This window comes from Amphiura filiformis, chromosome 3 (assembly GCF_039555335.1).
Source record: "Amphiura filiformis chromosome 3, Afil_fr2py, whole genome shotgun sequence".
Lineage (NCBI taxonomy): Eukaryota > Metazoa > Echinodermata > Ophiuroidea > Amphilepidida > Amphiuridae > Amphiura > Amphiura filiformis.
In genome coordinates, this window is record NC_092630.1 from 75,733,418 (window position 1) to 75,799,752 (window position 66,335).

General features: G+C 35.5%; 3 protein-coding genes across 4 annotated transcripts; 2 read left to right on the plus strand and 1 right to left on the minus strand.

Annotated features, from left to right (window-relative positions):
• Positions 1-3,084: 3,084 nt before the first annotated feature.
• LOC140149127 (probable G protein-coupled receptor 85) lies at positions 3,085-13,795 on the minus strand. 2 transcript variants are annotated; one of them, XM_072171310.1, is made up of 2 exons: positions 13,643-13,795; positions 3,085-5,909 (listed from the first exon to the last, which is right to left on the minus strand). In XM_072171310.1, exon 2 carries the CDS (start codon positions 5,526-5,528, stop codon positions 4,269-4,271), a length of 1,260 nt encoding a protein of 419 aa, XP_072027411.1. In that variant the 5' UTR covers positions 5,529-5,909; positions 13,643-13,795; the 3' UTR covers positions 3,085-4,268. The 2 variants fall into 2 exon arrangements, with proteins under 2 accessions (XP_072027411.1, XP_072027410.1); XM_072171309.1 differs by lacking the exon at positions 13,643-13,795 and adding an exon at positions 6,517-6,831.
• Positions 13,796-32,694: 18,899 nt separating this feature from the next.
• On the plus strand, positions 32,695-47,193 carry LOC140149129 (eukaryotic translation initiation factor 4E type 3-like). Its single transcript, XM_072171311.1, has 7 exons — positions 32,695-32,867; positions 39,683-39,755; positions 40,226-40,320; positions 41,596-41,656; positions 42,446-42,512; positions 44,045-44,200; positions 45,404-47,193. Exons 1-7 carry the CDS (start codon positions 32,710-32,712, stop codon positions 45,445-45,447), a joined length of 654 nt encoding a protein of 217 aa, XP_072027412.1. The 5' UTR covers positions 32,695-32,709; the 3' UTR covers positions 45,448-47,193.
• A 14,557-nt stretch (positions 47,194-61,750) lies between these two features.
• Positions 61,751-63,162, plus strand: LOC140147772 (beta-4C adrenergic receptor-like). The gene has a single exon (XM_072169524.1). It carries the CDS (start codon positions 61,794-61,796, stop codon positions 62,940-62,942), a length of 1,149 nt encoding a protein of 382 aa, XP_072025625.1. The 5' UTR covers positions 61,751-61,793; the 3' UTR covers positions 62,943-63,162.
• The last annotated feature ends 3,173 nt before the right edge of the window (positions 63,163-66,335 follow it).

Here is a 66,335-nt window from a genome sequence, read left to right on the forward strand (position 1 = left end):
TCAAGGGTCTTTCGGATCTCTGTTTTGGTCAAATTTAGGGGCATACTGCAGTTACTGTCCGTTTTCCTATACACAATACACAGTGCTCTCACCATTGACGCGTGACCTCTACAAATGATGTATGTTGGAAGAATGGACACTTGCCTAGTTAACATCACTGTGTGAAAAATAACCAGCCAATATTTAATTTATTCTCCAAACTTCTAGCAAATATATTTCTCTAACATGACCTAAAATTACAGCTAGGTTAGATGTTCAGAAATGGTCGCACTTTTGTAAAATATGAGTGAGGGCAAAGCATAGCTAGCTCATAGCTAGCCAACTCCCCGTGTTAATTGAATGGAGATTTGACCGAAAATATTGAGCTATATTGGTAACGGACCGCTCCGTTCTGAAGGATGCCACAAAAAACGGTACAAGCTACATTTAAATTATTCTAAATAGGTTCTAGAAAATATAGTTTTGTAACATGTCCTAAATTTTTAGCTAATTTAGATGTTTGGAGAGGGTCGCACTTTTGTGTTTTAGGAAGGATATGTAAACGACAGATAACACCAAAAATATGAAGAAATTATTTCCAAACCGTGTTAAGTCAACAATCATTATGTTGCTCATTTTGAAGAATGCTGGTTAACAAAAAGCAGGTCATTGTCTCATTTCGTGAACAAAGGTACACATACCATTGTTTCCTTTCGTTTCCTTTATAATCGGTTACCCAACTGAAGCTATAATACCAGCTTTATTGCGATGTCGCACTTGTAAAACAGACACTTGTGCACAACCATGCAGAGAAGATCTGATTTAATCAGTTGAGCTGCTTCAATGAGTGTTATATTGGTTTAATAGCTTTTAATGGGGTTTAAGTCCTGCAAAGGTCGAGATGAATTCTACTGCAGGCGGCGGATGACATGATCGAGCCGGCAACTCGTGAAACTGCCCGGCCGTATGGCATTTTCCATATACTCGGTTAGTTTTGTGGGGTTCATTATCGAACCCCAACGGTTTTAGCTTGTATTTATATTATTTATCAACATAGGCCTATTTGTTTGTGATATTTCAAGCGTTTTAAAATTTCAAAATAATCCCATTCAATTACACGGTTGACGATGAAAATTTACTGAATTTAGGGAATGCACGTCATACACCACCTGTTCTATACTGTAGACATGACTGCATCATGGTTCTTTCGGCGCTGCGAAATCCAAAAGGTTGGGTCTTTCCAGAGGAACATACCCGTATGGTCATTTGTGTAAGTCAGTCCCCCCCCCCCCCTCCCCGGGCCAGGTCACCACATTCATTCATTGTTGTCGCTTGCTTTATGTATTTTTAATGATATAGGGCCAATAAATATTGTACATGAAAAGGACATAGTCATTTCAAAAATATACTTACCAAGAGTACCAAGTATCGAGCCAATAACGGTTATTGACATTTTCTCAAATTAGACGATCCATAAATGGATGATTTTGCATTTGGGTCGTACTCATATATATAGTTTCACGTACAATTAAAATGCCCGTAACACACAAACAAGAGATAGTCGTTCATTAGCCAAACCAACATTAATAATAGGCAACTTGAAAAAAATATATCTTATTGTTTTCTTTATTAATATGGAATTTTGAACATGACAAACACATCAGAGATATGTTAATGTTGTACTGACTCAGTCTTTCATAGTGTTAAATAAGTTAAATAAAACATATAAAAAGACGCCTTTATAAATAATTTACAATACCGGTATTATATCACATAGCATTGGCATAGACTCACAAAACACACTTGCATGTATGGCTGAGATTGTCGCTTAGAATAATTTGCATGCTTTAAAGCATAATTTTGAGGGTACGTAAATTATGCCTCAGCAAATATTATTTAAATAAATAAATATTGTTTATTTGGAATTCTCAAAATATTATTACTCAGATTGTTAATCGTGATCCATATGACTTTAAGTCGAAAATTATATACCAGTGAACCATGCGTCCATTTATCTGAATAATAATATTATGATGAAGATCAGCAATTTTAAACCCTAACCATGCCAACTAAGGTTCAAATCATACAAGTTTATTAATAATGTAATTGCTGTATTTTAATTATCATAATTTCACGCACCCTCAAATATTAAGAGTTGTATTAATTTATACAGACAAGACACAATATTGATATGATAAACACAAAATTGCACACTTTGTCATAAATTGACATATTTTTCATAGGTCCTAAACACCCAAACAATGCGTATTGATTTCAATACACCAAGCTGCACAGCTGATATAAATATTCATAATTATACTATAATTGACAAACCTAGCTGATTCATTTTATGGCATTTATGATCAGAATTATGACTAATTATGCATGTTGTATGGCATATGCTTTCCAGAGCTTTGTATATAAAAGAAGGTAAAACAAATAAATATATACCATACTGGGCTTTCCAGTGTTCGTTACATTGAAGTTTTTCTTGTCAGTAATAAATAAATAGTTGGACCATAGACAAAGAATATTTCTTAGACGCTATACTTTCTGGTATTTGTTTGGATATATCGAGGGTTGGGAGCCAGAAAGCCTCAACTCACAAATGATTCCATTGTGAGTTACGGCTTTCTGGTTCACAATCCTTGATATAAATTAAACTTTTGTCTATAAATAGAGGACAGAGGGCACTGACCAAATATTATTTTGTCGTGAGTGTAAATCTTGTCAGAAATCTCATAATTTTTGAACATTCGGAAACGTACCGGTACACTGTAAATTAAGATTGTATGATGCATGCACGATGAGAAAACTGAATTAAGTATAATCCCATCAATGCATGAAATATCCTTATAAAATACCATTTTACTTTGATATGTATATCAAAACTTAGGGGTTGGGGATGTGTATTTGAATGGCATACACATAAGCATTTATAAGGGGCTGTGCAATAATCATGTGTACCCCGGGGTGGTGAGTTCTCAAAATGGTTTGCCAAAATGGTGCCCAAAACATCTGTGTCAAAAATCGACCCCCCCATTCGACCTGCCAAAATCGCTTGACCCCCTTTCAATCTGCCAAAATGCTTCCCCCACCCTTATAATTCACCACTCCGGGGTACACATAATGATACACCCCTAATAATGCTATATCAATACTTTTACAAAAATGAAGCATTATGTCATAGCACACATGAAATCACCGACAAATATAAACCTGCATTGATGATATGGAGAATATGGGGGGAGATTTGATTGAAGGTGGCTCTTTAACTACATTGTATCGGAGACTAACAATTTGTCACTTTAACAACCGTTTTGAAAACTTCTTGATATATTCTATAAGAAAAGTAATAATTCGTATAAAAATATATGCATCTTATAGGGAATATATCAAGAAATTTAAATATCGCATTCGCAATTCTTTAGGTCTTATAGTTCTTCCATTCAGATAAAAAAAGTCCGAAATTGTTTTTGCTTATTTTTCATATTTGAGATATCTTAAAAGCCGGGAGACTTTTTGAGCTGAAAATGCGTTAAATCATTTGAGCCTAGCTACTACAATAAGAACCAAGTGTTGCTTTTCACACTGGTAATGTGAGTTTTGAAGGAAATCCCGAAATCTATCAAAATCAAGTTACTGGTCAGCGTCGCCTTAAGGTATAACATAACGTTTTTTCTTTGGGGTAAACTCAACTAAATAATTCTGTATTTAGGTGCAAGGGAGGGGGGATAGGGAAAATTATAAAATCGACAAATTTTTGTTTGGAAATGGTTCGACTGATGCTCACGATATGTTGACAAAATATAATTTTATACTCGTATCATATTGTTGATACCAAAACTGTAGGCCCCTATTCTAGTTAATAAATATATGTTGAAAGGGTTTCATGACTATGTAGTAGCGTTGTATGCATGTTAGTGTGCATTTGTAATAAACAATAAATATATCATACTCTGTACACTATATGATTCTGAGATAATTATAAATAATTGTGAATAATTATCCAACATTTGATAAATTGCAGGACAAGAGCTTCTTGCCAACGGGTACATATTAAAATAGCTAATTGAGTTATTGTTCATATCACAGTCTGTGTCAGGGATGATACTAGCTTGATATTAACTTAATTATAATCAGGATATCTGTTATAAACTGACCTTATTCGTAAAGGCGTATACATTACAACAATATATTAATATATTAATTAATTAATATAATTATTTAAATTAAAAAGACTAATTTGATATGAAGTCCCAGCAAACGACTGAGCTGCTTTGTTGTCGTCACAATTGCACATTATGTTCTTGCTGTAAACTAGCCTGGCCAAAGATAGTCTGTAGGGTAATGTGACGTACTTCTTTACTCATTATGAAACAAATAAGTGGATTCACACAAGCTTGAAAATAGGTTAACCATGTTGCCATGGAAACAAAGGCTGGCGGAAGCGGTTTATCTGCTGGACTGAAAACAAGCCAGAAACAATAAATAATGTAAGGAAACCAGAGAAAGGTGAAAGCGACGGTGATGCAGAAAGACAATTTGGCAAATGATTCTTCTCTCATGAAGTCCGACCGCGAAAGTGACGAACCTCTCCCGCGGTTTGGCGGTGCTAATCCTATCAGGGGCGGGGGCGTAGGGCCTTGTCGAAAACCCATGAACCAGTTAGCCGCCGCTTGACCAGTTGATCCTGGACCGTAAAAGGTCCAATTGTTTGAAACTGCAGGAACAAATTGCATGGGACGCATTTTACGGTGGGCACGCATAAACAAAAACACACGTAGATAGGAGAAATGTGTAAATGCGATTACTGCGATGAAAAACAAAAGGAAGCATAGTGTATCATTTCTTTCATATGGTTCATGGTGAAATGTGCATTGATGTTCCAGCTTCGAATAGGCATATGTACCTAAATTAAACACGGGCGGAAAAGCCATGGACACTGCAAGAGCCCACATGGCTAGCACACATAATAAACAAGCAGGACCTTTTAGTTTTTGTCTATGAAAACGGTGAAATCGTAGCACCACGTATCTTTCAATGCTTATAAGAAACAACGTATATAACACACCAAATGTAAGGTACACATTGAAAAACGCTAATATTTCACATAGTGAATCGGTATGTATCCATTGATTGTTCACCACTGCTGATACCACAAAAGGAAAACAAAGCAGTGATTTGACGAAATCTGAAAGGGCACAATTGAACATGAAAAAATAAGATGGCCGTCTTAGTCGACTGTCGCTGAAAACGACGAATGATAAGATACCGTTTCCAAAAGCGCTCAAGATAATTATAACGATGATAGATCCGCTCCATAGAACTCGTGCATCTTCGTCTGTGATGGTGGGACCTGTAGAACCATGTTCCACCAAGTTTTGATGTGCATTGGTAAGCCATTGTGGAGTTAACTCTTTATGTATATGATGTGCCTTCGCTGCAGCAACAGCAGCACTTGTGGTAAGGGTTGAAGAACTTGTAGCAGAGATGTTAAGCAGGGCTGATTGATCGTGACCTGCAGAAGCATCTGGACTAATCGACATTGCCAACACCAGCTGATCGACATATGATAGTCTCTTCTACTATCCACGATGTTAACACTTCCACTCTTGCAACGTTGATCCAAAGTCAATACATTTAATTTTCTTGGTATATGATATTCCTAGTTTATTTCCTCGAATAAAATCCACAGATTGCCACAATTTGTTAAATTGACGCTTTTTTCATATAACGTGCTTTGCCCTTGAAGTTATGTATGTACACAAAGACTCCCAGCTGGCGTCGTCAGTCCAAGTGTGTGCATGCACGAATTACATCTACGGTAGATAGCTAGAGCAGCTGTTTATTTGAGATGAGCACCTTATTAGATGGATGCCATTATGTTATATCCCCAACGAACCAGGAAATACTTCAGCTTGCTATGTCTGCAATAAATCAAAGGAAATATATTATTATTATACGCTCATGTTAAAACATGGAAGCGAAACCTAAGTATATCCGATAGAGGTTTAAAGTTCAGGATGGCATAAATTTATATACATGTATGTTTTACGTCATGTGCAGAATTTTTCAAATTATCTCAATATATAGGTATAAATTAAATACAAATCCTTGTTTTAAGTTAAACATACATCGTCCAACATGGAGCGAGTCCAGGCAAATAGAAAATGCATATACTTTTATGCCAGTGATTTCATTACATTGGACTATTGTCTTAATGTTATGAATTGCCCCATACGGGGTAGCCTTAAGCACGCGAAGCTGCGTTGTGTCTAATCTACCAGAACGTTTATATATGTACCCCGCGAACAGTAACAAAGAGCACTGTAATTTCTTTGTTAAGAGACGGCCAAAATCAACACACAAGAAATATATAAACATGGATATTATTTTCACATCATACACGTTATATTTTGACCTGAAAAAAGCAAGATATTTAAAATGCACATTTATTTCATAAAATAAATGTTACCGAGACAAATCTGAGTCATGTACATACACGTACTACTGCGCATCATACATTATACTTACATCCGATGATTGCACATATATATCCACAATCGAGATGTAGCTGCAAAATTGTACCCTTTTCATTCGCTTGAAAAATACAACTCTGGTTTCAAATTAAGAGCATCATTTCAAGAGCAATATTTTTATCTCCAAGATTGAAATAAATGAAATCCATGATATTTTATTCCTATTATCCATGGTAAAAATATGGCGCAGCTGACTCCATTATCATTGTAGAGGACATTTAAAATCTTGGTCAGCAACGCAGCGAGCTGCATATATGCTGCGGCAGCTTATGGTCCATATACCAGCTAGTAACTCGATTGTGTACGTGTATGGAGCAAGAAAAAACACAGGATAAAATACAGTCAGACAGCACACAGCGCATGCGTTGTATAGATGTCAAACAAATATCTAAATTTTCTTATGAATTTAAGTTAAATTGAGATCGATTTCTGTAAGACTCTTACATGCATGAATCGAGAGCAAAATATTTTCAGCAACTAAATAATTAATAGCCCCATTTCAATAATAGTTGCTAAAATATATGTTAAAATTAACATTTTGTCTATATATCGCTTAGATATTCGTGATATCAAGCGCTGTAAAATTCAATATAAGTTTTACAATGTTTAAAGATCGGACACATCGAAAATTAATTAAATAGGGTTTACCTTTATTTTGGTTAATATTGGGATTTGCAACGTGGGGTATATAATTCACATTTACGAATCAAAATAATAATGTTATGTATACGCAAACAACATGACAAGCTGAATTTGAACATAAACATCGTTAATTAGCCACAGGGTATAATAGACATACACTTTATGTTAATGATGCATCTTCATTTGCCGTGGTCATGATGACGTAACCAAATGAGTTTAGGTGATATATCAATGTTTGCAATTGCTCTTTGTTTCTAAAATCAATTTTGATACGATGCGATATTTCATGCATTATTCAATGTTCTTTGTGCCACTGGCGATTTAGCTAGTCCATGGCAATGCGGTCATGTCATGTAATTTAACTAAAAATAAAAATACATATGTAATTGAAAATCCCACACGAAGAATATATGTTCGGTTAACAAAGAACTTCGCATCTTGTAGTTACAGCCCAATATCGTCAGTGTTAAATTTCTATGCCTTTCATTGTCTCAGGTTTGTATGTAAAAGCCACAAAAATGTTTGGAGGTGAAACCCATCTGACTTTGATATTTACCCCTCACCAAGTATCTCCCTGCATGTCTCAAATGATTCGTAACGCCTAGCTGGGGGCAATTAGGACCATTGTATGCTGTTGTAATACACATGTATGGAAAGATAAATGGATTTCACAGCTCTCTGTCGCTAACTTAAACACATGTTTTCAACAGTATGCAAATTGAACATTTGTCATGATGCATAATATCGTTAGTGGTATTTTTTTCTGTAATGAAGGTACAAAATGTCGTCAGCCTTCTACTCCCGCTTCTACTCACGCCAATTGCTTAAGTCATTTTTTTGGCATATACGATATTATTAACCTGAGAAATTTTTAGAACAAAGTACAAAATATGGTTCAAACAATTCATTTAAACATATTTATTCACCAATCTATGCACAAGAACAAATGATTATGATACAAATTAAAGGGAATAATCCAAAATAATTAGGGTGATTACGTAACCGATGCATGCTTGAACCACATTTTTTACTTTATTCTCAAAATTACAAAAAAATGACATGAACAATTATCCATAAGTATATCTAAGACAATTTCATATTGGAAAATGGAAATGTCAAGAAAAATCAAAGCGTTATTTGCAATGACCGACATAGAATTTGTATTTTTGTATTTTTACACCAACATTTGTGACGACTGGGGTGGGTGTGACTGCACTCATAGAAATTGTTCGTTGGCATTACTCAGTAAGTTGATGTAAGTCGTTGCGTCAACTTTCCGAGTAATGCCAACGCGTACAATTTTGAGTAACGCTGACTCAATTATCATTATGTTGGTCGCACTCATTTGCACTTACTTTATTGAGTTGTTACAACTCAGAAAATCAAACTAGGTTAGCATAATTTTCTAGAGGTGTGCTATAGTATACAAAATTTTGCACTTATTACAAAAATAAATATTTGAATACTGCTAATTGTGCAGAAAATGATCCAATTACGTGAATTAAGTAACAAAGTACTCTCTAAATGTAAAAGAGTGAAAAACTCACTCCCCAAAAGAGTGATTCACTTATAAAACCATATATGTAAAAAAATATATGTTTTTTAAACTTCACAACCACTCAAAAAAGAGTGAAAACCACTCTAAAAGAGTGAATTTCAACTCGTTCAAGGAGTTAAATGAAGGACAACACATTTTTAGAGTTGTCCTTCATTTAACTCCTTGAAAGAGTTAAAATTCACTCTTAAAGAGTGGTTTTCACTCTTTTTGAGTGGTTCTAAAGTTTAAAAAAACACATTTCACTCCTTTTTGAGTGGTCTTATAAGTGAATCACTCTTTTTGGGAGTGAGTTTTTCACTCTTTTACATTTAGAGAGCACCAAATTGGAATAACTCAAAACAATACGTACCAGTAACATAATATGAACGAGTCACATCAACTTACATGTTGAGTTACAATAACTCAAATAATTGGTTCTTTGAACCTTGTTTATTTTTCTAAGTTCCCTGAACTTAAATTCAGAAGTTGGCATTACTTAAAAAGTTGACGCAACGACTTACATCAACTTTTTAAGTAATGCCAACAAAGTTGATTAGTTGACGGAACTTTTTTAGCTTTTTCAGCATTTTTTAAGTTCGGATAACTAAAATGAATTTTGTTTTGGCAACTTTTACACTATTTTTGAGTTGTCCAAACTTACTCCTTTTGAATTGCGCCAACAAAGCGAACAAGTCATTTCTATGAGTGTGTGTTGCATATAGCATTACATCTGAAGATTCAAACTGATGAACATGATCATTCTGTACTGTTTCCCATGCCTATTTAGAGCATCCTATTTAAAAGGTGAAAATTTTGCGAGAGTATGTAGGGAAGTTGTTGAGGGTATGTGTACATATGTGGTGATGAGACTGGAATGTGGGGTGCGTTTGAGGGTGTGTGTGCAGTATATAGGCCTATGTCATTGTATGTGGTGAGGAGAATGGGTGTGTGTGATGTGTTTGTAATGTAAAGACCTGCAAACGTGCACCTTTTGCTCTGATTTGTTACCTCCTAAATGGGGACAAACCTGCAATAGATATCGGTTGACCACCGTTCTGAGTAAACCGAGGACATTCATGGTTGACGGAATCAGCCAAGAGCGTGCGTCACGAGTCCTCTATCAGTATACCGATTTTGTTACCGTTAGGAGGACTTTGCATGCATGACAACACACTGACAAACAGAGGACTTTAGGATTTCAAACCCGGTATTTCAAACATTCATTTTCAGGTCCTCGAGGTGTGCCTGCGCTTGTGGTTTGGGCATGAAGGTAGCTACTACATTCATGGTTTGGGTGAATGTCGTGGTGGTTGTGCTTTAAAGATATAATACGCTGCTAGCTTTTCTTTAATTCATTGCACTTTTGATTCAAAATGCACTTATTCGCAATGATTGTCTCATTAATGTAACCACCGGAAACGGCTGCTCTCTTCAGATAGGTATACACTGATTAAATCATTATTAGTTCACTTTATTATATTAGGATCTTAGAAACACTATAATCGAAAAGTATCATAATGGAATATCATGCACACATGAATGGAAAATAAGGATGATTAAACATAAGTATACTAATAATCAGTTCATTTTCATCTACTTTATACTTAAACTTATTCATTAAAATAAGTAATAAAGTGATAATAATATATCTATTGGGAAAGAAGAATCATGCATCACTAGCACAATTAAACATGAAATTACAAATGGAATCACAACATGCATAGGCAGACAAACCAGAGAAAGACTCCGGATATACCTGCCTGTGCGGGGACTTGAACCCCAGACCTCTAACTTGCAGGGCGAGCGCTCTAACCACTGAGCTGCACAGACTGTCCCTGATAACCAGGGCACAAGTCTGTTACTTTAATAATTACATTTGATAATTATAATGAAACATCTTATCAAAGTATCAAATGGTCATAACGGGTTTGTTTTCTTTAATTTAACAAGAGCGATAACCGCACCATAGCTGAACCATGTGGCTTCGGCAGTATATTGTGGTAGGCCTATACCACTGTCATCATTGCATTTAAATTTCAGCTCAATTGAAGCATTTTGAAAACTTGACATTTGACCCCTTTATTGCCCCTTAATGACCTTAAATGAATTTTAAAATATTTTAAACATGTTTAGAATGTCATAAGGATCATTGCGTTTAAATTTCAGCTCAATCGGAGCATTTTGGAAAACTTGACCTTTGACCCCTTTATGACCCCTTAATGACCTTAAATGAATCTTAAAATGTTTTTAAAATGTTTCGAATGTCATAAGAATCATTGCATATAAATTTCAGCTCGATTGGAGCATTTTGAAAAACTTGACCTTTGACCCCTTAATGACCTTAAATGAATTTTAAAATATTTTTTAATGTTTACAATGTCATAAGGATCATTGCATTTAAATTTCAGCTCAATTGGAGCATTTTGAAAACCTTGACCTTTGACCCCTTTATGACCCCTTAATGAAATGAAATAAATGTTTAAATGTTTTAAACATGCTTAGAATGTCATAAGGATCATTGCATTTAAATTTGAGCTCAATCGGAGCATTTTCGGTTAAAATGACCTTTTTGACCCCTGTGACCCCAGGATGACCTCTGACGTTTGGAAATATTTTTATTATATTCTTTATGTTTTCCTCTTTCATATGACACCACTCATGGGGTCATACCTTCGTGGCATTTAGAGATATGTCCATTTCAGACCAAATGGTTAGTCAGTTAGTAAGCTAGTAAGTAAGTAAGCTAGTAAGTAAGTAAGCTAGTAACATTCACTCATATAGGCTGATACCATTTCATGGTTCAGCAAAAATACTTCGATCCCAAATTTCCTGGGCACGATGCTTACACTCTTTGTTTAATATTTAGACTTTTGTTTGAAACAGATAGGACACGCGGTTTCCATAATACTAGATCAATTACTGTGCATCTCATATTGTTTTTACCAAAAATCAATGTATAGAGTTAATGAGCTAAAATGACTGAAAAAGCTCATAGACCTATCGAATTGCATTCTGAATACGAAGAATGTCTTTCTGATATCAAATAATTTTCATTTTTTGAATTTCACGATATAATACAAATTTTATGACAAATTATTAAAATTTGATATTTTTCACATTTTTGATATATAACAGTCCTCGAAGTAAAAATCTAATGATATATTCTTAAAGTGTATGTAGCGAGGAGGAAAAGCAGACGGTAATTTGAAAATGTTGACCTTTCATATTGAAAATATGGATTTTTTTCCCAAAAAGACCTAATTTTTTTGGTGTTTTGGGGAAAAAAATTCATATCTTCAATAGGATAGGTCAAAATTTTCAATTGATCGTCGGCTTTTCATCCCACCTACATACACTTTAAGTATAAATCATCAGATTTATAAAATTTACTCCGAGTACTGTATATCAAAAATATCAATTTTTAATCATTTGCCATAAAATGTGTATTACATTGCGAATTTCAAAAAATCAAAATTATTTGATATCAGAAGGACATTTTTCATATTCAGATGGGCTCTAATGTCCCACAATAAATACTGTCCAAACGTTCATACCCCATCCCTTAAGTAAGTTCCAGATAATATATGCATATGCAATTAGCTAGCCATCCTAACTAAACTTAACATTTTAGCCAATTAGTTCATGCAAATCAGATATCGGACAGACAATTCACAAAATATTGGCAAAATTAAATTTTCTTTCATATTTTAAATTAGCTTATTCATTGATTGTTAAAACAATAAGATTCAAAGATATTATTATAAATCGATTATGAAAACCGTGCGTCCCTTGTTCTTTGCTCTACTCTATTATAGGCTAAACCGGGAATACCCTGGGTAAAGAAATGAAAAATGAAATAATTATAATGATGCATATATTTTTGATGTTTTGGTTCAGAATAACAATACAAAGAGACTGAACCAGTATTTTCCGTCACACGCTTGGCTATAATCCTAGATAATCTATCACCGATTTGTCCTAGCCTTAAATTCCGGTCAAATCTTAATTCATAAAACAGCTCTAATTTGCTCGAATTCAAGATTTTTTTCACGTGGTTAATACTATTACTAAATATGATCCTAATATACAGTGTATGTTCGAATAAATAAATGCATGGTTACATGGCAGATAAAGCTGAACTTGAAACTACGTGTATATATATACTACATTGTTCTGCATTGTTCATTGGATACAACATTGTTCTGCATTGTTGGGACCAGACTGAAGTCAATAAGCATGATAAGTCAAATATCCAATAATTATTTTCCTATTTCGATCCATTATTTGTTTTGTGGGAAGAGCAATATTTGATAAATCGTCGAACTCAGCCTCTAGTTTTCGAAATAACATGGTTGTGTTGCTTTTCACATTATTGCTTCCCATCTTGAAATGAAACATATGTAAGCATGTTTTTGCACACCGAGCGAGTTTGTTTGGATTCCTCATCATGGACTGGGGTCTTGCCCTTTAAAATAATAGTTGCGGTCAATTCTTTTCCATGACAATTTTAAAATTTTAATTTCTATTGTGCAATAATAATTATGTGCTTTTGTTGTACGTTTAGTATTTTTATCCAGCAAATAAAATGAAAGCACTCTAAAGTACGGTGCATGAAGCTATGAATGAATTTTGTATTCGATGAAAGCAATCAGAGAGGGCGTCGAACTACGTTTCTGTTACTGTAATATTTATAGTCCAACATAACATCTATCATCTATCGAGCTGGTTCCTCACTATATTCCTGTCACAAATTTATATTTTACTGATTAAGCCTATGAATGCTAATTTCAGAATCATCAATCACATGAAATACCCATAATGCTAAATATAAATATACACGTGAATGGTAACATCAATACAATATGCATCTACAAACAGCAAACAAAATGAAGTTTGATCATTATAAAACTTATTAAACAGGCTAATGTCATTGAACACCTACCGTCAACATGTGACATTCACAGATGATCTATCATGAAGTATCCACCTGCAATGATCCGATCGCGCTGAATCAATTCTTGTTCTCTACATTGATCAATTGTTGCTCTGGCTCTCAGAATATTACCATTAGTGTCCTCTCCCAACGAAACAAGATCACAAACTGATCTGGACAAAGAGTATTAACTGATTTATCTCCTATACCAGCGAAGGAAGGGGAAATCAACTACTGCCAATTGATGAAGCTGTATCCTGTCCAAATATCGGCTCATCCGGTCCGCGTCGTGTGTCCTGTGGTATTTGGTGTATGGGCCGGAGAGATACAAATAACTATTTATCAATGGGAATGGCACATGGCTTTGTCTTAACTATTAACACGGTAATTAATTATTGGATCATTAGCCACTATCAACGACGATTTAATGATGCAAGTTACCCGGGGGCACTCAAATTTTTTTTTGGTAGGGGTGTGCCACCGCCAGTTTTGAACTTGAGGTCTAAGGAACTGATCGGACAGCCAAAAAGGAGGGTCTAGGGAACTGATCGGCCGGTCAAAAAGGGGGGTCTTGGGAACTGATTGACCTACCAAAAGGGGGGTCTTGGGAACTGATCGACCGCCAAAATCCGAAAAATCCCCGGGAAAAATCTCGGAAACTAGACCGGGAAACTAGACCCGCAGGCCAAACCAGGGTTCAATTTTGGGATTTCTTTTAGAATACCCTACCACTGTAGATTTTCAATGGGGGTCTTTTATGAACGACCCATACACATACACCGTGTGAATGTAAAAAATGGTAGGGTATTCTAAAAGATAGCCCAATTTTGTTGCGTTTTTGCCACAGATTTTTGAAGGAATCAATTTCACTTTGAATTGTGCATTTAAAATAGGTCTGGTTTGGCCTATTACGATGGAAACCTCAACAAAGCAAAACAGCATTCAAATCAAAAATTACTAGACCCTGTAGACCTACAATCTACTGACAATTATAGCAGCAGCCCACCATAAAAACAAACCCACAAGAAATTTTTTTTTCAGTGCCGAAAAGAAAAACATTAATTGGACAACATTGAACTGCCATGCGTAACATGAGATGATTGAGTGAAGTGTGCAGAATTTGACACCCATTCCACTCCCGATTTCACTAGACCATTAGATCGTAAATTACCTTTTAATTCATTGTTCATGGAGAGCTGCAAGGATGTGTACATAATTATTTAAGGTACTTTTCCTCATATTTGGCAATTTTATTCCCAAAAGAGATCTCAAAATCATTTATTTCTAGCTAAATGTTCACCAGCTGGAGGCATCGCGGCCGGCGCAGCTAGTGCTGCAATGTTTACAAACAGTAAACCAGTGTTGCCACTATAAAAGGAGCCCAAAATCCCACCCAAAGTTCACTTTACAATGTGTTTCAATGGGGAAGAAATTAATGGAAAATTCCCTTTGAAGTTTTTGGGCTCGCAAAAGTAGCTTTTGGGTCTGCTTTTGGGCTTGAAATAGTAGGACAGAAAACACGCCTCTCAAGATGCCGATGAGAGCGGAAATCGATGATCTGAGGGTCTATGGAACGGCTAGAAAAATTTTGGGGCTTCAGAGCGGGCAAACAATGAATTCAGAGGGTCTAAGGAACGGCCAGCGGCTCTGAAAAAGGGGGTCGTCGCCGCGGCACATACCCGTATAGCTGGGAAATGTGAGTGCCCCCCCCCCCGGGGCAAGTTACACCTATTAAAATGTTTTGACTGACAGATATAGGCCTTCATCCTGCCTTTGCGTCTAGATTTATAGATTTATTTGAAGGATTGGTAATTCAATCGCTAGCACGATAGCGAGCTATTTATTTATTTGTTTATTTTTATTTATTTATAATTCGGCAATAATTCAAAACGGGTTATTGTATGCCAAATTTGCAATAAGCATTGGAAGCAAAATTTGTTTCTGCACATTCTGACACCTCATTTGTTGCAATGTTTATATCGATATCGCAGCGTTACATTTAAATGAAAGTAACCCAATTTGAAAGTTGCAGCAAAATCCTATTGCCTTGTATTGCATAGAAGGAAATCTGTTCGGCTCTCATTGGATTATTGTTTTTGCTTCGTGAATTCGGATGAGGTCGAAACCTGTGATAATCAATACAAATTGTCATTACTGTCACTTCGTCATTATTCGCTAAAAATCAAAAATAAAGGCAACATTCATAATAGGCCTAGGAGAGCTTAGGAGATGACGCCTTGCCGCAGCAGCTGTAGCTGAAAACCTGTAGCTGAAAACGTAAACGTGAAAGCAAAGTGACAGCTTGTGACGACACTCTTCATCCTTATGAAACGCCTGAATACCCTGCCCAATCAATCAATCCATATTGTCATACAATCTTTGAACAAGTTCATTAGGGATGTTGATTTTAACTTTAACTTTTGTTCATTTTTGAACAATTCCTACGAAAAACGAAGGTGTTTAACTCACGTTTTGGTGACGTTTCACGGTACACACTAGTCATGCTAGTGGCTTCATTTTTGTAGGAATTGTTCAAAATGAACAAAAGTTACAGTTGTCATACAATCGTTTAACAACTTCTTTGTTCACCAGCTGATAGTTTCGTAAGAAAAAACATTTGTTTACTTAATCCCATATTAAAACAGGACAAGTCCAATATTTTCTTTGACCAACAATATCACGAAAATTGGAAGAACAAGGGTTACATCTGTTGGTAACACCTGCCAAATATGGAAATTCAGAATATAACTTTACAACTGAAAGGATTGATTTGTAAACCATTTCAAAAATATTGAAATCTTCACGTTTTAATTTCTGAATAATAACGATCGTTATTGATATAAATGTTTTCCTGCAACTTTTAAATATTGGTTAACGTTCATTTAAATGTATGCTGCGCGCGACATCAATATGGTGACCATTGCAACAAACGAGGTGTAATAATCCCTAGAAATAAAATGCTGCTTAGAATGCATATGCATATTCCCAATTTGGCATACGATAAACCGTTTGGAATTAATGGAATAATGTTATTCAGTAAGGGGTTACTTTTTTGATGTGTTTATGTATTATTTAAATATATAGTACCGTACAACATGCTTTATGTGTCATGCACTGATCTGTAAATAAAAGTATACTTTGGCGTTTGTAACATTTTAAACACGTTAATGCATTTCAATCACAAATCCACATGCATTTTTTTTTCAAACCTTTACTCCTGCTTATTAAAAATCTAAAATAAAACCAAACACCGTCATTCTCTTTTCAAGTAATTGTACTTTGAAATGTATACTTAAACACCTACACTGAAATTGAACACTAGCAATGTGAACGCTTTCCTAAGTACCAAAGTGTTTAACAAATAATCAGTGCAGTGTTTATAACGCTTAGGTGTGTTTAAGTGCAAAATTGGAAGTTCGCATATTGATGATTTTGGATTTTTATTTGGGGTTTGTAAAGGCCTAAGAGCAAAAGTCTAAGAAAGTTGCAACATTTCCTTAAAAATATTATTAACTAATTTCCGATTTTAAAAATTCGTCGATGTGTTCAAAATGTGTTAAAAAACTAAACAATACAGTGAAATATGTTAATGGTAATATTATAACCGGAACACGGCCTTTTATCTACGTCTTATAGATATCCGCCGTTATATACGAAGAGGTAATGAATTCAAGGAAGTGTTATAATTTTATATAAAATTATTGTCAAGGTAACGTTGGTTTCTCACGATGTTCGTGGGGGGGGGGCGCTTTTACACATAATGTATTTTTGTATGCTTTGGTAGAATGGTGGTGCTCATTTTTTACTTCAATTTTTCGCTTCACGGGGTTACATAGATGTCAATGTCATGTCATCTTTTGTTTTACTTATTATTTAGAGACTATTATAGATCGTCACTCTGCATACGATATCCGAGATGATGGGTGTAATTATTTCTGATTATTCCCTTAATTTGTCTCATTATCATTTGTTCTTATATGCAAAGATAATAGATACCGGGGGTATGTTTAAATGCATGCTTGAACCATATTTTTTACTTTGTTCTAAAAAAATGTAAATTATCGTAGAGGGTTGACGACATGTAATATCGAAAAAAATGAAGGGGCGCATTGGTGCAATAAAGTGCTGACCTCTTTTTTTTCCACCGACTTGTTACGGTTTCGAATTATTTGCATCTAAATCACAATTCACAACTGTTTAAGGGGGTACTACACCCCACGATAAATGTGTGTTTATTTTTGCATTTTTCTCAAAAACTAATAACACAGTGGTAACAAAAGCTATATATTATAAGGGCAAGGAATACAATTACTACACTGGAATTTCAGTGACCCAATTCAAGCGGGTTGTTATTTATGATAAGAAATAAGGTACCGCCTGATGCCCCCAGCATAGGGTAGTATGAAACCAGCTTTAGAGTACATAATTAACCGCTATGTAGGCCTACTTGTTTCCAATTTAATACTTAACCGCTTGTCTTGAGTCACTGAAATTTCAGTGTAGTAATTGGATTCCTTGTCCCAATAATATACATAACAATTGTTACCAGTGTGTTGTTATTTTTTGAGAAAAATGCAAAAATAGTCACAAATTTACCACATGGGTGTAGTACCCCCTTAATCGATTTTGACAATTTACCAATTCATTGTACTTATCAATATAATGTAAGTATATTATTTCATCAGCAACATCAACATTGGGTCTGCTTCAAACAAGATACGTAATAATTTTGAACCCGAACCCAGGACCAACGCTCTCCCAACCCAGCCAATGAGTCAGATGGGGGAAGAGCAAAGATGTCTTAAGTTATGTAATTTGGACAATTTTAATGTGTAGTCTAATAAATTTCGGGCACTCTTGTATAGGCACCACAAATAATAAGTCCCCCCTAATACTTTTTAAAATAAGTCCAAAATATTTTACGAAATGTGAAAATGTAAAAAGATATGTATATCCCTATTTGTTTTACACATGTAGGCCTACACACATCATATTCATAACGTTCAGTCACAATGATTAATTGTTTAAGAAAAGAGGCCGTTTTAAGTTGCACCTGAATCCATAGCAGTCAAGTTTTCTTTAACAAACACATGGATAAACCTGGCCTACTGTATTGTTTGAGAGCTGACTATGGACTCAGATGCAACTTTTAAGTTTAAAACGGTATCTTTTTTACCTAATGAACCACTATGACTGAACGCAATGACGTGTGACGCTATAATTTGGTCCAACACCAATAGGGCTACCTTTTTACGCGTTTGCATTTCGTCAAATATTTTCCGATTTAATTTACAAAGTATTTAGGGGGGACTTGTGGACCATGTATCATATAATAAACTCCTCAACAAAAGTTTGGAAAGTTGTCAAGCATCTATACCTCTGATTATTTGTGACATCACTGACATGTTCATATCGTGTTGCATATCAATAGATAGCTACATGATTCCCCTTTACAATGACACCAAATTTAAAACAATCACCCTTTTCAGGGCTGAGTACATGTCTTGTGAATGTAGGGAGGTCTGAAACAGAATGTGCCAAATTGACCACTATTCTGTGCAGCTAGCAAGCTGCAATCCCATATCGTCGCAATCTGGGACCTAATGCAATCCTCCCGGCCCAGATGACAATGCTCGCCCCACCAGAGAAGACTTCTCTGCCCCCACAGAGCCAGGGTAGTCAACGACAACCTATACAGCATATGGGAGTAGAGAGATTTGAATGGCCTGTCAGCCCAGACCTCAAGCCAATTGAACACTGGTGAGACCAGCTTGGTCATGCATATATGCGTGCCCGAGTAGCCAAAGCAACCACATTGAGTGACTTGCGACGAATCCTGGTTGAAGAATGGAATGCCATCAGACAGCAGCGTGTCACCAGGCTGGTGACTGGTGAGCAGCATGTTGTGGCTGCGTATGGATTTTCCACGTTATTGAGGTTAAGGGCTAGTGTTGTTTGAGTTCAGAATAATGGTCAATTTGGCACATTCTGTTTGACATGTTTGAGGCCCACTACAAATCACAAGACGTGTACTCAGCCGTGAAAAAGGTGAATGTTTCAAATGTGGTGTCATTGTAAAGGGGAATAATGTAGCTATCCATTGATATGCAACACGATATGAATATGTCACAAATAATCTGAGATATACAATATAGATGCTTGAAAAAACTTTGTTAAGGAGTTTATCAACATACTTTTCGGTTCTATCTCGCCCTTGGTTTCATTCATATCCAATTTTTTCACCATGAACCTCCATCACTCCAGTCAAATCCCTTTCTAGAGAATTACACTCTTTGCAGAGTGAAATTGACTAAAATTTCACTCTTCTCTTAGGACAAAAGGGACCAATAGTGATCACTGTAGCCAAGGGAGTGTAGGCAATCCATGAAAGATTTCAATTTCACATTTAGGGAGTGGAATTGTGCACAAGTTGGATGTCCGAAAACATCATTTTTGGAAAATGTGATTTTGTTTTTTAAAAAGAAGAGAAATTATTATGAGACATGGTGCCACACTACATTGTAGACTGCCAAATATATAACGGTACTAAATATTTGAATGCTGAAAAGTATTAAACGAGTGAAAAACTTACTTTCCAAAAGAGTGAGAAGAGTGAAATCAATCATAAAAGAGTAAAAACCACTCCTATACAATGTTAAAGAGTGGAAACCACTCTGTGAAGGTATGATAAAAGGGATATTAAGACAAGAGTGATGTTCACTCTGTGCACTCTTTTGGAGAGCGAGTTTTTCACCTTTTTATAGTGAGAGAGCAATATTCACATTTTCCTGAAAATGTTGGCATCTTCAACGCTCATCACATATCTAGTGTGTGGGTGGATAGACATGTGCTGTCGTCAACCAAAAGCTGGGACCAAAAGTCACCTTCATTCTATGGTACAAATTCGAAATCAAAGGCACTGGTTCATTATACAATCATGGTTACAGTTCTTGCATGATGCAAGAGCACAAGTTTTCATATTTTAATGTGGTAATTTCTCCACGTTTTCACAATTATTTTATTACAAATTTAGACAAAGTCTTTGGTACAAAATTATACCATTACAAAGAATTTCAAACAAGTACATGAATTTATATTAAACATGACATATTATTAGTATTGATTCCCCTTAGACACCATAGGATACAAAAGACAGATGACTAAAACCTAAAAGTTAGCCAGGTATTGAAAGCAATATTTAAAACTAGGTATAAATGGAAATCTACAAGCCAATTTCAAACAGATAAAAAAGATATGTAATTCAATTTCTTCCCAGTGTCATCTCTTCAGGATTCAGACTTCTTTACAGCAGAACATCATTAACACAAAATTGTCAGGGTATCTAGACAACATCAGACCTGTTTTTATATTCCAGACCACAGCAGCTGATGGGAGTATCCCACACTTCAAAGCAGATATACTGCAATGCATGATGGGATACTCTTTTCAGCTGCTGTGATTCCAGACCACAAAATAATTAAGGTATCAGTTCACCCCTGTAAGTATATCCTAAACAGTAAACAACAACAAATATGTCCAAATTAAAACAAGCAGCCAATACATGTACCCTTAAGCTCTGATGTAACAAGACATCATTTGTGGAGAATTAAAGAAACAGTGATCTAAAACCCAAGGAAGTAACAAAATAAAAAAATTCCATTTTATTGTGTTCTAATCAATGGAAAGCATATAAAAAGGGCATGCAATGGAGCAAACTGCAACTTTTTAATAAATTTGCTTCTTACTTGGGATTTTGGATCATCAGGTCTTTATTTCTTCATCGATATTAACAAAGTCTTAAATGCAAGCTAGAAAATGACTAATGACATACATGCACCCATCTGTGTTTGTGATATACAGGGGTAAAAAATAACTGGTACCTTACTTATTTTGTGGTCTGTATGCTTGGAACTTGAAAAGCATTTATTTTAGTGTTATCAGGAATTTTGTGTTAACAGATTTTGCATTAATGAGTTTCCACTAGATAATTCTGCTAACAAACAGATGGGGATCATATATGCTCATTTGGTAAAATAAAATTAAAGATATACATGTACATTTAGACCTAAAATAAAATTATCAATGGCTACTGTACAGCTTTGTAATTTATCACATATATTTTTTTAAATATTTTTCAATCAGGTGCTTGATCACAACATCCAATTTCAGTATGTTTCACTCTCGGGAAAAAAAAGGTTCAACAAGGGTTCTATGTGTCCTGCTGAGAATCAAACCGGTTCAATAAAGGTGGGAATGGGAAAGAACCTCTGCTTCCACTTCTGAATTTTGCAGACACAGAACCCTTCCAAAACTTTTGTCTTCTCCTTAAGAGTGATTCAGAATGCAGTACAAATATATTGGTTGCAATATCTGTCATCCGAGTAGACATACACAATGCTGAAATAACGTCATAAATCCCCAGCGAAGGGGTTATGCAACTCTTTGGTAATGAGATTACACATAACTCTTCACTGGCAAATAACATGTCCGAAATTCCCAATATGTGCAATGTACAATTTCAGAAGCAGGGATGTAGAAAGTGATTTATTCCTCATGAGCAACATTTTTCTAAACACATCACAAGAAATAAGACCCCCTCTCAAAATTGTGTCATTGTGGCTTTTGGAAAGGGCAGGTTTTGTCTTAATTAATTTGGATTCATTCAGCCATGAATTCCTCATTCAGGACATGTTTCATTTTTACACAACACTTAGTAAACAGTCATATAATTATTTCAAAGGTAGTCTGGACTTTCTCAAAATCGTCTGGACTTTCTCAAATTATTATTTGTTAATTTGTTTTAAATTTACTATTCATTTATGCAAAATTGTAATTGCAAAGGCTTTGTCAACACATAAAAATGTGGAGGCCCCTAATATGTTTGTTATTTCCCAAAGCCCTACCCCTAGCTTGAAGAATGTTTTTGCAATAAGGTTATAAATGATAAGATCTTCTCAACATGTCTTTTCATCACAAGGAGCAATTAAGAAAAATAACACAAATATTTGAAAATCTCCAGTGAGGATGATATACATGTTATTTATTTTATTTGGCCTTAGAATTTGCTGATATTAAAATGGAAAATCCATTCATGACTGTAACTTTAAAATGTAAGCAAAATGAGGAGCAATGCCCAATGCAAAGTAGTTTCAATTATACTACCAGTAGTTAAAAAATAAAAACAAATTAAATAATTTACGATATTGGAATGTATAAATTAACATCTAATTTCCAGTTGAAGAAGTTTTTGAGAGAATTCTGCACTTTGTTTTCATCTGCTCTGCATGGCGAAGTTTAGAATTAGATGCAACATAAAACTACTGTACATGTACTTGCAAGATTTAATAGTCCATCAGTCACTTTTTGAATTATAGTATACTAATTTTAAGTGTGCCACTGAGCCATGAATCATGCCATGTTCAAGTTTTAGATTGTAACAAGACTCAAGTCAAAATGTATCATACATTGTAAATAATTTTAAAATGTACATTATACATGTATGATATCATGTACATATATGTATACATTTCACTGCAAAGTACATGTACCAGGAAAATTGAGAAAGTAAGTTTCTGTCTCAAAGGTAACAAGCTGGCAGAAATAAAGGAGTCTGCAGGGGGTGAGAATGTTTATGACTTCCCACATTTCTCTCCTGGCAGCTGGCACACATATTTAACTTGAAAAGTTGAAGTACCAGAGTTAAATGAATAATCTTTTTATTGATCACACAATATATACTATTCATCAAGGCACATCACTTTTCATATTTTTTTTCTACTGCACATACATTTTAAAACGAGTGTTGATAAGTTGGTTAACTTTAATTATATTCCACATCTTGTACACGTATGCAAATGTTGACAAAAAGAAACATGCATTTTTCAGGCTGACTTGTTTTCTGGAACTTGTGTTTGTAAACATGTACAATGGAGTGTTTGCCAACTGCCCATTGATGGTGCTTACCTAAAATGAATGATACATGTTTCTATTTGTCTCATACATGTAGGCACATCATGTATTATGAGCATGTACATGTAAAAATATTAGAGGTCTCATGTCCCTCCCCCTGTATTAATAGGTTATAGAAAAACATCTAGGTGCCAAAATATCATGAATTGAAATGTGGGCTCCAGTTAGGTGAAAAAGTTTTCAAAACTTTTGAATAACAATGAACCATTATACCGAAATTGACCCATAAAAGAGAACCCATATTTGCAGTGCATTCAAATCCGACGAGTAGGACCCTTTTTTTTTCTTTTAGCCACAGACCATCTATTGCTAAATAAAGATGAACTGCGAAAGTCCAACAACAGCAAAACCCGAGGAATTTTTTTCCTTGGGTTTTGCCAACCGCGAAACCCAAAAATAATATTTTCTTCTGGTTTCATGCTTGGTGGACTTTCACGGTTCATCTTTATTGAGCAATATAGATGGTCTGTGGCTCAAAAAAATTAGGTCCTACTTGTCTGACTTGTGCATTCCTGTATGGTCATTTTGAGGGTTGAGAACCAGAAAGCCTTACTTTACATTTTGGTGACAATCCTTACCATTCATAGATTCTCAGAACCATAAAACCGTTACTCAAATACACTCCTGATCGAAACTAAAATTGCAGTTTTAGAACTATTTCCATTCTGACGTAAGAGGCAGTTTTTCAGTTAGAACCAGAAAGAACCATCTCATGAATTCGCATCTCATGAGCTTTCTGGCACTAACTGGCTACTGCATAGGACAGCATGGTCGTTACCCATCAGAGGGTGCTAACTCTTGAGTTACGGCTTTCCGGTTCTTACCCCTCATTGTCTCTCAACGATTAAAAAAAATCCCGTTGCTCAAAATGCCATTTTATGAATTACGATTTTCTGGGTTTTTAAACTTTGATTGTTTATTTTGTACTACTGATTTATAGTACTCCCCATGTTCAGATTTCAAGCGCTATTGGCCCTTTGCACTGTCATCTCATAACGAGGTTCTGCCGCAATGTGTTGTATGTGCAGACACATGCTTTAATTAGCATACACTTTGCAAAAGCCTTCTGGCGCTTTGCTAGAAAGCGTGAAAAACAAAAATGCACTTTACAATGATGCATTTGCAGGGAGAACCTCGTTTTGGTAGCAAGATGACAAATCTGTGCAAAGGGTGAATAGGTCTAAAAGCGCCCATTAAATTATCTGCTCCCAGTTTCAAGATTTAAACATGCATGTTCAAAACTTGAATCCAGAGAGCATTTAACGTTAATCTTCATCAATCACTTCTCATAAACATATGTAACAACAAGATTTGATTTCACTTTATCTGTCAAAATAAACTTCCAAAGTGCGATACAGGGTTTCTTCTGGCAAATTGTACCATCTGTGTGTTATAATAAATGAATTAGGTCAGAGTTTTGCATCAGAGAGAATTGCATCAGAGTTCATCTTTACAGGGTGGATGCGAATTTTGACAATTGAAAAGCATTGTCAAATTTTACTATTCTTCATTTATGGGATCTTTTAGAGTTATATGACTCCTGATTGAACTGGATGATTCACTCAGTCATGCTGCACTGTACTAAATCTAAAGCCTGCATTTTAACATTGTTATTTATATACTTTGCGTACGGTAATCAAAGTTCTAGAACTTTCTAGGTAGGGCTGGTAGACAGAATGTGGTTGTAGGTTTGAAGATGCATGATGTGGTTTCTGATGGCTTGCAATCACAGTGTATAATCTTGAGAAATTTATCACATTTTTCCTTGATGACATTGTTATCTTCTGAAACTGTGGTAGAGCAGGAAATAATCTACGAAAGTAGCGTTTGATTTCAACATTCTCATACTGAAACATTTTCATCGGTGTATAAATAAGTATCTAGTCAGATTCATTTGGTCTTAATCAACTGTTATCTCAATATAACTCTTAATGCAAAATCACAACATTCATTTGCAACATCATTCATGACTTTAAAATAGTTTACATCATCATCACATGATGCATGATGATGACCGATCATCAGGTCTCTGTCAGATGCACTCTATGTTACATACATGATATTTCACAGTCATGATTCACAAGTTTCATTAGTACTTTTAATTCATTCCATATACAAGTTAGGAGCCAGTCATGTCAACAATTGGTTTAGCACCACTAGTTCTTGCTGACAGTGCTTGATGTACAACAGGGCGGTGAAGTCCAACTTCCATATTGGTGTGTTCATTTATTGCTACATCTGCCCTGAACGTTTCCTAGCATAGCATCCTAGGCATGCACATATACCTAGAATTCCTATAATTAAGCCAAATATAAGCGCGATGGCATCACCTGCATCGAATGCTGATACAACCGGTAGACATACGGCGAGGATAAAGAAGATAATTTGCCAGCTTTCAGCCATTTTAGTTGATATTTTCTGCTGCAAATCCTTCGGATTTCACATTACACCATACACACTGTACGTACATGCAATCAGCCAAATATCCGGAAGTGAATGTTTGCGTGTGAGAGATCATGTGAGCAACAGTTGCCAAATATCACGCCCAAATACACCCAAAGGTCACAAAAGTGCCTTGCGGCCAAAAATACATTGATCAATTAAAAGTGTAGCCTAAAATTAAAACTATAGCAGTGATCCCCGCGAAATAATAAAAAGCCTAATTTTTTTTTATATAGTGAAGGATAAATCATTATATAAAATGTATAAGGCCCCTCGCAATTATTGATTAGGCCTATTACTGTTTCACTCCCGCATCCACAATTGAGAACGGCAAAATATCTAATAATTTTGACATTTCCTCTGTTAAAATGACATTTTTATTACATTAATTTGACTTTTTTTTTACTTCGATCATCTTAACTATGATGCTGAGCAAACAAATAGGCCCCCTAACACCCCTGCATTTAATATTTTCGCTATAAAATCAACCATAATTGCTGTGACCACTCGTTTCAAAATAAAGAAAATATAAGTAATAATAATAATTATTAAAAGTTACCTTGTGCCTTTAAAAAAATTCTTGAACAGTAAGAATTAATTGTGAAGGACTTTAATATATTTGTGAAATGAAAACAAATGACAAAAAACGAGGAAAACAACAGTAGGCATATTGACAATTTGAAACCCCATCTAGAGAAATTACAGATTATGTAAAATGTCCTATAGGCCTATCGTCTTTTACATGGTTTTCGGGGATATCATTAAACAATTCTGAATCTGAATTTTGATTTAATTGAATATATTATCAATCAATGGGACTGGTGCAAGTCATGAGGGGAGGGGGGGGGGCTAATTTTTGGCAGGTTGGAAAGGGGGAATTTTGGACACGCTTACGGGTACCGTTTAGCCTGATGGTCAAGCGCTCTAAAATTGAAAAGGCTGCTAAATAGGAACAATCTTATCCCCGTTTCTGACTCATCGAACCAAGAACATCGAACCTGATTTGCACTGAGGCCAATTATTGCATTTCGAAGGAATGTTGAGAAAAAAAAGTAGGCCTATTTGAACTTTGCATATTCGCAGAGTTCCCCCCCCCCCGGCTCATAATTATTGCACAGATGAAATAAAATAAAAACTGAATATTGACAAGTGGGCGCACATGCTCTTAGGCGTAGATCACGCGGGGATGAGGGATTTACCCCCCCCATATTTTGCCGGGGAATGGTCCATACAATCATCCCCCCCTCCAATGTTGACACCTGCATATGGGTTTCTGACCAAATTAACCTCATATTTGTCCATTTTTGCCCCCAAAGTGCAAATTTTTGCGCGCTTCGCGCGTATTTATTCCACTTTTGCACCATAGGCCAGAAAACGCACCCCGATTTTCCAAAAAACGCAAAAATCCTCGATTTCCCGCTAAAAACGCAAAATCTAAAAAAAAAACCTAACATCAAAGTGTTGCAATCATAAAAAAAAATGGAGAAATATTTTTTTTTTAAAGAGGTTTTTTTTAAAAACTGTGCGTTTCTTAATTTTTTGTAAAATTTTTTCGCGGATTTGGAGTCCCTTGACCTAGAGCAAAGTACTGCAATCATTCGTGGTTGATTTGAAAAAAAAATCGGAAACAAAATTACCAACAAATGATCTAAATTTGTAACTTGTGTTCACTGCATAAGCTATACCGTATAGAAGATCTAAAAATGCATTGGTTTTGTACATAAGTCTATATATCTTGAATATATTTTGAAGTGAACACAAGTTACAAATCTCAGTGCCCATGCCCCATTTGGATACAAACTTGTAATTTTTTGGTATTTTTTCCCAAAGTTTAACCCTTATTTCTAATAAATAAGCTTAAATAAGCCGTCTGTCTTCAGAATTCAGATATATTGTAATCCCGTCCGGGTGCATTGCATGTAAAATCAGCTGTTTTGGGCAAGAAGTTATGATTTTTACTGAAACGCAAGCGAAATGAGCGAAAACCTGTCTGCTCGTAGAACTTGATCATTGTTTTTCGTCGGCGATGCGAGAGTCAGTTGGGGAGCCAGTAGTCCATCCAACATGTCCATTGTCCAAGGTCCATCTATTTACTTTTAAATTAAGGGATCCAAAATGAGCGTTTATTGCGTTTCGACAGTATTTTTTGTGGGACATGAGAGCACCTCAGACCTATCGAATTGCATTCTGAATACGAAGCATGTCTTTCTGATATCAAATAATTTTCATTTTTTAAAAATCACAATATAATACAAATTTTATGACAAATTATAAAAATTTGATATTTTCAAATTTTTGATATAGGCCTATAACAGTCCTCGAAGTAAATTATATAAATCTAATGATATATTCTTAAAGTGTATGTAGCAGGGAGGAACAGCCGACGGTCAATTGAAAATTTTGACCTTTCATATAATTTTTGAAGATATGGATTTTTTCCCCAAAAAGACCTAATTTTTTTTGGTGTTTTGGGAAAAAAAATCCATATCTTCAATACGAAAGGTCAAAATTTTCAATTGATCATCGGCTTTTCATCCCACCTTAGGCCTACATACACTTTAAGTATAAATCATCAGATTTATAAAGTTTACTTCAAGTACTGTTAAATATCAAAATATCAATTTTTAATGATTTGCCATAAAATGTGTATTAAATTGTGAATTTCAAAAATCAAAATTATTTGATATCAGAATGACATTCTTCGTATTCAGAATGCAATTCGATATGTCTGATGTGCTCTAATGTCCCAAAATAAATACTGTCCAAACGTTCATACCCCAGCCCTTAAGCACCCATTGTGCGTTTTATTGAACCGGTGTAAACCCGGAAAATATCATGTGACTTTCTTTGAGTATAGCGCCACCTTGCACTTCCACGTGTTACCGGGCCGGGTCGGTCATGACACGAGACCAAAATAATGCAAGATTCAAGTTTTTAGATCAGCAACATCTTCCTTTGGTTTAGTTTATATCTTGAAAAGATAAAGATAAAAAGTTGAAAAATCAGATACTAGTAACCAACGAAGGAAGCATGGGACTGTCGTGACCGACAGACTCACAAGTTTGACAAAATTTTAGTCCACTTAACTAGGATTAGGGCCTACTTACGGTGAGTTAGATCCCTTAGAGTTAGAGTTCCACAAAACCCTGACATAGGCCTAAGTATTAAAAAACTTGAAATTTATAGTATGAAAATTGAAAAAAATAGGCCTATAGGCCTATGACTCATCCCAGAAAGTGAGGAGTCTTCTTCTTTCCCTGAAAATTATATTTATAGGCCTTTCATTTAGGCCTACAATAAGTATGCAAAATTTCACATCATCCACTCTTGTGTGCGTTTACGGGGGGGGGTGATTCATAGTAGGCCTAATTTGTAAGCGCTCTTATAGCAAAGTCATTGTTCATTGATTTGCAACCGTATGACAAAACAGGCGAAATTTTCGCACAAGACATTGCCCGCGGGTCATTGCTCATTGAAATGAAGCTGGTATATGGACAATAAAAGTAGGCCTATGCCTCGTTCATTTAATGACATTAATCTGAAAAATATTGTAAGGATAGTTTGAGGTTTTGACTTTTAAAACCTACATTGGTCAAAAATTGTGCTTGAATAGGTCGTTGAACAGATTTACCACACTCAACTTGCTTTGAACATTGAATTGCGTTATCTGTTGATGAAAAAAGTGTTTCTAATAGGGGAAAGTGCTAGCTTTCGTTCGATATAAAAAATTCTGATTGAATGAAGGGAACACTTGAGGTTTTGGCAAACGCCAATCACAGATGCCTATTTTCCACTGGATCACACAGTTCTTATGATTTTGCACTTAGGCCTAACCGTTAACCGATAGGCATGGCATAGGCCTACAAACAAAGACTTGTGTGCAGAAGTCTTGACAATTCACCGGTGGTATGCTCTTGGACGAAATTGTGTCGAGCTGGAAACTGTGCTTAGATGGCATTAGATGCGTTTATAAGAGAATCGTTTGTATATGTTTTTTGTTTGTTTGTTTGTTTGTTTGTTTTTTTCGGGAAGGAAGTTTGGTATTAATATGGATCATTGATAAATTAATTTAATGAATGACGTGCATTGTGCTACTACGTAGGTTTGTTTTGATCACATGATATCAGAATGACACTGTTCAAAAGTGCACATAAGACGCCCAAAATACGAAATCACAAGAAAATTACACCGTATAAAAAAAGTCTCGGTGGAACTAAAAGAAACTGATTCGAAGTCAGTTGGTGTAAAAATACAATTTCGGAAGAAAATAATACAATTTTGGATGAGCTCTTCAATCCAAACTGTCTATCTGTCTGCGTTTGGGAAAACTCCCTTGGAGAAGCAAAGTTTAAATAGCAGGTTGAGTGCATGGTCTTGCAAGTTCTGCGCTGCATTCCTCCAGGACTCTTATAGGGATTTCATCAGGACCAGGCTTTATCTGGTTGCAGCTTCCTGAGAAGCTTCCTAACATCTTAATTTGACCTTGAAGGCTATCCTTTTCATTGAGTACGGTTACCGTATCATTTGCTGCCATAATATCCTTGATAATATCCAAATTATCTAAAATATCCAGTATCTAAAATATCAGTAGGTGCAACTATTATCCAAATTATCCATCTTAAATATCTAAATAGCTTAATAGCTGAAGCTAATTGGATATTTGTCAGGATATTTTAGATAGTTACAATCCCGCACCTTAACATGCTTAATGGATATACAAGTGTTATGATTAGGCCTATCATGCAGTCATGTCTACAGTGGAATTCATCCGACCTATGCAGGACTTAACCCCATTAAAAGCTATTAAACCAAGATAACACAACAGCTCAACTGATTAAATCGGATCTTCTCTGGTTGTGCACAAGTGTCTGTTTTCATGTGCGATATCGCAATAAAGCTGGTATTATAGCTTCAGTTGGGTAACCGATTATAAAGGAAACGAAAGGAAACAATGGTATGTGTAGCTTTGTTCACGAAATGAGACAATTGCCTGCTTTTTGTAAACCAGCATTCTTGAAAATGAGCAACATAATGATTGTTGACTTAACACGGTTTGGAAATAATTTCTTCATATTTTTGGTCGTTTACATATCCTTCCTAAAACACCAAAGCACGAATAGGCCTATGTTACAAAACTATATTGTCTAGAATTTTAGAAGAGTACTTTTAATATTGGCCGGTTATTTTTCACACAACGACGTTAACTAGGCAATGTACTATTACCTATAACATTAACTAAAACACCAAAGTACGAATATTTCCAAACATCTAAATTAGCTAAAAATTTAGGACATGTTAAAAAACTATATTTTCTAGAACTTTAGAAGAGTACTTTTAATATTGGCCGGTTATTTTTCACACAGCGACGTTAACTAGTCATATCCCCATACTTTTAACGAAGGGCTATTTGTAGAGGTCACGCGTCAATGGGAAAGAGCACTGTGTATTGTGTATAGGAAAACGGACAGTAACTGCAGTATGTGCTAACAGATTGCAACTATTAAACTATATCAAACGTGTATAAACCAAACAGCATGCAGCAAGATGACCAGTAGCCTAATAATGAGTGCATTAATTTTAACTTCAGTCAAATATTTATATCAGCATCCAATTTTACTGAATATGGATGGTGGTCTTTCAGAACATCAGTGAGAATATCTGCTTGGTGACCATATGTATGAAATGACAATAAACTTGGTTCTATCTCAGAGCTGAAAGTTAAAAATAATGATACACAGCCACTTTTTGTCACTTGCTATTTTGAAATTAGTTTTCTTGGTGTTCAATTACCAAGTGACATTTACGTTGGCCTACTCCCTATCATAGGCGTAGATCTGGGGGGTAGGCCCCAATATTTTGCCAGGGGGTGGTCCATACAATCTTCACCCCCCCCCCCAATGTTGACGCCTGTATGTGGGTTTTTGACCAAATTCACCTCCGTATTTGGCCATTTTAGCCCCCCCCCCCCTGCCAATTTTTGCACGCTTTGTACGAATTTGGCCACTTTTTCACCAAATTTCATCATTTTAGCGTCAATATGGCAAAATTTTACGCGCGCTTCGCGCGCATTTCACCCATAGGCCTATATAGGCCTACTTAGTTATTCTGTCGCCAAAAGTGCTGGATTCAAGATACTTTAAGCAATTTTTTCCAACTCCATCCCCCCTCCCATTGTCAAAAAAAAAAATCTACGCCACTGCTCCATAATTATATACCCCAGAAAACCGGGCCAGAAAAATACAAAACTATTTGGGGGGGGGGGGGAAATAGATATTATCTTGCTTTGCCAAATGAAACAGCTAAATCGTAATCCTTTGATTAGTTAAAACTGGCAATAAACGTCTAATTTTGCAAGGGGAAATTTGCATGATATTTTACATTATTGCAGTCACAAAATTCAAAGACTTGACACAGGTCTAAGCATTCAAAATTTGAAATATAGGTTATGAGTTTGCTCATAAATTTATTTTTGTATGTTAAATTTGATAATTGGTTGTGAAAGATATTGAAAATGTGTTTTCCAATATAAAAATTAGAATATTAAAAAAGTCCCCCTGAATTAGTGAAAGCAATTTGTGCGACTGGGTGGTTAAATTGGGTGCTTTTGGGGCGTAAATTCGGGCAATATCAACCAGCTGTTGATGTTGTAGTTTGTCCCGGGTAAGATGGCGGCTACAGAGGTCAGACAATCGGCGGATTGTGACTTAGATAAGACTGTCACAGCTGACAATACAGAAGTTAACTTTGATTCCATCCCACCAGCCACTGAATTAGACAAACCAGGAGTACCCCTGAACACTCCTTGGACGTTTTGGTTGGATAGGTAAGCGTTTAGCGGTCATATAATATTGTTGCGTCAACACCGGCTGTTTACTTTTTTTCCTGTATAATACAGTCATGGATGTATCTCATCTGTGTACATGTAATGATGTATGACAGTGGCGAGGACAGCTCGACAGTGGGTCATCCGGGTCCCAATAAAAATATATGTTATTTCATTTATGACTGACCATCAGGGCTCAGGGGCTTAACTAGGATTTGACAAACTTGTGCCTGTCACTTTTACCAAAATTTAAAACATAAAACATAAATTTAAAACGTACCACCACTTCTTGAGATCCGACTGGCCCTTACATACAGGCTATTAATTCAGGTTTACATTTCATTTACTATCTAACGTAATATAATAAACATTATCTTGCTGTATATGACTGACACCTTCTGGGGTAGCTCGTTCACATAGCGGTTCCGGTTCCGTTGTCCCACTGGCCTACTACAAAACGTAGATTGCATGGCGATCGGAGTGTTATCGTCAGAGCACCTCGGACTGATTCTGGGGGTACCTACTACCAGTGTTCGAAATAAGCACTTATCCTCTTGTCCTCTTGTCCAAAAATCACTGGGGACAACCATATTGAGATATGTACTTATCCTCTGGACAACCACTATATTTTACCTCTTAAATATGACACATTTTGGGGACAACCAAAATGTTTTGAGGACAAGCAGAATTTATGCTTTAGGGTTAGTTGTCCTCGGGACAACCTCCATATTTTCTTTATTTCAGACACTGCCTACTACCTACCAGGTTCAGTCGATCAGTTCCAGGTAGTGAGGGACACCCCACCTGATCATGTTATGGATCTATCGTGCTATGGTGGGGAATGTTATATATATTTCCCTGATAGCAAGTGCCGTTCCACACAAATTCAATGGAGGCTGAAACAAACTTTTCAGTGAATATCTCAAGGGATTCAATACAATTTGTCATAATATATGAGTATTCTGTCGGTCCAACATCCGGGCTATCTCTAGTCTCGGGCCCAAACTGCATGTGGCTCACGGTTTGTTATGAGCACCAGAAACCGGCTGTGAAGGAGGCTACATAGCGATGTTGCTGGAGTGGCATTCAATTTCGGAAAAAACGACACTCGACCATGGAATTTAATTTTAAGTTTGTCAGTATATAAACGGTAAATCAAGTAAGTTTCTTCCACTCTGAAGACTTAGAAACGGTTGTTTGATTCCACTGACTATTTGCGATCGAAATTTACGTAACACCAATGACAGAAATCATCAACAAAAATCGAATCAGGGACTTCTTTTCACTCGACCGTGAGTCGCATCATCAACCGGAAGTGACGTGCACGGACCGACAGAATACACGTGCGAACAGCGGTAGGCCCTACCTAAGAACTTTTGTATGCTGCTTCAGTTAAATTCCAAATTTAGATCATTTTTGACATTTTCTTTGAAAAATCCGACAAAACAAGAGGCTGCTTTGAGCACTAGCTGTAATGAGGCAGCGACTTAGGTCACATGATCGCATACTAAACTTGTGCATTTTCTGTGATTTCAAAGATATTTTGTGCCAGTCGGGAAGACTCTGTGCCAAATATTCCCGACCGACATGGCTAGAACACTGCTCGCAGTCTCCCTAAACATCAAAACTCCAAAGCGTTGCACATACTTGGCTATAGAATTACCCCTACGGTGATCTGTTGAGGAAGTTTACACAGTGGAGAATAGGTTCAAAAACAAATGTTCAGAACCCTTGAGACAGTTTCCCAAAACACCAAAAACGTTGCACATGTCTAATTAGCCTTTGCGGTGGTGCAATATTATTAAATGTGTACCCCTGAGGTGGTGAATTATAGGTGGGGGGCAAAGATTTTTTGGCAGGCCAAATTAAAGGGGGGGCAAGCATTTTTTGGCTATAATGCAGAATCTGTCATTAACTTTGAATTGAAATCAAAGTCACTGAACATTCCTCACTGGTTGTTATGTTATCAATACCGGAAGTGTCTGGTACTCATGGTCATTTGCATCACAACCCAGCTGAAGACTGAGGTCCGTATGCACAAAAGAGTTAGACCGGGTCTAAAGTTAGACCTGGTCTAAGTGGAATTTAGTTTCATCAGGAATGGTCCTTTACCCTTATTTCCTTCCTAGAGTAGCTAGCAAATTTTAAAGATTTAAATGCTAAGTTCAAAAATAATACAAAATAACTTGAGAAAATGTAAAGGAAAGTGTCCTTTCTCCTGGTACTAAATTCCACTTAGACCGGGTCTAACTTTAGACCTGGTCTAACTCTTTTGTGCATACGGCCCTGAAGGTTTCAGTCACAACTTCGGTTTTTCCATCAAAAATATGTATGTCTGGTTGACTAGATCATAATTTTTCATTAATTTAAAACACCTAAAAATTTGTGAAAATCAGGAACAAAAGTTTTTATTTGTCAAAATCCAGCTGTGTTCATTCAAATGAATTTCTTACTAATTAGGGGGTACTACACCAGGGTTGGACTTTTGACCGGTCAAAACCTGTTTTGTCCACAAAGCGGTTAAAACCGGACAAAAGTGGTCAAATCTGGTCAAAACCTGATTTGTATTCTAGAGTTAAGGGTGCATGCCACTAAATCCGCGTGTGAAGCGGTTTCCGGTAAAAGTTTATCACGACTATAGTCCCAACTTTGCATAAAAAATGTGCAAAATCGGTACAATATTAACAATTTTAGTGTTGCAAATCGTGTTTTGCTAGAACTTGTGAATGTGATCTCTACTAATTTGAACAGAAAACGCGAAAATTTGAGTGATGTTTACGATGATGAGCGCATGAACACACGAGGTCAAAACGCGGTTAGCAGTCGGACGTAAACACGGGAAAATCAGGTCTTTTTATATAGCGCTATTTTTCTCAAAAAGTAGACCTAAAATATGGTGTCATTTTCAGATATGTTATGCAGAATTTTGTTCTGATTAAGATGATATCAAATATATATTTCAAAGTAAGACGTAACTCGACTTATAGCCTAAAACGTGACCCCTATTTTGCACGTAAAGTCTATGGAAAGCTATTTTGTGGCATGTACCCTTTAAGGAGCAATTCCATGCGTTTTCAGCGCGTCTTTATCTATTTAAAATGCACGCGAAGAAAAGAGGAGGGACATCAACAAGCGCGTTCATGGACGCCGCCAGGTTTTTTCGCTGTACGGTGCGTTTGCATGAATAGGCCTGCTTTTATTTCCAATTTAATAAAAGTTCCGATTTTGGTAGAAGTTTGAAACCTTTTGATATGAATAAAGAAGAGTTTCAAAATATTGAAAACATTTTTATTGGTGTTTAAATTACAAAGAAGTTTTTCAATTTCATTGTTATTTTTTAACCAATTTTTTGTCATTTAAACTCAAGTTTTGGCCTTCAATTTTAATAAAATTACATAAAATATTAGATTTAAGATATTTAAGTTTCTAGTTTGCTTTATTTATACCACTGTCCAGTATTTTAAATTGTTATAACATTCAAAGTTTAATTTATATTAATATTTAATTTCAAATAGCCATTCATTACATTTGCTTTTTGGACAAAACGGGTTAAAAGTGACGCTGAAGGGGGGTAGGCCTACTTGATTGACATTTCTTGTCTTTTTAAATATTCTGCAGGTACTGAGAATGTTTTAATTTTGAAGTTATGCACTTGTAAAAGATGTTTAAAGAACGTTTACTCTTAACATCAATTAATATCTTCATGAAAATAGCAAATCAGCAACCATTGTGCATTCATGTGCATCAAAATGACGAAAAATGGCAATTGTCGGCTATCATGCTTGTGCTTGAAATCGACATCCTGTCTAAAGTATGAAAGAAAATAACCCAAAATTTCTTACAATTAATTCAAAATGTAGTGAAAAAGATAACAAAATCATTTTCAAGGCCTAAAAACGATGTTTTAGGGTTCATACCACTAAATCCGCGTGTGAAGCGGTTTCCGGTAAAAGTTTATCACGACTATAGTCCCAACTTTGCATAAAAAATGTGCAAAATCGGTACAATATTAACAATTTTAGTGTTGCAAACTGGTTTTGCTAGAACTTGTGAATGTGATCTCTACTAATTTGAACAGAAAACGCGAAATTTGAGTGATGTTTACGATGATGAGCGCATGAACACACGAGTTCAAAACGCGGTTAGCAGTCAGACGTAAACACGGAAAATCGGGTCTTTTATATAGCGCTATTTTTCTCAAAAAGTAGACCTAAAATATGGTGTCATTTTCAGATATGTTATGCAGAATTTTGTTCTGATTAAAATGATATCAAATATATATTTCAGAGTAAGACGTAGCTCGACTTATAGCCTAAAACGTGACCCCTGTTTTGCACGTAAAGTCTATGGAAAGCTATTTGGTGGCATGTACCCTTAAAAGAAGTTGTCAATGTAAATGTATCATACTTATGTATCATTTATAATACATATTACTCAAATAATAATAGAATAACATGATTTATTTATCAATTACTTTTAAAATAAATCATTAATTAAGAAGATATATAGATTTACGCACGGGCCACCTGGCTAGGGTACGGTTTTTGCCGGCAAAAACTTGTTTTTGCCAGCAAAGTGCCAACTCATAGTCAGTCAAATATTAAAAAGTAATACAGAAAGCTCATAAACAGTAACACACAACTTTCAATGAATCATTCAGCATATTTTTTGTCTCATTTAGTCCTTAAAATAAAAAAGTTTTGAATTTGACAAGCCGCATTTCAGAAAAATGCACTAGTGAGCAATGAAAACCCATGCCTTTTATAATTTCTTATGTTACTTGTAAAATTTTACAAAACCTGGCCTTGATACACTCGTGAAAGAAAGTATTTTTTAAGTTATAATTTGTTTTGAGATGAAAAAAGTGATCTATTTATCACTTTTTTAGTTTGTGCCATTTTGCAGGCAAAAACTGTTTTTGCCAAGTGGTTAAAACCATGCTTAAAACCATGGTATTTTCCACCTGTGGCAAAAACCTGCGAACCCTGGTACTATTACCGTCTATATCATTCATGTTACTCAAATTATTCAAGTTACCTACAAAAAGTAATGTTACGGCCTACAGTGATATCAATTTGTTTGTTGCACTTGTATGATGGCAACATTTTTGAGTGTTTGTATTAAATTAGATGTCAAGTGAGGTAAATTTTCAAACTTTTTCCTTTTATTTGATTTTGTAGCATAAAAATGGTTTTGACCAGTTTTGACCACTTTTTAGCAGTCAAAACTAGACGGTTTAAACCTGGTTTTAACCGGTTTTAACCACAGGGTTTAAACCGGGGCGGTTTTAACCGGCCAACCCTGTACTACACCCCTCAATAAATTTGTGTCTATTTAGTAACCAGTGCTCATAATTATGGGGACTTGCCAACCAGCACTGAGAGAGATTGTACTTCTTGCCCTTCAAAACATACCATGGAAAATGATCCGAGAGAGTATTCTGAACAAATAACATACAAATTTAGCCAATCTAGTGACTGACAACCTTGTTTTATTTAAAGATTACTTTTGAAAATGATCATGATGATAGCCACATTGTTCATCCATTGTAAATGTTTCTAGGAACCAGACTTCCTTCCTTGTCCTGGGCTGGCTTTGTTTTATATTAAACTGAAACTGAAAGTACATTGTAGGCCTGCCTGTATGAATAACTGTTAATGGGTATGTTTCAAATTATACAGGAATAGGAAAGTGTTGTAACATTTAGGCTATATAGGTTATTTATTAATCAATGTGTATCACTTGTTGGGAGCGAAATTATACAAAATAATACATGCATACTTAAATGTTGAGAGGGGGTGCTTTTAAGACGCATCAACATCTCAGTACAAGTGCATTATTTTGTACAATTTCTTGAGAATTTTTTACATGAGAAAAAATTTCATAATTAATATTTGCTATGTTTTTTATAACAAAATTGTTATTAAAAATGTTGGAAAATGTAAATGCATCAACCTGCAAGGAAAATTAACGCGTCCAACAGCACTGCACACATTGTGCAATTATACGCAATTAATGCATGGTTTGCACTTTTCTAATGTTTGCTCTGATTGTGTACATATGAGTGTATGAAGGCCTAATAAAACTGTATGTTTGCAAATATGTTTTGTGGGCTTTGAATTGAAATCAAAGTCACTGAACTTTAAAAGGAAGTGTTCAAAAATAATTTGGTGGGTCAGAGAATCAGACACTTGCTCATCAAAAAAATTACTATCCCCCCCCCCCCCTTGCAGGAGATTTTTTAAATTCAATCCCTATCCCTGGGAGAGGGATTAAAAGAAAAAAATATAAGACTCACCCTCTCTTTAGATTGGTACCTATAGGTAACAGGAATGATATATCTCAGGGGAGTTGTCGGGGCAAAGATATAAATTATTCATAATTTTGGACCATTGTCATTCATATTGAGAACAATGTGGGTTTGGTTGAGATTGATTCTGTTTATACTAAGGTGTGATACTTGAACTTGAACAAACTTGACACTTCTTGTTCACACATACTAATTAATACTGAAAGGCGCATTGTGGGGAGCATAGAAGCCATTTCAAGACATCTTGAGTATCCATTGAGTCCTTCACACAGGGACACAAAACACAACCATGTATCACTTCGTGCCGACGTGAGAGATCATTGTGCTCATACCATGCTATGCGCAATGCAAAATGCAATACACACAACCATACTGTTCAATACGTACCCACCTGTGATATGGTCTCATGTAACATGGGCAAGAACCAATGAAATTAGAGCAAAAACAACAACCGTTTTTAAAAGAATTAATCATAAAATGCTTATTTGTTTGTTATTTTTACCAGATCTATCCCAGGATCAACAGCAGCTCAGGTCGTAGCAAATTTACAGAAAATCTACACAGTAACAACAGTGGAGGTAAGTAAATGAAAGAAAAATGGCTTAGAATCTTTCTCCATTAATCTGTTTAAAGACATACTGTGTGGAGTAAAATGGTTTGGAAATATGTTGTGACCATTTCATTGACTATTTAAAATAAGTTATAACCTAGTACCACAATATCCACACCTGGACTCTATACCAAGCAAGTCCAAATTTTCACAAATATTGAAATTGAACAGCTTTAAACAATGTTTAAACAATGTTTATGAGTAGTGAGCATGGACATAGACTGGTATGTAATGAATGATGTTGTACCATTCACTTGAAACATTTTAAATCCAACCTTACAGTATGTAAAAATTTGACTCACTTCGCTGCACCGATAACAAACTACATTGCTATTGTGAGTATTGTGTTTTTCTCTCTGATTTGGTTGTAATACCACACTCAAATCAGTTTTTAAATTCTAAGATTCATGCTTAACCTCTTTTTTTTTTTAATTTCAGAGTTTCTGGAGTGTGTACAATAATATACCAGATGTTGATAAATTAGGTATCCGATTCAGCTACCATTTAATGCGAGACGAAAGAAAACCTGTATGGTAAGTAGGCTACTGGGGGAGATGGGGAGTGACTGTATACCAGAGGTAGTTTCATCGCACAGTTTGAGAAGGGCATAGCCAGGGGGGCAAACTGGCCCCCATAGAAAATTTCCAGGGAATATGGGGATGGTAAAAAGTAAAATGTCCTTAAAATGACTAAAAATGGGACAAAAGATTAACAAATAGGGACACAAATTTGGCTTTGCCCCCTCACACTAAAATCCTGGCTACGCTACTAAGTTTAAGAATTGATTCACAAAGCAAGCAATCTACTGAGCAAACTTCAACAATTTATGAGAAATCAACTTTGTTTCATTCAAATCTTTTTTTACAAATCATTTTATGACATTCAAGTTAAACAGTTTCTGGTCAACTTTCCAACCCTACTGTACAAGTGTTTAGGAGCTGTTTGAAGAGCTATGTTTTGCTTGCTATGGATGCATCCATGGACACATAACACACAAAGTGGAATCCCTCATGTATCATATTTACAATGACTGGGTGAGAAGGATTGGACAGGATGGTATACCAGTAAATATACCTACAACATGTAGCAATGGGCTATTCCAGATGTATTCCGCACCCCCCCTATGGAAGACATTAAAAAAAAATACAATTCCAGCTGGAATTGAGATGTGTCTAGAATTCCAGCAGTCATTTTTAACACCGATTCCGGCTGGAGGGTATGGAAGACATTGAGATTAGGTGAAATTCAGGCTGCTAAAATTAACAAAAAAACAAGAGTGGGGAATGGTCAAAAATGCTACAATTCCGGCAGGATCTTCACTTATGGTCGCCATCTCGATTAACCTATGAAAGACATTTACAATTTACTTGAATTCTGGCTGGAAACTGAAAAAATGTTCCAATTCCAGCTGGAACCCTATGGAAGACATTTACATTTACTTGAATTCGCTGGCCATATTACCACAATTCCGCAGGGTCTTCCATGGGGTTTTCCTGACATGTGAATTCCGGCTGTCAATTTAGCCCCAAATTCCGGAAGTGTCTTCCATAGGGGGGGTGCGGAATACATCTGGAATAGCCCAATATATATCATCTCTAAATGTAACAAGAATCCTTTTTGGGAAACAAACCAGCAAAAAAACCAATCTGGACCTGGCAGAGATATTCTCATGTTGTTTTGGCACATAATGAAGATCATGGCTAAGTTTCCTGAAAAACAACCCTTGTTGACCTCAGATGACCCCAGTGAATGACCCTCAATTTATTGAATGTGTGAAACATTAATATATGTTGTGTGGTTTATTACAGGGAGGAGCCAACCAATGCAAGTGGAGGTGACTGGAAGTTTAAAGTGCCAAAACACCACACAGTAAGTTTGAATCAATTGGTCTCTTTGTCAGAGGAAGTTCATTAAAAAATTGTTTGGTGGCAATTGTTGTGGTTATTTAAATGCAAAAAATAACTGACACTGGATCTTCTAACTTGACAATGGAACACTTATCTTTGAAGTTAAAGTGACTTGCTGAGATATGTTGAGGACCGAAAAGTCACTCAAAACTTGTTGATAAATCAGGTTAATTCCCGAAAATCATTCTCTTCTCAGAAATATTGACAAAACATGAAGAAAATGGAAAGTTTATGTCTGTCTTTGAGATCGCATCCCATATGGATTTGTACACATACTTCCTTAAAATATTACAGTTGGAGTTTACAAATCTGGATTTTTATTCCTTGTATTTATAAAAAACATAACAAAGTACAAACATATCAAAAAAACTCAATTTTGCGAAAGAAACAATGTCTAGAGTACACAGCCGTGTTAATAAGACTCATTACGTACTGTCAAAAGGTTGAAATTTGAAAAAAAGTAACAATTAGGCTTGATTTGATGACTTGCAAGCTGCATGCAGTGAACACATATCATTATATATGAAGTCGTGTAAAACCATGGAATAGGAGATCAGACCAGCCAGTTATTTTGAATGTGCCAGCAGGGGGAAGCTTATATATAGGCTTGTCCATGGAATGTTAACATCAGTTTCACTCTATTATAAATACTGAAATCTAGAATTGTCAACAGTTTAAACCTGTTCGTTATGTTATTGCTGAATGTTAAATTATTTTGTTTCACTTTTCTAATTCTTTTACATTTGTACAGTCAAAAGTATGGAAAGAATTATTACTAGCAACAATAGGAGAACAGTTTGCAGATTCCATTAGTCCAGGTTAGTTTTATAATAGTTATATTACATTTGAATTATTATCCCCATAGAAAAAATTACAAACAAAACTTAAGTCCTGCTTAAATCCTCAGTCTTTACACTAGTCTAACTCATGAATATATTGCATCATGGATACACCCAAGACCTTGTGTTTGTTTGTGATGCATGATTAAGTGGTAGCATAATAATCTTTAGAAATTGAAAATCATTTTAGACCATACACACTATCATATTTTCATAGTACATTATTATTAGGCCTAAAACAAAAGTTTGTATTGCTCTTAAAACCCCAAAGTCAGGGTTGCCATATAAAATATTGATATTATAAAATCAAAATATTCTAAAATGCAAGTCCACTGCAATATATGATGGTAAACAATGATTTTTATTAGGTTTGCCAGGCTGTCTGTTTTAGTAATCAGATTTGTGGGGTTTGAATTACAAACAGGCAAAACATTTTGTGAATTTTATAGCAAATATATGAAAATTCAAACATAGATTTAAAGGGGTCGGTGTAAAAGGGAAATTTTTTGTGGCATACTTTTACCATGCTACATATGAAAAGTTTATATTGTCAAATAACATGCATCTACATTTAACACATCCCAATCATTTAACTCATAAAAATGTCCAAATTAAAATCCCGCCAACAATTCAGCAGTGATATATAGTCTGCCTGTTCTTTTATTCTTTTCTGGATTACTAATACCCCCATAATTGGAAAAAAATCTGGTGTTGAAATTTTTTTTACTATACTTAACATTTTCCCTCTAATTAATTTCTGTGATATATAGACCAGTAATATATGTATGCCGAGGGGAAAACAATTCTGCCAATTTTGATCTGATCAAAGTATAGTTAGGTTAGCATGTAGAAAAGACCTTGATTGTTAAGCAATCAGTGTCAAATTGTTTACTTATTGATTAATTGTGATTGTGTGGTTATCAATAGCCAGTGTCATTTTAGTTTGACCCTTATCTGATTTATAACAGTGGATTAGGTGGATATATGTAAATTAAATCACCAAATCATATAAAAACTCATCTGTGTATTGAGTTACAAGCTGTGATATGTGTTCTATTATAATGAGTTTGGTCCCGTAAAATCGTTTTAGTTGTATGTCCATAGTGTTAATTAGAGCAAATACTGTAGGTGAACACAATGACAATGCAATGAGGGTCACCCTTAACATGCTGTCATGTCCCAGGTACTGGGAAGTATATTGCATAACCAGCCTATGTGTTCCAATGGGGCAAAAGCATGGAAGCTGGTCCTGGTTAGAGGGGACTCAATTAGCAGAAAAATGGCAGATTTAAAGGGGTACTTTATTTTGTTATTCTAACATAAATTGCAACTTTTTTGGAGGAAATTGGGGAATGAGGCTGTGGATCACGAAGTGGCCCTTTAACAGAAATGTTTTTTGGTTTTTTTTGGTCCTGATTTTGTATGGTCCATATGAAATGTCATAAATGGCAATAAAGGAACCATTTGGAAAAGAAGCAATTATTCTAATGCTCATTTTTTCCCATTTCCAGAGGATGAAATATGCGGTGTGAGTGTTAGTATACGCAATATGGATGATGTAGTACAAGTATGGAATAGACATGCACCTCTAGCAGCACAAGCAAAAATAGTTGACAAAGTTAAACAATTAGCACCAGATGTGGAATTCAGAACAACATTTTATAAAAGTGAGTCTCAACATTTTAGGTCATTAGTAAGACCAATTTGAGCTATATTGTTGTGTAGCTGTCCAATGGAAACGTAATTGTTTGAAATGTGTTGTTCATCCACATTAAAAGGAAAAATTTTCAATTTGGACCATCTTCCCCCAAAAAAAAAAGAAATGCCCAATGTAGTAAACGTAATACTTTACAATTTAGTATTATTAAAGGACATTTCTATAGCGCTCTACAGATAACACAGCGCTTTTGCTCCAAAACAAAATACACAAGAGTATATATGACAACTTGATGTTGTCTTGTTGTCTTAAAGGTTTATTAAATTAATACATGTAAGGGTTGGTGTAGTTAAAAGGGTGGGTGGTTTGGTGCCTTTGAACCATGTCAGGGTTGCTGGCATTGACTCCTGGTATTGGGCTATTCCAGATGTATTCCGCACCCCCCTATGGAAGACATTAAAAAAAAAACAATTCCAGCTGGAATTGAGATGTGTCTAGAATTCCAGCAGTCATTTTTAACACAGATTCCGGCTGGAGGGTATGGAAGACATTGAGATTAGGTGAAATTCAGGCTGCTAAAATTAACAAAAAAACAAGAGTGGGGATTGTGAAAGGCTATGATGTGCCTATGGAAGACATTCATATTTCTTAATATTCCGGCTGGAAAATGGTCAAAATGCTCCAATTCGCAGGATCTTCACTTATGGTCGCCATCTCGATTAACCTATGAATGACATTTACAATTTACTTGAATTCTGGCTGGAAACTGAAAATGTTCTAATTCCAGCTGGAACCCTATGGAAGACATTTACATTTACTTGAATTCCAGCTGGCCATATTACCACAATTCGGCAGGGTCTTCCATGGGGTTTTCCTGACATGTGAATTCGGCTGTCAATTTAGCCCAATTCGGAAGTGTCTTCCATAGGGGGGTGCGAATACATCTGGAATAGCCCATTGTGAGTGACCAGCTACACCAAGTGCCTCTCCGCTTGAATTTTACCTTTGGTTCAACATAATTTAGTACTGTGTAAATGCATAAAGGCTCTGTATAACTACATGTAGTACATTCATTCTGTGGTGTTTTGGGCCACATTTCCCTTTTTCTTTCCTTTTTTTGCCATTATTGCTCCATAATCAAGCACTTGAACATAGTTTTTAGATCACTGCTTTGTCTTTGAAACACTAAATTACTTGTTTATTTTTCCAACAGCACATCAGCAACATCATGCATTTGAAGGTGGATCAAGAAAATGACCACACACCCCCATGATTGAAGACTAACTGTGACATTTTATTTATGTACTGCTGTAAATTTTAAAAAAGAAAAAAGAATGTTGAATGTTTCTACCCTAAAATATTAACCAGTCAGGGATGTCAACACTAAAATTTGAATTTGAAAACCAAGACTGCACTACTACTGAATGATTCCACTAGAATGAAGAGGACACCTGCTACATATCAGCAGTATTACAGGACAAGTGTGCATGATGGGTTTAACCAGCAACTGTCTCAAAGATGTGCAGCCCATTTAAAAAATAAATGGAGGAAGAGGTCAAATTGTTGGAGGCAGAGTTACCTTTTTAAGATGAGTTGCATTGATTGGAGGCAGGTGTTTACTTGTAATGTTAAGAGGATCTGTGTCGTATTGCATTCGTATATAATAATATATGTAACTGTCAAGAAGCACTCAGATTAATACATTTAATATACCTTCTGCAGGGACTTCAATTTTATCAAGCTTTTAGAGTATCAAGAGTTGATTCCCTTATTATAAATGATCCAAAAGATAAATCTTATCAATTTAATTTGTTAAGTAGATGAGCTCCTATTAATATTTATCAGTAGTCTTGGCTCTGCAAATGGGCAAATTATTATTTTTTTACAGTTTGTAGAAATGCATTATATCTAATATGTATATTGATAGTTACTCGCCAGTTAGGTTCATTAGAATGAATTGTCATGCATATATATGAATCTCATTTCATTATTATGATCCATGGTACCTGCCAATTACCATATAAAACAGAGGCAGGCATTTTTTTTGTTGATCAGCACTCGATAGAAGTAATTCATGCAAGAAATGCATATAATGTTCAGAGGTGTAACATAATACTGTATCATTATGTAATTGTTGCAGGCAACAATTTGCACAATAACCAAATTATTAGAATTTATAGATGCATGTGAAAAACTCTTGTCCAATATACCATGCAGTTCCAGCACACTATAAGTAATGCCTACAATGTACATTAATGTTAAACACATTGGATGCAATGTAGGATAATTACATCTGTATGTAGTCTTTTGTGGGATGCAAATCTGTGTCTACATATTTGTGACTTTCCACAAATAATAATAAAATATCAAACTCCAGGAGTTTGTTCGGCTAATCATTGGGTGAAGCACTTCCGCTTGTTGCGTAATGCGTGGCTGGTGCGTGCTACAGTGAATTTACGCAAGTGCAAGTTGGTACTTTATGGAAACATGCAGTAACAAAAACCAAATGATTTTCGCCAATTATAAGCCAAACATACTTTAACATGAAACTTCAAGGCAGTAAAAAGCCCCTATTTTAATATGCATATATACCACCCTGCCATTTCTGTGCATCCATTTCCAATGAGTCTGCAACCACTGGGAAATGCACTGCCAAATAACTTGGGACCACATGTATTGCCACATCAAATTATGATAGTGATTAGATGAGCATTTAGTCCATGGACCAAAAACTAGGTTGGGTCCTGGGGTTGTATATTTTGCAAACGCAGGGTGATATTGTGCCATCATAGATTGAAGAGGTGCATATAGCCCCGCAACAGGGCAAAGTCTCTATGTTTTGTGTGTAATGACAATTCTCGCATATTCATGAGGACCAGTAATCTATCTCTGGTGTTTAACAAATGACACTTGTGTTCCGTGCCTCCATATGTAGGCCAAAGATATCAAGACTGTACTTTGGAAAATATTGGGTAAGAGGCGCATAGTGGATGTCACAGATGCTGCCCCAACCAAGTAACACTGTGGAAAAAATTGAGAGTTTGATGTTTCATTATGATTCGTGGAAATCACATATATGTGGAGCAAGCACTAAATATGTTAAGGACTCGAAATCTACAGTATTGGTATAAATTAACATTTTATGAAGATAAGATATGATTTTATTAAAGATGTGCCTAAAAGGAAACATACAATGTATTCTATACTTTGTAAATGCATATGGAATGAAAATTTTAGATCAGAGTCAATTAAAATGGCAGGCTGGTAACAAGGCTATGAAAATATCACGCTGGTAATAAGGTCATGACATTTGTATTCAGTCTGTCTACAAGGTCGCATGTCACAAATAGGTCACCCAAAAATGGAGGAGCCGTAACATGAAAATGCTTTCTTCCCACTTCAAGTTTAGTTTATTCTAAAAGTATGATACCTATTTTAGAAAGTTTGGTGTCATTTTGTAGATAATTATGTTCTTTGTCAAATGCAAAAACCCCAAGTCAATTGGACAACTACTTTGAGATTTATACTTCAATATGTAAGATGTGTCAATGGAGGAGCTGGGGCGGGTGAGCCGGGGCGGGTGAGCCCCATAGGGTTGTACACAAAATTGTGAAAATATGGCAAACTTCAAACCTTTGTATCTTAAAAAGTACAAGTAGCATGGACCACAAATTGCACATATATCATCCTGGATTGTAGATCTACCTCATAGCAGATCAAATATAACAAAAGATGTAACTAATTAAATGCTAATTAAGACAGTTTTCCCTATATGTTACTGTACAAAGTGTGCACGTAATGCTCCGACATTTCTAAATGGCCTATCTCTTGCCCGAGTCACCCTGCTTATTCAAAGTACACATATTTTAAGGAAATTTGATGAGGAATTCAATTATGCTATTAGTTTTAGTGCCAGACATGGAGGAAAAAAGTTTTGATTGATAATTTCCTACAAATTGTAAAATTATTTTGCAATTTTTGACCACCCTGTATGTTTAACGCAAGGGATATGGCACAAGAAGCTTTAAAAAAGGGATATTTGTTGGAAGGGCCCATGCAATGTCTTTCTGAATCCATATTTATTTTGAGCTACATAGCTTTCAGAAAAAGAAAATATGGGGTTTACCATGACATGAAAGATGCTAATTTTGTTGATGTTCCACCCTGTATATTTCTTACCCACCCTGTATTATGATATTATACTTTGTTGATTTGGCATCCTTGTCATATAAGCTTTCCAGAAATGTATACTTTTAATGGTCTAAAATGTATTCATTAAAAGTTGTGTTGAAGTGAATCAAAATTGGTGATATTTTTATCATAAAACATTATGTTACACAAAAGATGACCAATTCATGACATGCGACCACAAATGGATGAAGTTACTTTACTGGTATTTGAGGAGTTTTGGGCCTAAAATGTATCTATGCAGATGGCACTACTTGCACACTGCTCCAATAGTGGAACTAAGTGGTCATTTTTTTATGAGCAATTGCTAGGCTTGATCATACTTAGTTCCAGAATTGCAAGTATAGGTTATGATTTTAAAAACAGAAGACCCTGACAGTGGCGTAACTTTGGGTCAAGGTGCATTTAACATCAAAAACATGTTCTGTTACTGCAAAATAGTTGGCAAAACATGTTTGCAAACATATTTTACAAAAACATTTTGATGACATTTTAAAAATGTTGTTGCAGTGTGTTCTCATGCACAATGTTTAAAAACATTTTCATGATCTTTATAAACTCTGACATTTAATGTTCTCAAGACGTTTTTACCAAAATCAAAACCTAAAACAAAAAACATTTTGCATTTGCCTGGTCAGTAAGCCAGCACGAGGCCACGAGCAGTGTAAGTAACAAGTAAGTAAAATTATTAAGATCATATGGTTCTCATCATGTAATGAGTGATGCTCTTGTTGGCTTCCATTATAAATCCAATGTGTTTCTCATCAATTGTGAAAAGCAATATTCACATCCTACTTATTTAGTATTGTGTTTTCATTATTTATGCCAGTAATCATTGGATAAAATAATTTTCAGGCCTTAATGTTATTCAATTTTAAATATAAAGCAACAAAACGGGTAATACATTTGATACAGCAAGTTATTTTATGCAGAAATCATAAATTTGTGAAGCAGGTTTTTACATGTTTATGCATATTTTGTTAACTAAAGTGAATTTCAGTTGGAATGCATGTTCTACATGTAGTCCTTGAGAGCAGCTGTCTTTACTAGTGGTTATACCCTATGTATGGCTATCTAATGCTTAGAATCAGTGTGTAAAATAGCACCAGTCTGCATGCCCGAGACAGGCTACTTTGTCATGTATGCTATTTTCATAAGCAGCCCATTGGACGGATACCCTGAAATGTTGCCAGTATAACTATAGTAGTGGAGTACCGACTGTTGAAATACCAGGATAAAATTAACCAAATTTTTGATGTTCATCTTCCTTTTGGCGTGTTTTAGGCCACAATTACCTTATTTTGGCCCATCAGCTTTAAACATTGCACATTTTCGCATGCATACATCCCAGTAACGGGTCAGCTGTACAATTTTGTCCGGTACACCACAGATAACTAGAAATACAGGTACAGGTTACTTTTCTCAGAAGATTGAATGTTCTATTTGTAAATGTGCATAATGCAGTCCTAATTAAACATACCATAACAGTTCGCCTGATGGTGCACATGGGCTTCTTGTCCTTAAGGTAAATTTTACATACAAATAGATAGTTCCCTCCGCTGAAATTTACTGTAGAATGGAGGGATTTACAACTTCTAATACTACTACTGAATCAGGTGGAATCATGGAGAAAATTACATTTTTGTGGAAATACAACAAAAAATTTAAGCCATGTAAAAAGGATTGCTGACACACTTTTATTGTTCTACTTCCATTTAAACTTCCATTCAAGAAATTGTGAGTAAGGGGGTAATTCTGTGGTATGATTGGCAAGATTTGAATTATGCTATTCTAGGTTATGTAATCTGGGAAGAATATCTAAGTACTGTTTTTCTTCAACAATCAATTACTAAATATCTCCATTCTGTGAAATGAAAATTGGCTCATTGCTTTCAATTTTAAGGGCAGCAGTTAACAACTCACTTTAAAGCTGCTCTGAAGTTTCCGTCCAATAAATGTCAGTATAATGAAATGGCTTGGAAACCATCCAAAACACTTGTGAGCAGTATCGACTTCGCTAATGAGACATGATACTGTAGCTATTCAAAAATAAGTCCAGATAAACTGAACTAGCGCTTTTTACTTTGTTTATCTACCTTGATGGTCTTGGTCACATTGTTATTCTAACTTCTTGATCGTTTCAGAAACTCAGAAAACAAAACTTTGATGACCTATGTGCGAAGTCGTTTTGCTGGTTCCCCTGCAACTTTTTGTCTCTCATCTGCTCATCTTCTCCTACTGACCAAAGATGCAATGTTGATGCTGGTCGGCAGCTTACTGGCCAATGTGTGAAAACAGTGAAATTTGAATTAATTGTGTGGTGATCGTCATGTAAAGTGCACCGAAAATACCAACATGTTGTGTTGGAGTTGGTGTATTGCATGTAGCACATGTACAGATGATCTCATGGCAGTGTGTCAATTATATATTATTTGAGGGAATGGATGATGTGTGCAATTTCGGCCAACCTGTACCTGCGCTATTGTTCGGTCTAAGCACCAAAGTGTAGCACTAAGATTTCATATAACTCAAAAAAATCATTCAAGGAAATAATATATTTGTGACAAAGACCTCTTATTTGATTAAGACTAAAGTTGTTGAAGTAAGCATGTAAGTGAAAAACCTACTGAAAACTTAAAGTTATGTTATATTTTATTTACTTAATTTTCTTCCTGAAAGTATATTTTCAAACCAATGTACATGTGGTCTTCATTTTTCTAAGCATCCTTCCATGACCATTTGAAACTACTAATGGTATAAATCAACAAATATATATTTTTTTGTGAATGTGTGTGAAAGTTTCCTATAAGTTGATGCTTAAGTAGTTGATGTAATTATTCAAGATTCTTTAAAAAAGAATATGAACAAAAGAACAGATGCAAAGAAGATTTTCACTGCATCCCATAATGCACCCTTTCTCATGTCGGATCAAACACCCCAGTGGTACTTTGTTTCCATGGTCACTCGTATGGCAAGCTAAAGGGCCCATTACGTATTGCGACAACGCGTTGCTTTCGAAAGCAACGCGTTGCTAAGCTCAACCAATAGATATAGAGCTTTTAGCAACACGTTGCTTTCCCCAAAGCAACGCGTTGCTTTCGCTTCTGAAAGCAACGCGTTGCTTTCGCAAACAACACGTTGTTGTCATTCTTTACGTCTTGTGGCGACAACCAATCACAGCGACTCTTACAGGATACACTGACACAAGCATGCAAGAAACTCTTTATAAGCTTATTTATTGTTCTCATAATATCTGTGAAATTTTACACCTGAAATGGATTTCGTTTTATGATATGAACAAATTAATATTGTTGCTCAAGGAATTTCTCAGACTGAGTATTTAGGTCTACAATTGAGTGTACAATTATAGTGTGATACACGCAAAACACAAAACATGTAACAACTAGTACCACTAAGGCGGGATGGACATAACCAACAGCTCTTCAAAGCGCCGAGCTGATTGGCTAATCAAAAACTCGGCCTGGGCGCCCTGAATTGAGTATGTAAGCAACGCGTTGCTTTGGGAAAGCAACGCATTGCTTGTTAAAGCAACGCGTTGCTAAAAGCTCTATTTCTATTGGCTAGCTTAGCAACGCGTTGCTTTGGCGAAAGCAACGCGTTGTCGCAATACGTAATGGGGCTTTTGGCTTGCCATACACTCGCAGTCCCTGTTCATAAGTACAGAGAACACATGGCTGATTCATTTGTTATTTAAAATACATTACACTATAATTACCTATTTGGTCTTGCTTTCACAAGCTTTTGAACATTTGTTATGAGTATGTGAGACCTACAGTTACTTGAAAATACCATCTAAAATCTGAGAGCTCCTGCGATATTGCTGGTGTAAAGAACTGAACTCCCTTGTGTACATGTTCAATAGGAACTTCAAAAAACATGGATAGTCTTATGGTGGTTTGTAACAGCATTGTAGTGCCGTGGTGAAACCCTTCTTTGACATTGATAGAAATATTTTAGTTTTTAAGTAAACTTTGGATCTGAAATCTTGTTGGGGAATCTCTGTTGGGGAGTTCTGTAAAAGAGCTGTATAATCATTTTGATGATAATATTAAGAGATAGCGATTACTGACTATTATTTATTAGCTGAAATATTAATTTGAAAATCAAATTGGATATGGCAAATGAAATTTGCATCTTATTGTTTTATGATGTCAATTTAAGAGGGTGCACCAAGGTTACCAGAAAACTTATGTTTAGTTTTATCAAGGTTATAAAATGTGTTTATAATACTTCAAAAGATTTTTAAAAGTTGCTAAAGGACATTGTAACATAATGTTAAGTGTCGGCAAAGTTTTTTTAAAACAAATTGCAACAAAATAGTTTTTTGACATTTTATTTTGATGTAGAATGTTTAAAAAAGTTTGTCTAATCTGTTAATATTTTAACTTGATACCTGGGACTTGATATTTAAAGTTATTTAAACAGTTTATAACCTTTTGGGGAAAATGTCTTTTAAATAGGTAGTTTGTGTTTGCTGGGAACAAAAGTGCAACGCTCTTAAATTGCCGATTGAATATTCAATCAAAAAGATTGAATTTTCAGTCTTGCCATCCCGAATTAGGGACAAATCGTTTTCGACTGTATATTCAGTCGGGTGATTTGACTAATTGATTTTCTATTGAATTTTCAGTAGAAAGGAGTGATTTTCATTGTTTTTCAATCTTTTGCCGTCCCAAATTAGGGACAAGTCCTTTCCAGTTGAAAAAAAGATTGAAAATGTTCACTCTAAAACATTTTGAAATCTCATTCCAAACATATGCAACACATGTCATTTGGCAGTACATTAGGAGTAACACTTGATTAGTTAGTGAAATCTGTCTACAAAGAGAGTTAAAAACAAAAAACATTTCAATCTATTTTTCAATCTAATTAGATTGATTCCTATCATCAATCGTTAGAAGATTGACATATTTTAATCGGGCAATTCAAGAGAGAAGTCACTTTCACAATTGAGTGCTGGAGACATGCAACTGGAAGCAAAATGGCTCTTTTATTTAAAAAAAAAAAAGCACAGCAACAATATTATGACTTGACTTGCGCATAATGACAAATCAGTCATTTTTTGGTTTGGTAATTTTAGAACAGTACACTGCTCAAAATAAGTGTTGTTACACGTGAAAAAGCTGCATTGATTTAAAAACCAAAATAGTATTGAGCACATTGAAAACTTGGTGAATGCAGCATTTCATACTATTTAAAGCAAAGTTTCAATGAAAGGAACTCGTTGCAGTTATGCATGTCAGTGTTGATTATGAATATTGCCAATGGTTTAAAGGTTTTGTTATTTAGCAAAGTGCTGATAATAGGTTGAATTTTTTTTTTGAAAGTAGCAACTGCAGTTCTTTTACTTAAAGCTGTGTAATCTTAATTCCACAAAGAGGTACTTGTATTTTTCTACTCAAATCATATTTTAAAATGGTTATTTTAGACACCAGTAGTGTGTAAAGGTTCGTGTTTTTTTAGCTGAAAACTGAACATATCTTAATTCTTGGACCCTCCTTTTTTTTGTTGCACTTATATGCTCAAATCCTGGAGTAGGGTGGATACTTTTGATGATGGTGGCTGGGGGGATGTTGTTAAGCCCCAGCAATTTTTTTTGGTCTTGCCAAATTCGAAATGATACGAGTTCAAACTTGGTATTGAGACTTTATGTCGACTATTGTTTGCATATAGCCATAATTGTTAAGGCATACTCAATATTATAACGTCAGAGTGCAGGTTATGGTATCATTGGATAGAGGACTGCAGGGTTCGAATTCGGCTGTATCACATAGCAGTTTGCTCCACATTTTGAAGTAACTGCTACCCAATTTTGCATTTGTATAGCACTTTTGATAGTACTTTAGTATATGGAAGTATCCTGATTATGATGAATTAGCCAAAAACTGCTACACAAAATTTTTTAACGAATTCGAACCCTGTAAAGGTGACCCATAGCTACCCTTTAATACCAAATAGAACAAAATAAGAGGGTTTGATATACAAACCCATAGAGTACCCCCTCACCCCAGCATGTAAGCAAAAATATGTCAGTAAGACCAATGTGCTGTAACATTGTTTTCCTATACTCTGTTAGATTTGATCAGATATAATATGTTATTAATAGTATTATTATAATTATGTTGACTGCGTAATCAGGAGGCACCTTTCCAAATCATATGAAAGTGGAGTGCTTAAAGGTACTCTAAAGCAGCATATATTTGGTGAAATTATTCAATGATGATCAGACTTTATGACAGAGGGAGATATGGCACTGTAATGATATAACTGTCTCCATACAGGTGTTAACTGCAGATGACAAGTTTCAATTTCTTTTAATTATACATTTCCATAACCATTATTTGAATCAGCATGAAAAATGCAATAAAATGAGTACAAACAAGCCTAGTATTGGTTCAGAGGCTCTTGAGATAGCTCTTGATATTTTGAGAAAATGTGTAATTGTTTAATGCAAAATGTTGTGCAACTCATGTACATCTTTTTTATTGTACATGTATATCCAAATTTCTCTCCAATTAACATAACCTATTGCATATAGTTGAACAGTTGGAATAACATTATTGGACCTTTCAGTTTTGTTCAATAAAAAAGTTGCAAATAAACTTACTTTCTGCATTTAATTGTTTCAGAGTCGCCATTAAATTGATGATTACAAAGATGGTTACAATTCTACTCCCAATATCAGTTTACATAAAAAGAAATTAGCAAGGATATGATGTTTAGGAGAGTACATACGATTCTATTCACTATTCAATTCAAATGCATTTACATTTTTAAATGGTTAGACAATAAAATATGACTGTCATGCAGACTATAATTCAAACTTTTCCGTCCCTAGTGGAAGAAAACATTTTCATCTTTGACCAGGATTTGAACCTGGGCATATGCAGTTATTTATCCAATGCTCTTACCAACCCAAAATTCAAAATCCTATTTTTGTTAAATCTATGGTGCCAAGGACTAAGGAGAATTAATGCACTATTAGTTGATTGATTGTTTAGAATAAAGTACTTGTTACTGGGAACAAAAGCAAATCTCATGCTTCATTATTCAAATGTAATTTTTAATTCCCAGTGTATTGAAGTTTAAGATATGCTTATTTTAATTGTATTGAATTGTTTGAATTTAGTTGTCTTTCCTGTTGTCAATTTTAATCATACATATGACCCGTCCTGTAGTGCCTCTTACAATTGATTGTCCACTGATATTGTGTATGTAAATTATTTGAACACATGGCACACCCAACTATGTCACTATATAGTCTGTCTTAAGTTGAGGGGTTGAGAGTAATGCCATGTTGGATTCAAATCATGCATGCTAACCTAATCCCTCAGGGCGTATACACATGCGTAGAAGTGTGATTTTTCCATATGCTGGCGACACAACCGCGTAAACGCATTGATTCAAATCTTCCACTATGAAATCCAACATGACGTTACTCTAAACTTGAGACGAGACACATTATAGCTCATCATAGTGCCAATGAGGTATATAATGTAAAATAGCTTGTATATCATTGTAAATTGTACAAAATATAACAATTAAAGTGAGGAAGTGGAAGAGAACATAATTGGTTTGCATGTTGAATTGCCTTTGATAGACGTGCCCTTCAGGATGTAATCGCCTGCATAAAACTATACATCCCTGAGATGTAATCGCCTGCATAAAACTATACATCCCTGAGATGTAATCGCCTGCATAAAACTATACATCCCTGAGATGTAATCGCCTGCATAAAACTATACATCCCTGAGATGTAATCGCCTGCAAAAAACTATACATCCCTGAGATGTAATCGCCTGCATAAAACTATACATCCCTGAGATGTAATCGCCTGCATAAAACTATACATCCCTGAGATGTAATCGCCTGCATAAAACTATACATCCCTGAGATGTAATCGCCTGCAAAAAATTATGCATTGGAATAAGCAACTCCACCGATTTGCTTTGACAGAAAGTTGTTATTTGAAAAAGCAAGTGAAAATGAGATGTGTACAACATATATTGAAAATGATTGGTTGATAAGGTCAAAAAAGTTACAAGTCACACAAGTTTAAACGTCCGAGAACAGCAAAAGTACATGGTGCATATGGCTAGTTTTGGGCAGGAATAAACATTAGGTTCTAGGTTTGCCTTTTGTAAAATATGAGACTTGCCATTAAACTTGGGTGGAAACGGGTAATACACAAGTCATGGTCAATTCAAATGCAAAGAAGACATCAAGGTTGTCTTTCCTGCCCATGGATGCCCGCACAAAATAAATTATTATTGTCATCAACATTACACGTACCACACACAAGTATACACAAGTCATGGTCAATTCTAATGCATCTTGCTGTTATCAAGGAAGACATTAAGGTTATCTTTCCTGCTCATGGGTGCTCGCACAAAGTAAATTATTATTGTCATCAACATTACACGTACCACACACAAGCATACACAAGTCATGGTCAATTCTAATGCATCTTGCTGTTATCAAGGAAGACATTAAGGTTGCCTTTCCTGCTCATGGGTGCCCGCACAAAGTAAATTATTATTGTCATCAACATTACACGTACCACACACAAGCATACACAAGTCATGGTCAATTCTAAAGCATCTTGCTGTTATCAAGGAAGACATTAAGGTTGTCTTTCCTGCTCATGGGTGCCCGCACAAAGTAAATTATTATTGTCATCAACATTACACGTACCACACACAAGCATACACAAGTCATGGTCAATTCTAATGCATCTTGCTGTTATCAAGGAAGACATTAAGGTTGTCTTTCCTGCTCATGGGTGCCCGCACAAAATAAATTATTATTGTCATCAACATTACACGTACCACACACAAGTATACACAAGTCATGGTCAATTCTAATGCATCTTGCTGTTATCAAGGAAGACATTAAGGTTGTCTTTCCTGCCCATGGATGCCCGCACAAAGTAAATTATTATTGTCATCAACATTACACGTACCACACACAAGCATACACAAGTCATGGTCAATTCTAATACATCCTGTTGTTAGCAAGGAAGACATTAAGGTTGTCTTTCCTGCCCATGGGTGCCCGCACAAAGTAAATTATTATTGTCATCAATATTACACGTACCACACACAAGTATACACAAGTCATGGTCAATTCTAATGCATCTTGCTGTTATCAAGGAAGACATTAAGGTTGTCTTTCCTGCCCATGGGTGCCCGCACAAAATAAATTATTATTGTCATCAATATTACACGTACCACACACAAGCATACACAAGTCATGGTCAATTCTAATGCATCTTGCTGTTATCAAGGAAGACATTAAGGTTGTCTTTCCTGCCCATGGATGCCCGCACAAAATAAATTATTATTGTCATCAATATTACACGTACCACACACAAGCACACACAAGTCATGGTCAATTCTAATGCATCTTGCTGTTATCAAGGAAGACATTAAGGTTGTCTTTCCTGCCCATGGGTGCCCGCACAAAATAAATTATTATTGTCATCAATATTACACGTACCACACACAAGCATACACAAGTCATGGTCAATTCTAATGCATCTTGCTGTTATCAAGGAAGACATTAAGGTTGTCTTTCCTGCCCATGGATGCCCGCACAAAATAAATTATTATTGTCATCAATATTACACGTACCACACACAAGCATACACAAGTCATGGTCAATTCTAATGTATCCTGCTGTTGGCAAGGAAGACATCAAGGTTATCTTTCCTGTCCATGGATGCCCGCACAAAATAAGTTATTATTGTCATCAATATTACACGTACCACACACAAGAAATACACAAGTGCATTTTTTCTTGGTGTGTGCCGGGGGGGGGTGGAGTAACAATATAAAATAGCAATTCGGTATGGTATAAATCGCCGTAGTATTATGTTACCTCTACAGTGATTCTGCCGTTTTGAGTGATCGCTCCTATTTACTCAGCTAGCGGTGGCCCGCGTCCCGCTAGTATAAACTATAATTACTACTTGACTTGAAACAATAAAAAAGCAAAATAGTAACTTGCATACAAATGTATAATACATGACATGCATATGTAAAACCGTTAATGCAGGTTCAAGTTAACATTTTGAATGCTTTACGTGTAATATTGACCGAGACGGGACTGAAACTCTCAGATATTGATGTAGAATTTGCGGAAGATAACGATTTGTTATGTTGTCAGATATTCTTAGATATTTGTCTCTCAATGCCTCGATGAACTCCAAATTCAATTTCAATGTCACGCATGGAATCATCGATTCTGTTGATATTGAAAAATAACGTAAACATCTAAAATCATGCAGTGTATCTCAAACGAGTAATAAATTCATCGTATTCCATTACCATTTTAAATTGATACTTGTGGACATTATATTCTGAACAATATGGATGGATTTTTAAAAAGAAGAAACTTGTACAATTGTTTTGATATCTAACTTCCGTCTTTGGTCAATAATAATGCAAAATATAAAGAAACATTTCATTGTATAGTAAGATAAACATGAAACCTTTTACTGGTTTCCTCAAAAAGCATCACGGATACTTTAGTCTCTTCTCTCTTACAAATATAATCTTGTGTTTCAATGTCGTTTGTCTTAAAACGATGAATACAATGTTTGTGATATTACATTAAAGAAACCCAAAAACTGAACGAAATTAGCACCAGCTTAAACATTATCTAAATTTTATGTCGTTTCTGTTCTTAATATCGCAAGATTGCATTAGCTGATGGGCAGCTTTTCACTGAATCCAAAATCCAAATGCTATTTAAATCCCTTTTAAATGATCCATTAAAGGGAATACATATCATATAAATGAGCAAATTGAAATAACATGTTTTGATGAATTATCAGAAGACTTTTCTTTGGTCCTACTCGAGAACTCATGCTTCGAATTTGCTCACGATATTTACGCCTTCGAGGCTTGAGATCTTAGCTTTCGTTTTTCGGTAGATCGGTGTTGATATTTTTCGCAACGCATAATTATGAAATATTCTGTTGGTGTTAAACATTTGGATGATAGGTGAGTCAACTGTATTTTTAGAGCAAAGGTTGCCTATTTTAACAGTCTAACATTGAGTAAAATTTTAACAACGTTTTTGATGCGATCGTCCTTTGTGATCGGCTGTGTTTACTTCCGAACTTCCATGGCTTTACATGGTGTCATGCTTCATCGATGTGTACTTAATCAAATGAAATGTTTTAAAATATAAGCCTAACTGCAGTACCTAAACTTTGAAGTGTATAAAGGATGAGGATCCAACATGAAAGCCTCTCCAGGCTTTGCCATGAGTTTTTTTTTTATTACATCATGTTTATTTAGCTTAAACTTAATTTGGTATTTTCTTGTTTTGAGTGATCTATATAGTGTATTTGAATTTCGAAAGGTCAACATTTTGAAAATTTAAAATTATGGCAAGAATGTGCTTTGTTCTACTTGTTTTAGAAAACGATTTGTTTGTGGAAAAGGTGATCGTGCATTTGTGAGACTCTTTAGCTAAGTGAGCGATTTACGCTTTCGTTAATAGAAAAGTGTCACGTGTTTGTTTTCGCTCCGTTCAACGTATTTGTATAAAGGAGGAAAATAATCACACTGCTTTAAAATGCAGATTACGTTTGCGTCATTGAGTCATGTCGGCTGCAAAAACCTGCGCTGTGCATCACGTCACTTTAATTCCGAGTGATCAAACTGCTTATGGCAAACCTAACATGAGTAAAAAGTTGAATATTAATAGAAAACTGTCGGCTGTTAAACTTCTATTATCAGATTTTGAATATGCATGATAGGTTCAAGTGGAATTCAAAACACTGAGAAATCCTTGGTAAGTAGGAAATGAATATAACTTAATTTTATACAATTCACTTGACAGTTGTGAGACAATACTGACAAATGTGATATTGCTTCTACTTAGGTGTATTTGGTTTCTGACTCGTGGTTTCCAGTAAGGACCCATTGAGTTGCTAAAACACGGTGTCTTTCAGCCTAAACAGGAAGATACACATGCAGGACAGTCGTTGCTTTATTGTTTCTTCTATTTGGATTTTTAGGAGAAACGTCCCGCGTGGTATAGTGGGCTACAGGAGCCGCTTCTGCCACCTACGCTGCCTACTAATTAGAGAGTCTCTGCCCATTTGTCAGTTGAACGTTTCCAATTTACGGTGGCACTTTACCAAAATCAATTAAAGATTATGGTAATTTCTCTCATCGACACTAATTAGTTGCGTCAATAGTTTCATATTCAACGTAATTCATATACATATTTGCTGTTATCTGCGTACAACATGACCGCTTTAAAAATCCTAATTAAATTTTGACATCTGTTTGCGCACTGGATGATGAGCATTGCTTTACATACAATATTAATGCACGTGTAATTAGGAATTTTGCCAACAATATTGATAGCCATGTACGGAAGCCTCATACATCTTAAGTGATGTATTATGACAAATACGAATTATCTGGTGAATTTTAACGAATCAGAACGTGATCTCACAAGGACAAATACCGCCAAGACGAATAACGATAGCAGATATGAAGCAGGTGCAGGTGTACATCGGCGACACAAGCAACTCACTGGCTAGTGCTCAATTTGATTATAGGCATGTTTTGGACCAACCTCCATCATGATCATTTAATGTTATGGACTAGGCCTACAAATATATTTCATACCGTAGAAAATTAAAAAAGCTATGGTCGTATTGGAGGTGTTCGTCCTACAGTTCCAGTGAATGTCCAGAACCGCTGATGATCTTGGAGGACACACACAGCATAGTAGTCAGGAATCTACAATAAGAAATACATCAAAGATACTGATGGAATAAAAGAAGCAGATAAATACTCGGCATGCTCGGGAGACCATTAGGATAGAATTTTGCACTGAACTTTGCTGACTGCTAAATTTTGGATGCGGAGAGCACAACACACTGCAATGCGTTTATCTTCTTTTTGAAGCCTGCACTTAAAGAAGAAGAAGATTTATTGTGTGATATACTTCCGATCAAGTGGCTATTCTTGCGTTGCCCAGGACACATTTGCATAGTGGCATACTTTTGGCTCTGTTGACTCTTCAATTGTATACTAAAAGATAAACTAAACTTTTATAAAATAAAATATTCTCCATAACAAAACCACTCTACTTTAACCAAAGGTAAAAAACTTAATAATATAAAATCAGGACAACCGCTGACATTCACTGATTGCATCAATCGATATCGTCATTGTTTCAGCCAGTTTCATGTCTTCTTATCGTCATTACCACATTACCACAGTATCCTATTAGAACTTTGAAGTAATATTGATATCAACACGAAACCAGGCTATGTGTTTTCCGCATTTATTTGAACTACACATTTCGCTATGGAATCTAACTGTTCTGAAAGTGCGTTGAATTCAGGATGTGGCACCAAATCCATGTCTGCGTTGCATTTTGAAAACGATAGCAGCAACGAACCGTTTCCTTTGTTCATTCACAGGGACATATACCAGATTGGTATTTGTTCTTTCTTCATGTTTACAATCATTATTGTTTCTATATTAGGAAATATTGCTGTTATTCTAGCTATTTATAAAACCCCAACGCTTAAGGAAGACGTGTCTAATATCTTCCTGATCAATTTAAGTACTGCGGATCTTTTCAGCGCCATATTTGTAATGCCATATAGTTCATTGGCGCTCATCTCTGATGATTGGTTGTTTGGGACCAAGTGGTGCTCAGCTCAATGCGCCTTAAACTACTGCTGTATCATTGTCTCAATGGTAACGCTTTCTTTCATTAGTATTGACCGTCAATTTGTTATTGTATACCCTCTGCAATTTTCATCAATCATGACAAAGAAACGAATATACATTCTGATTTCGTACACTTGGATTTCAGGAGTTGCCTTTGCCATAGTGCCACTTTTTGGTCGATGGGTTGTATATGACTATTGGGAAATAGTGTGCGCGATAGCCTGGGATTCATACCGAGATAAAGGTGGCTTAACGTATGTAATAGTTGCCTTCATTGTGTGTTTCATGATTCCCGCCATTGTAATGACAATCTGTTACATCCGAATTTACCGAGAAGTTACGAGACATTATAAGCGCAGACTAGAGCACCAGCAGCACCACATAGGCATTGAACAGCTCAATGAGCAAAGGAAGATTCTTGTCAGTTTTTCTGTGATTGTGCTTATGTTCTTTTTCTGTACTACGCCATTTTGCGTAACAAAAGTTATCAAGATATTTATCAGTTCTGATGCAATTCATAATTGGATAAATGTCATGGCAACATACATGCAATACTTAGCTAGTGCAACAAACCCATTTATTTATGGGATATTCAGATCGGATTTTCGCACAGCCTTCTTAAAAATCTTATCCAAGACCAGGAGGAACTCGAATCAAGTTCATCATGCGAATGAGACAAATAACAAAGGTACAAAAACTGGCATAGTTTGCTATAAAGATGACCAAGTGCCACAACTGACTCCCACTTCACTATTTATATACAATAGAAAGTTCGATAGCGTAAATACTGCAAGGAACTTGAATATTGGAAATGAGATAAAGTATATTTAGGATATGATATCGGTAAGACAAATAGAATTGACTCAGAATTTTTCGTCATGGGCGCGTTCTGGATTCGTGTTCAAGAGGAACATCTTCTGATAGATATTTCATGATTAAGGCCAGGAATCATGTCAAGTTTATCAACTTTGTGGCTTGATGATTGTGTTTGTACTAAAGGTACTACACGTTTTCAAAGAAGACGATAAAATATCAGAACGCATCCGATGTATTCAAAATATGTAACTTATTTTATGTTTCAATATTGAGTCTGATGAACATATTTGAAAACCTGCATCAGAATGCGTCTGTGTTCGAAATCTGCTACATCATGTACATTGACCACATTGCATCGTTCTGTTTTATTTTATCCAATCATCATAACAACATCATAGAAAAACAAACAACGTACTAATAATATATAATGTAAATCTAAATAATTATTAATTGTTTTATATCATTATATTATATTATATCATTATATTATATTATGCCGTAAATAGTCAGCTACGAGATTTCTTAGCAGAAAATAATATTCTCGTTGAGCAGCAGTCAGGCTTTCGTGCCAAATATTCAACATCTAGTACATTGCTTGATGTAAATGACTTCATTTTGAATAACATGAAAAATGGTCTTATAACTGGTGCAATATTTTTAGACTTAAAAAAAGCGTTCGACACTGTCAATCATGAAATTCTTTTATCCAAATTGTGCAATTTAGGAATTAAAGGTACTGAGCATAAATGGTTCACAAATTACGTAACTTCCCGGTATCAGTCCGTTGTTATTAATAGTGTTTTATCTGATTCTTTGAAAATTGATACCGGCGTGCCACAGGGCTCAATACTGGGGCCACTTTTATTCATTTTATATATTAATGATATGACAAGTGTAATTGATGATAAATGAAAAGTTGTTTTATATGCGGATGATACAGCTCTGTTTTATGCCTCTAATGATTCTGATAATCTGCAGTCTGTTTTAAATGTTCAGCTAGACAATGTTGGTAAATGGTTGTGTCAAAACAAACTCACATTAAATGTAAAAAAGACAAATCTTATGCTTATTGGCACACCCCAGAGACTGGTAAATTTTAAACATGTTCGTGCAATTGTTAATAATGAAGAATTATGCAGAGTTTCCCATTGCAAATATCTGGGTGTAATTATTGATGAACATATGAATTGGAACTGTAACACTGAAAAGTTATGTAATAAGATTAGTAAAAGAATTGGAATTGTCCGCAGACTCCGGTCTTGCCTCAACATCAATACTTTGAATATTTTGTACAAATCCATGATTTTACCCGTTTTTGATTATTGTGATGTTGTTTTTAGTAGCTGCAGTGGCCTAAATCTTGATCGACTAGAAAAACTTCAGAATAGGGCTGCCAGGGCAATAACAGGTTATCCCCCTGGCATAGTGCTACAGAGCTTCGTCATAAACTTGGATGGATTAACATTAAAAATCGATGGTTAATTCACAAGTGCATTATTGTGTTTAAATGTTTAAATGATCTTGTTCCTTCTTATCTAAGATGTAAATTCAAGTTTGTAAATAACACGCATCATGTAAATACTACACTGTAAATTGGCCAGAACACATTAACATATGACACGTGTTCAACTTATTTAGAGAACACTAGTGTTAATGTAGAGAACACAGGTGTTATTACCTCAGAACACTAGTGTAACATGTTCTAATCCTTTAAACTCTGGTGTTCAAAATTACTATCAATGAGCACCTCGGACACATGAAAGAAATGTAACAGTTTTTTAACACATGACACGTGTTCAAACATTGATTTTCAGAATGCTGGTGTTCAACCTTTATTTATACATTTTCAAAATCGCATTACTCGACAATAAACAAATGCATGGAAGTATAACCAAGATAATGGCGGTGTTCCGAAGAATTCCGGTGAAATCAGAGAGTTTTCTCCCGGCCGACAGCGCAACGCATTAATCGCTCGGCCATCTCACCCTCTTGTGTCTCTCCGATGCTTGTTCATCGCTGTCAACAGATATACGGACTCCGAGTCGCTCCCAAAGTTGCCCTGAATTTCATTCTTCCCTAAATCCTTCGAATTTACTCTCACTATCATCCCATTTGTCTTGAAAAGACAGTTTGGAATAGCGTTTCCACGTTGCATCGCCATTGTTGTTGTTGTTGTTACTTATATCCCTCCTTCAAAGGAGCACCGTGTATTTCTCGCTGACACGTCGCAGCTCTCCAACGCCTCTATCTGCTCATGCGTTCCATTTTTGAACACCAGTAATCAATATAATCATTCAGAACACTTGTGACACGTCTGATCAATACTGTGTGTTCTACATTATACTAAAAGAACACTACTGTGCAAGGCTTATCATATTTTCAAATACACTAGTGTTCTAAAGAGACAATTATGAACACCTCGGACGCGTCTGAGAAGCGTCATGTGTTCGGGAACATTTGCAGTGTAGGTCAAGTGCCGATAAACTTCTTGCCGTCAATGAAAGTCACGTGCGCTCGTATCAATACCAAGGTGCAATAGAATGGAACAAATTACCACATCATATTCGTGCAATAAATAAGTTATATTCATTTAAATCAACAATATTTGAACATCTCAGTTAATAATGGCAATTCAGATTATGTCTTTTATTATTAATGTATTTTATGTTTTATGTATCTCCTTCGTGTGTGCTATGATAATATTTTATTATTCTTTTGTCATTTTAGTTTTTATCAATACTCATATAACAATAATTGTATATAATAATATTATTGTTGTGTTTTAAATTGTTATGTAGTTTTTATGTATTTAAATTGAGCTTTGTATAATTATAATTGTGTAATTTTAACAATCTAATTTTATATTGTGTATATGTTCTCCAGGGCCCCTATGTATATCATGTGCTATGCACTGACTGGGCTACCCTGGTAAAATATGACTTAATAAATAAATAAATATTCCGAGATATCCAGGGTCAAGGTTTACCCAAGGGTCAAAATTCAAAATTGTTCCGCTTTGGATAAAACATGTTCTAACTACAAGACTTCCCTAACACGAGTGTTGCTAAATGTAGGCCTATAAATTATTTTCTGTATTATTTTATGATTAAGTCCTAAATGCTATCTTCAGTAGAAAGCGAACTTAGAAGCACGTCACATCGACGTGTACCAAAACACCGCCCTAGCACACGTAGGCCTATAGCTGGAAGACGATGCAGGCCGGAACGCGCCGGGCTATAATAATTGACCGATAAAATTGCTAAATGCTAAAATGTATTTTTATATATCCGCGACGCGCCGTAAGTGCTATCTTTAGAAGATAGTGAACTAAAACATGAAACATTGAAAATATACCAAATGACTTCCAAACACGTGTTCTGCTAATTGTTTGAAATATTTTCTATGTTA

Excerpts from the sequence above, each read along its gene's own strand:
- LOC140149127 (XM_072171310.1), bottom strand. The coding sequence starts at position 5,528 with ATGTCGATTAGTCCAGATGCTTCTGCAGGTCACGATCAATCAGCCCTG.
- LOC140149129 (XM_072171311.1), top strand. The coding sequence starts at position 32,710 with ATGGCGGCTACAGAGGTCAGACAATCGGCGGATTGTGACTTAGATAAG. Across the intron at positions 39,756-40,225 it reads ACACAGTAACAACAGTGGAG|AGTTTCTGGAGTGTGTACAA; the intron begins GTAAGTAAATGA and ends TTTTAATTTCAG. Across the intron at positions 40,321-41,595 it reads GACGAAAGAAAACCTGTATG|GGAGGAGCCAACCAATGCAA; the intron begins GTAAGTAGGCTA and ends GGTTTATTACAG.
- LOC140147772 (XM_072169524.1), top strand. The coding sequence starts at position 61,794 with ATGTCTGCGTTGCATTTTGAAAACGATAGCAGCAACGAACCGTTTCCT.